This window comes from Ostrinia nubilalis, chromosome 7 (assembly GCF_963855985.1).
Source record: "Ostrinia nubilalis chromosome 7, ilOstNubi1.1, whole genome shotgun sequence".
Taxonomy (NCBI): Eukaryota; Metazoa; Arthropoda; class Insecta; order Lepidoptera; family Crambidae; genus Ostrinia; species Ostrinia nubilalis.
Window position 1 is genome coordinate 14,192,814 of NC_087094.1, and position 72,089 is coordinate 14,264,902.

At 36.4% G+C, this 72,089-nt stretch overlaps 2 protein-coding genes across 2 annotated transcripts in view; both read right to left on the reverse strand.

The window, feature by feature from the left end:
* Nucleotides 1-12,872: 12,872 nt before the first annotated feature.
* LOC135073382 (nose resistant to fluoxetine protein 6-like) lies at nucleotides 12,873-52,381 on the reverse strand. Its single transcript, XM_063967539.1, has 12 exons — nucleotides 51,899-52,381; nucleotides 24,416-24,585; nucleotides 22,397-22,590; nucleotides 20,648-20,930; nucleotides 19,755-19,918; nucleotides 17,881-18,049; nucleotides 17,387-17,580; nucleotides 16,862-16,987; nucleotides 16,373-16,578; nucleotides 15,295-15,437; nucleotides 15,072-15,183; nucleotides 12,873-14,944 (listed from the first exon to the last, which is right to left on the reverse strand). The coding sequence occupies exons 1-12, from the start codon at nucleotides 52,359-52,361 to the stop codon at nucleotides 14,859-14,861; spliced, it is 2,310 nt and encodes a 769-aa protein (XP_063823609.1). The 5' UTR covers nucleotides 52,362-52,381; the 3' UTR covers nucleotides 12,873-14,858.
* A 7,088-nt stretch (nucleotides 52,382-59,469) lies between these two features.
* LOC135073381 (uncharacterized) overlaps nucleotides 59,470-72,089 on the reverse strand; it is a 24,131-nt gene continuing 11,511 nt past the window's right edge. The window contains exons 6-12 of the mRNA XM_063967538.1: nucleotides 67,837-67,985; nucleotides 65,978-66,146; nucleotides 64,757-64,950; nucleotides 64,130-64,250; nucleotides 62,626-62,815; nucleotides 61,736-61,878; nucleotides 59,470-60,061 (exon numbers count right to left, since the gene is read on the reverse strand). Of these exons, the coding sequence (XP_063823608.1) occupies nucleotides 59,507-60,061; nucleotides 61,736-61,878; nucleotides 62,626-62,815; nucleotides 64,130-64,250; nucleotides 64,757-64,950; nucleotides 65,978-66,146; nucleotides 67,837-67,985 (1,521 nt within the window). The 3' untranslated portion in view covers nucleotides 59,470-59,506. The remainder of the gene's footprint in view (nucleotides 60,062-61,735; nucleotides 61,879-62,625; nucleotides 62,816-64,129; nucleotides 64,251-64,756; nucleotides 64,951-65,977; nucleotides 66,147-67,836; nucleotides 67,986-72,089) is intronic.

The window sequence follows — 72,089 nt, forward strand, 5'->3', positions numbered from 1 at the left end:
GTGACACTCGAACCAATCGCAGAGCTCTACTCAACGATGTGCGTTCGATTTGCTGCTTCATTTAAGCAAGCATCGTTTGTAAATACGGGTGTAAGTAGCAATTGCTTAATAGTGGCTTGCTTTCGTGCTAGTAAGTAATGAGCATGTGTATTTACCTTTACGAACTAAATTACCTGTTCGAACCAAAGAACGCCATAAATCATTATCGACCAAAATTTTATTGAATCTCAACAAAAATCACTCATATAAAGGCTTTGGAAACAATAAGGTTCTACGGCTGCTTAGCGAGTGTATTGTTAGTATTATTTGCAAATTAATATGAACGACCCTCTTCCAATACTTGGACAGGAGAGCTTACCTAAAGACTGACTTCGTACCCAAATAACCTTGAGGTAAATTTATTGTGGAGAGCTAGCGTTTGGTAGAAATGTGAACAAGAATTCTTTTTAACGTAACGAATACGAAATGTTTTTTACTATTATGTAAGATTATTCAATTTTAAGTGAAATATTTACAGTAAATCACTCAATTTTAATTTTCATTAATTGATGTAATTAATCACTTCAGAATTGGCATAATGTTTATTTAAGTTTTTTATTTAATGTAGTTATTTTTAAATGATAATATAAGGTCATAAAATATCTGAAGAATGTTTAATAGTTTGATTTTATATCTTTTTGGCACTCTAATTAATTTCAAATTACTTCAAACTAGGTCTAAATAAATGGAGAGCTAAGCAGTTTTAGTTCAGAAAATTATTTCGTCTTGTAAAAACAAATCAGCTAAAAAATAACTCCAATAATTGTTTTCTTTTTCACCAATTTGTAACTCATTTTCTTTGTGTACCCAACGTTATAGAGCTAAAAGTCATAATTTTAAGCTCAAATAGTATTGGAATAAGTTATTTTATAAACCGAAATTAATTTGAAAGCCCTGGCCGATAGTAGAGTAGGTAACCGAAATTTGTTTTAGATGAGTCTGATCTAATAGCTTAGGTAAGGTGCGTAGTGAAAGAAGATGCTGAGCGATTCTCTCGTCTGGAATCTTATTCCAATAGAATAGAATTACTTTATTCAGCATATAACATTTAGGTGCATACTTATTTAACTAATAAGTAATCCTTCCATGGTTTGGGACAAGATGGCGCATTCACACGCCCGTATTCACAAACATTACTATGAGGTCTCACAGTGCGCAACTGCGCATGCACGCACAGAGTGATACACGAACCAATCACAGAGCTCTATTCAACGCTGTGCGTTTGATTAGCTGCTTCACATAAGCAAGCATCGTTTATGAATACGTGCGACAGTGTCCATGTATGTTTATCACTATTTATAGTTCCACTTCGGAGTATTGATGCCACAGACTAACAATTTTGTTACAAGCTGTCATTATTTTTTTCTAGGTTAATTCTGTCGTTGGATTTTGTTACTAATTTATTTTCTCTTTATTATAAATTACTTCTATCATGCATAATTACTCTCTTACTCTGTTTACCTAATTTTTTTTCAACAAGTTAACAAAAAATTCAATAAGTATAATTTTGTGATCCAATTGTTAGCTAGCAATAGCATAGCCCTCTCAGTGTGCACATACCTAAAGAGTATTTTGTAATTAACTTTCAACCCCGAAATTCACTTAAGCCAAATTAATAGGTAGAGGATTATAATTATTATCTAATCCGAACAAAGCTGCTGCCGGCATCAAAGAACATCTTTGCCAACTTTTGCGTAACTTTTAAAGCAAATTAGGTCGGCTTGTGTATGGTAATTATATCTCGAGTCATATTCGTAATTGTATAACGAATATCTCAACAAATACACTTTGTTCTGAGATCGCAGATTTAATTTCAGATGTTCCAAGCAAGTTAAAAATGCTGACTTGATAGGCTTTGATGTTTTTTCATTCTATTAATTTCGTTTGTTCTAGGCTTAGGTTAACCTTGTAGAGTAAATTTCTTTTTATTACGCAATTTCAATATTAATTAAGGCGTTTTGGTATTGAATCAGTTATTAATAATCACCTCTTAACTGAATAAGTGGTGGAAATATTCTTGAGGAGTACAAACTCAGGTATTGGAAAACAATCTGAGGATGTCAATGAATCCTCAGAAAACCAAGGATTTACAAAAAGGACTGACAATATTTAAAGTGAAATTAAGAATTAACCCTGATTTCAGTCAATCGATCAGGATCCAAAACCTCAACCACACGTAGCGTCCAATACGCGAACCAGACGATAATGCATCAGTGTGCTTACCATGAGTTTACGTTACGTCTGCTCGCTAGCGACTGCGTAAAAAAGTGACATTAAATGTATGACAGATTGTAAAGCGCCCCTAGCGGCTACTTTCAAGAACTAAAGTCTTCATAGATTTTTTTGACGTACTCGCTAGCGAGCACATTTAACGTAAACTCATGGTAGGTACACAGGATCCAAAACTACAACCACACGTAGCGTCCAATTCGCGAACCAAACGATAATGCATCTGTAAACAAGTGAGGTGGACGGATTATAAAACAATAATATAGCTAATGTTCACTTCTCAGCACCAGCATATAATGCTGTCTCGAAGTGGTGGTAGGGCAAGCATTATTAGGACGTGTGCCATGTGTAAATGGCCTGAATAGGGCCTACATTTACTATTAAAGATTAAAATTTAAAAATTACTTATAATAAAATTAAATACTATTTACAAAATAAAAAATATTTCACCCCCAACGCCGCAGCATTGCCACGTTGTATGGCTAGGCTTAATTTAATTTAAATTTAATTTCAACATACATATCACACGTACCTACAGAAATAATTTTATTATATAAATTTCTATTCTATTCTATTCATAACAGTCATCAGCTAATCTTCATTGAGGGAACATAAACATAGCTCCCATAGGATGCGCGTCTGCCATTTTATCCAAAGTCCACGTGAGAGGTAATCTACAAATTCTACAATCTCAGGGGGCCTATCACGTAATCATTTTGTGGTATTTCAATTTGCCCGAAAAGTTGCTTAATTAGCTTGACTGAAAATCCATTTACAGAGACCGGAAAATTCGGCTTTGGGTGAACTTTCCATCGCGTTGGCTGAAAAGTTGAATTTTAGGGTCTTACACTGAGAAATACGAGAAACGCTTTATCCAATTCGAGTATTGGAGTTGACTATTTCTTATGTTGAGTATTTCTTATGAACTGTCAATAGCTAGAATTTAGATTGTGTAAAGCAATGACGTCCCGAAGGTATTAATTTCCAATCCCACCATTTTGCAGCTAAGTGAAAGTTAATTGAAATTTTCTGGGCTTAAAAAGAGTTATTTTGAGTTCCAGTCTAAGTAACACCGTGCAGGACTACTGAATAATTGTTCCACCGTTTTGTCGTAGTCTTGCATATCGAACCATTATTGTGTCGCACTATTCAATGTCCTTCAGAGGGCGTACTGTGAGTTTAAATCAAACCCATTGACATCGACTGCATTAAAAATAAATGTATGAAAATTTTAGTTCCTGAAAGTTTCCGCTAGGGCCGCTGTCACACTACGCCCCCAGATCTATAACTAAAAGTACTAACGTCGTTTCAATCAACACTCGCTTATCGCGCCAATGATAGCTATTTTGTCAAGATATTTATATATCTTATTAGAATTACCGTTATGATTGTAAACCCCCAATTCATCAGCGATTCACATAAGCAGTTAACGCGCAAGCGAGCAGCGAACAGGTTATGTCCAATTAGGCTGACGTATAGCATCGCTCACCGGCGATATTACACGGCCTTAGCTATTAATTACAGCATGAGTAAATTAAGCCGATTACCGCCGCAATCCGCGTGATTTGTGGCGCCACTAACTTAACATTCGCGGAAAAATCTGTACAGCCGACTGTTAACGATGTTGTAACAAGCTTAATAAGCCGTTATCATTGCCAAGACTCTTAGGCTGAGCTGCACCACCTAACTTTGATCGTAAGTATAACGATAACCGGTGTTTTTGTATGGAATTTGACATATTTTTGACGTTTGTTAAAGTCAGTAAAATCGTGCAACCCAGCCTTAAAGTCCTTATTAAAACTGCACTCAAGTAGGAATTCATTAATATTAAAGTTAAAGCTACTCCTTTGCAACGAATATAATTCTGACTAGCTACGAGTAACAACCACAACAAGTATGTTAACAATATGGTTGTGAGTTGTGAGGTACGATAGCCGTTACTTTGTGGATAGGATTCTGGGTGTAGCTGGCTTCTACCTTCGGCCTGATCATCCGTCAAATGAGATGCAGCTAAGAGATTCCTCGTAGTGGATAAAAAAGCACACTCTTCAATAGGTGCGGAATTGTGTCCCAAGTAGGTAAATAAATAGCACTGTGTTAGTCAGAATAAAGACTTTTAGCCAATAACTGGCTTGAATTTGTGCTGATTACAATTATTGTGCGCTATTTTTTAAACATCCAATTTGTACCATCCTAGACTGCATCTCTCATAACTTGGTGCGATTGCGGTCAAATACCTGCCTTGTATTGCATAAAAAAAATCAAAGATCCCACTGCAGCACTGTCACGGTCCAAGGTGAGGTTTGTACTCTTTCTCATGATTTCTAAACTAGATCATCTTTAACGTATGTCTTCGTAAATCCATTTTATGCTCCAAAAAACTAATATTATCACATTCATCCCATCATTGTTAACCCTAAAATAATCAAAGAAACCTAAACCCCTTCAGCACGCAGCTGCCCGCGATATTGCCTTGGCTATTAATTACGTAAGTAAATTAAGCCGCTTACGCGCAGCGATCCGCGTGATTTGTGCCGCACTAACTTAGCGTTCTGTTGCTGAGATTCGCTTTGGTTAAAATCCGCAACGTTATAAAAGATAGCTGTGTACTTTTATGGCGCGTAGCGAATAATGTCAGTATTAGAGGGGTTAAGAGACACTTTGTTGCAAGTAAATATTACCTACATTGTTCAATATCTCTTGCTTAAGAGATAGCAATCTCTTACAAATTGAAATTATAACCACAACAAAATTGATGTGTGTTCTGTGGTAAGAAATTAATGAAATATAAATTAATATGGAACGCGAAAGTATAAAATCTTATATGAAATTAATTGTTGTAAAGCACATTTTATTTAACACCATTTTGAGTAAAGCAATAGCGACTATATGTGAATGCAATTCAACAATTCCCCATAACTAGCTTATTAAATTTTTTATATTTCCCATTGAAAGAAATTCTCTGAACATAGGTACTATTGCATCGTACACGGGCTGAAATATTTGATGACTCTACATAAGATACAGGCAGCGCCATCTCTTAGCGGTGCATAGAACTCCCACAAATTAATATTATGTAGTTTCCCTGTTCGGTGCTAGAGTTTAGACACCTAAGTTCATACTAACATTTACATGCCCCGATCAGTCCACTGATCTTCGCTGTAACAACACTAGATTGGACACTGCACGGACACGGTAGTCAGATTAGGGACAGATTAGCAAACGTCCCGTGTTCGAAGAAGACGCATGGCCCGGAATCGACAGGTGGCCCGGCTGACATGATTGATGTCGCAGGGTGTCGTGTTTGCGACTTTCGGGGGCAAAGATTATGAGATGGGAGAGTTATGCCTAAACTTGGTAAATTTGGGACGTGTACAAGTGTCCTGAAAAGGGCCTCATACGAACAAAGAAATTAAAACAAATATAGCTTTAGTTATAGATCGTTTACAGAGACGCGCTATTCTTCCGCTAATGTCTAAGTGTTATCGGTACACGCTAAATTATCTATGAGTACCTACACCCGCTCACTACAATAATGACGCTCGGATTGCTCGGATCAAACTCCCCGACCAAAAATTAGTGGGGCGCGTCTTTGTGGATGAAACGATCCATAACGAAGATGTGTACTGATTTTTTTAACGTATTGGTAATAACATTGAATTTAGTCATTTTAGTCTGCTCAGTTTATTACGAGTAGGTACAAAAAAACAAGCAAAAAGTTCGTTCGTTGATTTCAGATAGATCTCACGTAGACACTCGTATTCGAAAAGCGACCTAATGACCTATTGGACCTTTGATAAAGACTCAAGAGCCTGGAAAAGATCCTTTCCTGTCATAGGACGGCCTAAATTGTGCCATCCCGATTGCGATTCTTTTGTTTACCAGTTTTTGTGATGTAACAATAAATCATGAAGGCATTTTAAGGTTTTTTTCTCAAATGTTTCATCGACCACTATAAAAACTTCCGAAATATTTCTTCCGCTCCTGAAAATTCACTAAAGCGCTCTAATTGTAACAACTGGGAAGTGGATTCGTTCCATTTGTCCGAAAGTAGAATCGCTTTTATGCTTCGAATGCACGCCCCGGAAGCGACGATTCGAAGCTGAAGAATAAGTTAAATTACTTGGAAGATAGTGTGCTGGAACTGTTTGAAATTATCCGCGCCTCTTGTCAGAAGAATAACAATGTTGAAGAACCCACGGCAGATGAATTGCTGCGAGTTTTGGAGAAGTCTGTTTGGAACAAAACAAATTACGGCTTGTTTTGTTTGAAATCGTACGATCTTGTTTTAAGTATAGCGCTTAATATGACATTTTAGATTTACAGATATCGTTTAAAATGCTTTCAAGGTTTCGTTTCGTTTCGTTTCGTTTCGTTTCAGCCAAATGACGTCCACTGCTGGACAAAGGCCTCCCCCAAGGTTTTCCACAATGAACGGTCCTGCGCTGCCCGCATCCAGGCTCTTCCCGCGACCTTTACCAGATCGTCGGTCCACCTAGTAGGAGGCTTTCAAGGTAAATTATATTATCAGCGTGTTAATTTTATTACATAAAATTAAAAATAATGCAACTAAATACACAAATTGACACACATTACAAAAAATATATTACTGAGTCATCTTAGGCATAAAGCGTAATTGTCAAATGAAGAACTATCTATGAAATTAGTCTATGACGTATCTGGTATTGTGTCGAATGGTTTGTATTAATCAAGGATTGATAATAATTATGTTATCTACCTAGGAATGTTTGGAGCTAAGCTTCTCCTCCTACAGAATGTGAAGTTTTCACATGAATTTAGCTATGAGAGTGTGGTATCGTCAAGGGTCATGAGAATATCAAGGTAGCCAATGAAAAACGAAGTCTGTCCGCTATTTGAGAGATGATTCAAGTCTTGTTTATATAAAATAATTAATTTACAAACGATAGCATATCAAGCTAATCACTGTACCATGTTAAGAAATTGCTCTAGATTTAAATGTAATAGTCCAATGTACTGACGATTAAGCAAGAATCTAGCTTAATTTCTATACCAAACCAGCAGCTGTGACATTATTTTACTCCAGGCTCCAAAATAACAAGATCAAGATCATGATATACCTACTTACTAAAAGACAAGAACCAGCAACTATAAGCAACTATATCAAATGCATAAAATTTAATCTATTAAATAAAGACCTTGTTGAATTTAGTTAATGTTCCCAATGAAACACAACTCCCCGTGAGAAATTGCAGTGATATACCGGTGTCATTAAAGATCGGCGCAAAGCTGGATCTTCATAAGTTTGTTGCACATGACACAAGACAGATGGACAGCATTAAGGAGAAATGTTGTTTGCATTACGAAACCACTTGTGAGTTAAGTGCAGTGGAGAAGTTTCTTTTGTGCACTTTTAGTAAGGAAAATTTCATGTAAGTTTACCTTCTGGCCGTGGCTTTGTATCCTAAGTAACTCTTTATAACATCAGCTATCTGTAAGTAAAAGATCCGTCAATATAGATCCAGTCGTATCTTTTTGGCGGAAGAACCTTTGACGTATTCATTATAATAAACATTGTTGAAATTGTTTCATGAAGTTACCTATTTCTGAGACTGTACGCAATGTGTAAGTTAAATAAATTTTACTCGTATAAATATTATTGTGATTGATAAATCATGCTTAAAGCTCTACTTACAATGTATCACCCGTATTCATAAACTTTACTATGAGGTCTCACAGTGCGCGTGGACGCACAGGGTGACACACAAACCAATCACAGAGCTCTATTAAACGCTGTGCATTCGATTTGCTGTTTCACTTAAGCAAGCATCGTTTGTGAATATGTACCTACCTATGTTTTTTCCACAAGTATTTTTTATCAAAAGGAAAGCATTTCATCAAAGTAATATACTTTGAAACGGAAAACTACTCACCAAATACATTAAAATAAATCCTCCACATCAATCCTTATGTCTGAATTTTCTCGAGTTGACAAAGGTGTTCCCAAACTTTGCAATCCAAGGAATCGATTAAGCAACTATTCGATGGCGAGGAATCGATTAGGTATTCGATCGCATTGAATCCCAATATTTGTCTTGGGACTGCAGCGGCAGAGTTGGACAGTTTTCAATTATTCCGAACTCGGTTATGTGTGACTTACGAGAACAGTCGCCGGCACTTCAGGCTTTAAATTTGGGGCAAAATCGCTTCTATTTCGATGGTATAAGATGCAGAGTTTAAATTGTTGTGTCGACGTCTGTACATAGCGCAGAGTGTCTGCATATTCTATCAGATTATCATAGATCTTTACGTAAAGCTCAACTTAAGCTTAAGGTACAAGGAGATAGTAAAATACTGCTTAGTATTCATAGATATTGCTCAATAAAATTACATTTCTAAGAATTCAAGGAATTTGCTTATGTTCTATTACAGACATTTTTAACTTTATTTAGAAGTCCCACGCTCTTCTGGATTAAAGTGGGTAGACTCAAAATTCGTTTAGGCAGTTTTTAGAGTTACCGAGTTTATTTTATTATCTTTTAACGTAACTTCAAAATTGAAAAATGTTTTTTATAACAACTCACTGTCTACAACCGAACTTGTTCTTAACAAAATACGTGTTTTTGTTAGGAATCGAATCAGAACCTGAAAAGAGTTCAACTCTGATAACACTGGATCACTGGTCTAATACACCACTTTATTACCCTAATAACATTAAAAACTTCTAACCGGTAACTTGTTTAAAAAATAAATTAGCTACCCTGAAACACCCCCTTTGCCCCTAATTAGTAATTTTAACAAGCACGCTAAACGGGGCAACTTCGCGTGCACGTCAGAGATAAAGGTCCCTTCCTTGCAGGGCGCAATTAAAGGTCCAATTAAAATACTATCAATATACCAAAGAAGACCGCCGCGATAAGGGTTAGGGTTAATTCACAGCTCTGAAGTATGTCCAGTAAATTAATATTTTGTACCTAATTATAATTTAGAATCCTTTCTGAAGGTTAATTAAAAAGGTTTTTTTTTACGCTTCTTCACAATACTGTAAAGTTTGCTATACTTAAGTAGTGCTTAACTCAGTCAGAGCCTGAAGAGTATTGTAGCGGCATGAAAGGAGTGATTTTAACATATTATGACGTGACAGAGCATACAAATCTGAAGCTGACGTAATGAAAAACACCCTTCACTGCCGCTCCCATACCCGACTGAGATAAGCGCTAAGGCCTCAGCCTCGAACTTAGCGGGCAGCGGCGCGGGAGCGGCGGCGGGGCGGGAGCGGCAGGATCTTATGCGTAAAATCAAATAGACCGGTTCTCGAAAACAGCAGCGCGGAAGCGGGCAACGAGCGGGCAGCGGCGAGGGAGCGGGCAACGAGCGGGCAGCGCACTCCTTCTTTTGCCCACAATAAATCGAGCGTAAGGAATAAATTTGAATCGAAATAAAATTATCGCCGTTGTTCAGACATTTCGTTCGCGAATAAAAACAAATATCTCGACAACACAACCCCGAACACAACACTTCGCCGCTAAAGCGCCGCGCGAGCTGCCCGCTGGTTTCGAGAACGGGTCTGCGTTGCCCGCCCCGCTCCCGCGCAACCGCCGCTGCCGCCCCGCTGCCCGCTAAGTTCGAGGCTGAGGCCTAAAACTATCTTTTTATCTGAGCGTAAAATCATGGACCAATTTTCATTGCGCCATTTTTCAATGGTGTTTTTTTTATTTTATTTAGGTAAGTATACATAAACCAATCAACGCTAAAGAAAGACACGCTGGCACGTTAGAAAATCTACTCCAAACCCAAATAACCATAAAGAAGAAAAGAATCAGTAAAGTTTAAATTTTGTGTTCTTTTTACAGCGTGCGGTGCTATTCCGAGCGATTCCAACGGATCGTAAACTCTATTCAACAATGCCCCGCCGTGTGAACTGGGGCTAAGTCGATTCCGGGGCGATTACTCATCGATTGCCCCAATTCGTCGCGATAACGCAAGCGCTTCGTAAGGCAAGGGTAATGAGCCAGATAATTTTTGGGCTCTAATGGTTTATGACTAGGGTACTCCGATACTGATAGAGAACAATTACGGGATGAAACTGTACAGGACAGATTGGTCTCATTCACAAGGAGGCTCTTTGATTTTGACTCCAGTCAAAAATATTCTTAGCACTAGGCAATCTGGCTGTGGCAGCCAGTCGAACATATTATGACGGTGAATGGAAGCCCGCGCACTAGGCAGCCAAGAGTGTTCATATTATGCCGGATTGGCCAAAAGGCTGCCTACTGCGCGGGGTCGCTTAAAATAGTAATAATATCCCTCTGCATTTTGCACGGCACCTTATAACCTCATACCATTCTGGGACTGGGTAGTCAATGCGAAAAAACGCTCAACGGTTGGACCGGTCCGTATGGACATTTTGACACCTGCACATTCCAACCGTTGAGCGTTTTTTCGCATTGACTACCCAGTCCCAGAATGACTTAAACTACCAAACTTAGCTACTACTACCACACAAGTTGCTCTGAAAGTAAAGCTTTCTTAAGAGCACCAAAGAGCACATAATCAGCTTTTTCCATCTATCCACTGCTTCCTTTTTGTGGTTGTCAGTCCATCGAGCTGGGTCCCCTTAACTGCTAACTTGAGTATTTCTTTCTACTTGAGAAACTGTTTACTTCGAAAATTTCTTCGATCACTTTTGAAACTGAAATTTCAGCTTAACTGAAAACAAAAAGCTGGATAGAAAACACAATATTTAAATTAAAAAAAATGTTTTAAATACCACCATCAGTCTTGTAAATTCCACACATTCTTTCTCTAGTTATTGTTTTCAGGATTTGTTTTTTCATGGTAGCGATGAGGTAACTACTACAATATAATATTTTTAGCGAAACCTAAACAATAATGGAAATAATATAAAGGTATGTAGACTTTTACATTGTACATAGGGTTCTATTTCTTTTGTGCTATTTATAAAACGTCGAGTCGCTTACAAACAACAATACCTCTGTGTTAGAGAAAAATAGTTCGTGGTGATTTACTCCTAAAATGTATTTTCTTATTCTTTGTTTACGCGGTTAGTTGCTCGAAGAATTGTAATGTTGAATCGTATGAAAAATTTGAGCTTATGAAAACTTGGAATTACCGTGAGAAGGATGGAGGGAAGTCGAACCTTAACTTCGAACTCCTGCTTGCCTGATGTTCTTTTCCTATTTTCTTGTATTAATTTCGTTGCGGGTAAAATGACAGTTTAACTTTCCCCGGGGGCAAACTTGACTTTCACTGGTTGGGTTTTTGTTGGCGATCTTACTGTAGATCCTGGCTACACAGGAGTTGCAGCAGTGGGAACGAGAGGTGGGAATAGTCCCGTATTATTCGTTCGTTTCAGATAAATGACGTCCACTGCAAGACAAAGACCTTCCCTGCTGCACAGGACTGTCTGGCCTGGTTTCGAACACGAATCCAAGCGCCTTTCGAAACCTTCACCAGAGCGTCGGTCCACCTAGTGGGAAACCCGGCTGGTGGTCGCCACTGGTGAATATCATTCAATTATTTTCTACTTATAATTTCATATTCCATACGTTTCAAAGGGCACGTTAGGCAGAGACTGTCTGGCTGAGCCCTACTGTTCCACTGACATAAGTAGTAGGTACATTATTATGTCGCCTCATACCATTTTAGTCAGTCGACTAGTAGTGTCATCATGACCATTACCAGCACTATAGAGCCACATTACCCCGCTCACTGGGGCAGCATGACTCGCCGCTGCAATTTGTCTCGCGCTCTACGGCTCACTGCACTCGCCCAAGGGAACGCTTATTTAGATGTGTGATTTATGAACTAATGTCCTAGAAGGCCTAGTGGATGGTGTTGGGTTTGATTCCCAGATAGGGCATGCCAATTGAAAAGGTATGAAGGACATTGCAATCTTCAATCATAGCATATGAATAAGAATAATCGGCCGTTTGGTATCGGTAGTATTTCGGAACGGACTACTATGCCGAGAGGTCCCGGGTACGATTCCCGGCCGGGCAGAAATTGAAATGATGAATTTTAATTTCTGGGTGTTACTATGTATAATATGCATTCATTTATTTATTGTATTGTTACTGTCATGGTATGAAAAACAACAACGAGTAAAATAAGATTTTGAGTCATTTTGAGTTGTAAAAATATGTAAAGTCTGAAACTAAATGTAGCAATAATTAACATAACTTTAAGAACAAGAACTTTTGCACGTCGCATGCGACAGAATATGCTGGAATTTATTAAATTAACACCTATCTGTAACCATGTTCTTGCAAATAAATGATTTTATTTTTTATTTTTATTTTTTTTATTATGTATCTACAAAAAAAATGTATTTATGTATGTTTATGTCCGTTGTCTAGTACCTATAGTACAAGCTTTGCTTAGTTTGGGACTAGTGTAGCGTAGTGTAAAATTTCAAAGGATATTTATTATTATTTATAATACATAAATACTTTAAATACTCTTGCTCGCAATAACTATCACACTAAAGCCTTGAAAACTTGCCGTCGGCGAGATTGAAACTCGGAACCAAAACTGGCGTTGTATCCGGTAGATACAGGAACTTATAAATTAAAACAGCTCCTTATTAAAATACAAAATCCATTTTTATTTACACAATTTTTTGCCTAACAACATTAAATACACATTGAGCAATTAACTTAGAACTAATATGTACATATTTGTTTGCTTATGTAATAAACTAACAACTCGAACTTAATACATTTCCTATTAGACGTTAGCTTTGGGTACCGGTAACCACATCTTAATATTTAATCGGCACCGCGGGATACCAAATAGTTAAATACAATACAAGCTCACTAAACACGGTCAGCAGTCAGCAACAAAACTAATAAATGTTTAAAGTACATAAAGTACAAATAATAGCTGTTACATAATACACACCTAATTTATAATGATATATTGAAAACTTTCTGATACCTTACCTATAGTTCTGGTGCTGACACTATTTTTTACAATTGTAAAGCCTTTTACACACAATGACTTAATGCAGCACTGTGTACTTTTATGTAGGTGCAACGGCTAATTCTACTTACTTACGCCCGTATTCACAAATATTACTATGAGGTCTCACAGTGCGCATGGACGGACTGGGTGACACACGAACCAATCACACAGCACTATTCAACGCTGTGCGTTCGATTTTTTGCTTCACTTCAGCAAGTATCGTTTGTGAATACAGGTGTTAAATATATAAAATAATTATTGTTTCTCTGCAACCGTCCTGTATAACCAGCTTAAAGAGCGAGAAATAAACCACTTTTCTATCTCTCTAAACTCGTATTTAACCTTTATGATTATGCATTGCCGACCATTTAGAAATTTCAAAAAAATGTTAGCAAGCCATTTTCGGTTCAAATAAATTTATTGCGTCATATGTGGTTTGTAAAGGTGTTAATGTTGTAATTTATACATTAATGGCGTACATTTGCTTTCATCATATTTTGTGTGGTTTTGTACCTTTTTTTTTTTTGTTCATGCCACTTTTAATTAATACAATTTCATTATATTTCAACGGATTTATCCGTGAAATTTTAATGAAATCGTCGGTAATGATTACTGCTGAAATCGTAATGCTGCTGTATGGAATGGAATGCCAAACGGGTAATGCTGTATGGAATGGAAATGGTTATGGAATGCCAAACGGATACATGACTTAGCTATAATGTTATACTAAGGTCTGTACCTAAGCAGATTTCATTAAATTGTATTTTAAGACTAGAAAATTAGAATTAATTACATACAAAAATAGACCACTCCAGCAAATTTCAACACAGCACTATTTTTTTCGCAAAAGATAGGTAAAAAACCTTTTAAGTCCCGATGTTGTTAAAGTAATTATTTAAATAAATAATATTAATTAATTTTCAATCAACTTACTCGTAACACGTTAAGTGGTCCTAACTTCTAGTTCATTTAATTAAATACCTAGACATTCAGAGGCTGTGTAAATACAGACAATTTCGTTACCGACGCGGCAAGTTCTTAGGCTGGGTTGCACCATCTTACTTTAACTTTGACAAAAGTAAAAAGTCTGTCATACTCCATAAAAAACACCGGTTATCGTTATAGTTACTGTCAAAGTTTGGTGGTACAACTCAGCCTTAGCCTTATGCCAGTATTTATAAGGTGTTTATATTATATTACAGCCTACAATATGGATGACATATGGACAATCCTTCATATGGATGAATAATGAATTTTCCTTACTCTTTTCTACCACTGATAAAGCTCTCTTCGCACTTACATATAGTTTTTGCTTTGACTCATCAAAACAAAACAGCATAGGCACTAAAACTAAGAATCGTATTTTTTCGTCATTGTCGAATACTAGTAAGAGGCATAAGGCGGTTTGACATCTGACTGTATCTAAGATTATCCCCCATTATACCCCTTCATCAAACCTATGTATGACCCAGATCTTCACACAGCTGGGGCAAAAATTTCCCTACTGTGAGACGAATATGGGCTTGCTATTGCCACAGTTGGCAGCAAATCTCATACCTTCATTGACAAGAATTACATTCAGTTAAGCGTACAATATTTAATTACACCTATAATATTCGAACGTGCTATGACTCTAATTTGGATTGACTAGTACTTCTTGATGAACCCTGGGACTGTTCCTTTCTTGCTGCTTCTCTTGACTTTGAGTGAACTGCAAAAAGAACAACTAATTAATCAAATTAATCGGCATGGACAATAGTCAGATTAATTTAATGAGAACAAACAAATGCTAGAGCTTTCATTTTAGCTGTTAATGAGATAAAACCAAAAATCCGTACCGAATTTGTTCAGCAGAATCTTCTCTATCCCATGTATGGGTGATTCAAATATCAAACACAGTAGCGCTCCAAAGAAGAAAGTCAGCATCAAGTGAGAAAGTGCATATTCAACCTGAAAACAACAGAATAATCATAGTAAGGAGTCTGGTAACATTAACAGTAATTACACAAAGAAATTATATACTAAAGGAAATAAATAAATATGCAGAAAGATAATAATTACCAATGAATATGTCGTGATGTGCAGAGGGTGCCGTAGCTGTCCCAAGTAGAACAACTCCACGAGTCCATTCACCAAGTATGCGCTGTACGTCAACCTCGCAAATGGGACGAACACCTTCCATGTAAGAAGCTTGTTCAAGATACCTGAAAATATTAAATGTGTAATTAAGAAAATATTTTTAACGCGGTTGCTTAAAATGTTTTACATTGGTTATGGATCAGTTACACGACCAAAAAGCTTTAAACAAATCGATAAGCCAATGCAAAATTGGTATAATATAAAAAGAGACAAAAAAATTAAAGTGGAAATAATTCTGGGAGTGGGTAGTCAATGCGAAAAAAGGCTCAACGGTTGGAATGTGCAGGTGTCAAAATGTCCATATGGACCGGCTGTTATAAATGACCCACGCTGAACTGTCCCGCCAAACTCAATGACAGGGGGGCGCTACCATCGTTCAACTATATGGTTTCCAACATGGCAAAAATCGGAACTAGCGATCCGGTATTGACGGTGGCGACCCACTGTCAATGTCATGCATAGGACAGTTCAGTATTTTGGAACTATAGTGTGGCAAAAAGTAAGAACGTCAAAAAGTCCCAGTGTCCAAATGTACATTATTACCATGGTTACAATGGTTTAGTGACAAATGGTACACATCACAAAATACAAGTACAACAAAAGGTGTGATAGATAAAATGATCAACTGATATAATTGTGCTCATGATTAAATTAATAAAATTAAATGTCAAAATGTTCAATGTTCTTGTAGTCCAGTCAATAAAGAGTTTATTTTGACATTTTTACCTTGATGCATTTAAACACGTGTTCACGTTAGCTATAATACAATAAGACGCTTGCTCGAATAAACCCGAAGACATTTTAACTTCAGATCATTTTAACCATTGCTCATTTCGACGTTCATACTTTTTGCCACATTAACAGCCGGTCCGTATGGACATTTTGACACCTGCACATTTCAACCGTTGAGCGTTTTTTCGCATTGACTACCCACTCCCAGAATGGGTTGAGATGATCATGATGTTGATGATAGTATCATTTACATGTCAAATCTCTTTACCTCCATTCCCAGTAGCGCACGCGATGATCAGCCACCCATTGGCAATGCCCCAGCTTAATTTACTGAGCGAAGCGTACGCGGCCGATTCTATGTTGTTGTACGCGTACCAGTCTTGGTAGAAGATGCTCACAAGGAACATGGTCACGGTACCAAGGATAATGTTGGTAATCCACCCGAAGACCTTGAGGAGGCGAGTGAACTCGTAACTGAAAGACAATGATAGAATTACAAAATATTCGTGAACAACTAAACGCATTCCTTCTACAATCGCATCAATTATTATCTTACTTCTTAGAACTAATATTAAGACATTACAATATTATGTGTGCTCTTTTTTCACATGCCGAATATGAACTCAAGACACAGGTGTCTTAAAACCAGGGTTTTAAAGTCCGAAGTAAGAACTCTATATCTCTTAGAGTTTCTGAAATAAATAAGGCCTATATCTGCTGTTATTACTACAACAAATGAAAATACTTTTTAACTTACTTCTCCGTTTGTACTCGATGCAAGATGTAGCCCGTAAGTAGCCCCATGAAGTAAGTGGTCATCTTCATGTAGGTCTTTATGTATGCCTTGTGGAAGTAGTAGTTTGAAATGAGATCTGTGAATTCTCTGAAACACAAAATTTACAGTCAGTTAATCACGATCATTTAGCTCACTTAAGCTGGGTCGCACCAATGATCTTACTTTAACTTTAACAAACGCAAAATTCTGTCAAACTCCACACAAAAAACACCGGTTATGGTTATAGTCACGGTTAAAATAAAATGGTGCAACTCAGCCTTAGAGATTAAGGACAATCATTGTCCACCGCCGCTTGTGAATATGCTCATAATCATTCCAACGCTTAGTTTGTAAGTTCGGTGTGAACGAGAAAAATAACTATGGAAGCGTAACCCGCGCTCACAACCAGTAGCAGACAATATGTTGGTGTGGATGAGGCTTAACAGGGATATTTGTCATAAGTTTACGAATTACGTAACGTATTTCAACGGACATAACGGTACTTACTTGGCATAAATCATCAAGGTCGGGTCCAAGTCGTCCTTGTAAGTGATGATAGCAGTCACAGCAACTGACACGGCAATGGACAGTCCCAGCAAGATGGGCCCGGCGCGGCGCCAGCGCCATAACGCGTAGATGAAGATTGGCGCCACCAGGAACAGCTGAGTGTCCACTGACAGGTACCACGATTGGAACATGCACTGGAAATAAAAAATGTAATTGAGCCACTGTTAGTCGTGTTATTCTGGCAGATTAGAATAGCGATATCTTCCATAAATGTCATAAGAGGTAACCATGGGATAAAACTGCGAATATCATGACTCTCCCACCCATTTGGCCAGCATGGGAAAGGTACCAAATCCGCCATTATTTGCTTCTGGTATAATATTAGCAAAGTTTGTCCCCCCTGCAGTGACAAGACAGTAAGACTAAATAACCTCATGATGATGATGTTATTGAGCCAACTGACCTCATGATGACGATGTTATAGAATCACTTACCATAGTATCGCTATGGACGAAGTTGTTCACGTACAAAATGTTTATCCACCAGTTCTCCCTGCACCTCTCCTGCTCTAGCATCACCTTCTCTTTCCATAGCGGTCCCTCCCCAATCTTCGGCATCCATGTTATGTAGAACCATATCACAGCCAAGTATGATGGAGTCAATCTAGAGGCAAAGTTTTAATTGATTAGTCAATCATAAAACCACCCTATATGGAAATCATTGAGTGAGGCCCATGTTCAACAGGGGTCGTCCTGTGGCTGAAATGATGACGATGAACCATAAAACGGAAAAACATTTGAAGATGTAAGTCTAAAAGAATTCTGAACTGATTTCTATTAATTATTAAAAAAATATCAAAACCTTATTACCTAGGTAATCTGTAACGTATTCAAAGTACTCGTAGTAGTCAAAGTATCTAGTAGTTTAGTGACGTAGTAAAACAGAAGCAAGAGTTAACAAGAACTTTATTTAATTCGTGACTCATTTCATGATGGTTAGGAAAATCCTAAAACCATTTTCGGTCGAAACACGTTAATGCAAACTTATCAATTTCAGATTTAGGAAAAATGTTTGAGGTTTTCCTATAATAGAGTGTGTCACTAAATACACTTTAGTCACTAATCTCGTCACTACAGTTGGTACAGTAGCAAATAAAGTTGATATAATAAACAAACACAAAACGTACTTGACGTAAAAACCGCAAGCTACGCTGTGTCACATCTATAGAATGATTTTACTAATTCACACTTTGGGTGAACTATGAAAATTACCCTTTTTCAAATGACTAATATTAAATTTATCAGTTATGATGATGAATGTGATGACAATCATTTAAATCTGTGAATAGATTAATCAGGGTTTTTCTTAACTCCACCCGTAGATCACATCCTGAGCGTGCTGAATTTATACTGTTCCGTTTTCACTAAGATTTAGCCACGGCAAGATTTGTCCGAAAAAATACAGTTAGGCTGGGTTGCCACATCTTACTTTAACTTTTACAAACGTCAAAAATCTGTCAAAATCCATACAAAAAGCACCGGTTATCGTCAAAATTACGGTCAAAGTTAGGTGGTGCAACTCAGCCTTAGAAGCCTAAATTAACTTGTCTTTTTAAGAATCATTTTTGCTCTTTATGGCCTTTTTGTAACCTAAGGTTATCTCGGTAGTTTAGTAGAGAGAAATAGATACCCATTTCACCGACCAGAATAATTTTAGCAGTGAAATAGGTATTGAGCCCGAAATAACTCCTATATCAGTACTATCTTGGCAATCACCCCAAGGCTTTGTCCCTTATTGCTAGTTACGCGCACTATAATTTGAAAGGATTAATTGCTGTGTATTCACTAAACCTATGCAAATTAAACCAGGGCGGAATGTTAATTATAGGGCATGATAATCTAGACGCCGAAACCTGTGTACATAATATGCAAATTCACTACAATTTTTCCTTTGTTTCTAGAATTTAATCATGGCGTGGAAATGGTCATTGATTTCATTAAAAACAGAAAAGTTTCAAATATTTAGACACCCCCATGGTAAGAGTTGCTTGACTAATGATACCTAAAAACTTTTTGTTTTCTAAACGTTACTTCTTACGAGTTCAACGTACCAAATGTAGATTAAATGAAGTACGATATCCATACTTTCCATAATATTTTTTTTTAATTTTATTTATTAGGACAACCAACAAGACAAATATGCATACATGGAATTACTATAACTAAAAGTGCTTAGAACTAAGTGTAATATGGCAGTTTTGGCATGAAAGTGACTTATATTTTTGTGTTCTACGAATGCAAATACACGTGCTCATAAAAATTACTTATGGTTTTTGTTAGATCTATAACAAAATTAACAATGGACTTACCGAATATACCGGAATAAAATGATAGGAATAACGTTCAGCTTCCCTCGGCGTTTGTCCAGCTCAGCCAAGAGCAGACGACTGAACAGAAAAGCGCTGAGCATCAGGAATGTGTCCACGAGGAGCATGCTGTTCAGGATCAAACTGTTGTTAGGGTTCTTCACTGCCTGAAATATCATCAAAAGATTTTAGTATAAAGAAACCTAAAAGAAACTAGACAAAAGATACCAAAGTGACAAAAGAAGCTCAATATCGTAGCGTGTCCTACATAAAATTTTTACGCACTAGGCCCAAAGAAGACGCTAGCTTGATTAAATTAGAAAGGTTCAGGTCAAATAAATTTCAGTCTTTCCGACTAAAGCAGACAAATACCTAAACGAGAGCAAACTTTAGCCAAAGGGAAATCAACAAAGATATGTTTTGTTAGGGCCGTAAAAAGCTTAAATATTTTTGCGATTGTAACGCGGATTTGCGATTTTTTTTTTCATTCGGCCAATTGAAAATGAAACCTTAAAGTTAAGAGCATTGAAGTTATCAGCATTTAATCTACCGACCGTGACAGGCTGTAGAATCAACACGAATGAATTTACATTGATCGATGAGCAAATAATTTGTTCTGTATACAGGCAAATATGTGTTCGGTCACTCATATGTAATCTTTCAAACAATCACACAGCTACGAATCAAATACATACAAATTAATACTGCTAGAAAAAATATTTCATGTTAGCTATTTGTTCAAATGGCAGGTAATTTGTTTGTGTATGTGTATGATATCTAACAATCAAATGTGAACGTTTTGTCTTCTCGCCTAAGAACTCTATTTGAGGAGAAACTTGCGTAAGGTGCTTATAGACTATGGTCCTACATAAAACTACAAAAAAAAGCATACTTACATTATCCCACCCAGACTCGTCCATAACGGGGCCAGTGCCAACGAAAAGACTAGTGTGACCAGATAGAATGAAGACCATCGACAGAGTCTTGATTCCGGAGATGCAGTCCAGGCCCATACTGTTGGTCTGCTCAGTGAAGAGAATCTTCTTCCCGTTGTTTATAAGAGAGAAAGAGACAATGAGCTGGTGGGTGATCGTCTTGCTCTTACTCCTTCGAAGGAGGCAGGCGCTTTCGTAAGCAGTGCTGATGAAGATGATGGCTAAGAAGAACAGCATTACGGATCTGGAACAATTAAAAGCCTATAAAACATTTGAGGGTGTGTTATACACAAATTATGTCATTGTATGATTGTAGGGTCATTTTTAAAGCCTTCAATGACGTCATAATTCTTTATAAAATCTAAGCCAACACTAAATTTCTAGTTTTATTGCCATTGCTACCTACACTTAACTTGTAGTATGTAATCGTATCGCCTAAAAGATATCTATAGAGAATCAATATCAATCGTTTATTAGTGTGCAGCATTAATCATATTTGTTGTGTATTTTGGGTAGGAAACTTTATTGTTAATATTGAACTCTGAATACAATGTCCATTAACAGCCTATTAACAAATTCCGTTTCTATGTTGACTTAACGTACGTGCTCGGTTTGGTTGCTATTTGTTTAGGATTTAGCGCCTACCATAAACGGCGGTATTACGGAAGCATTTAAGTAATATTTATATGAAATAATACACACGGCCTAAGCTAGGATACAATCTTATCGACTTTTTAGACGACAAATGCATATCGTGTGAAATCAATAAAATTCTTCGATAAAAGTTTATCATGGCGCGCATCCTACGCCTCCTGGACAAAGTCATAGTAAAATTTCAATATGCCATACCTACTATAAACTTACGAGTCTAGTAAGTTACAGATAATATGATGAGGATTCACTACAAAAACTGCATCATGCCATGATCTCAATAGTGCCAAGATTTCAACAGGTAGGTGTTTATTACAGAAAAGGCATCTGATAGGAAAAATATTTCCCGCTACGAGGCGCCACCTATCCGTAACTTTTGACACATTATGATCGATCACGTACGAGGATGTTACGTTTCTTTCATTATTGCGTTATTGTATCGCTTCATCGTTAATAATTTAGATATTGATACGTTATTCCGGCGATGCTTCAATTTCAACTTTTCGCCTGATGAATGATGATAAATGTACCATTAAAAGGATGGTGGAAATTTTAGGGGATCGTACTGGGTTTTACTTTGAAATTAAACCATTTACGCATGTACTTATAAAATTGTTTTCAAAGGATGTGGGCAATATCATGTCGTAATTTTTAAAATTCCAGCTGATTACTTTATCCCATCACTAATGTACGAACAACAACACAGTACCTATGCTAGAGACTATACCATCTTAAGCAGATGTAATAGATGCTATTTTAAATCAATCTTTACATATTCTATGCAGTTTAAGCAATGAATTCGTTTTATCGCCGCCACAGTACAAGCTCTACGTACTAGGTTTACTTTAAGACTAGATTTTATATTTGAACTGGGGACTCGATGAACGAGTCATTATGTCAAAAACAAACTTACTCGACTCGCACTGTGGTGGTATACCCAAAATAAAGAACAAGAAAATCCCCCACAAAACGCTCGAATATGGCAATATCTTATTTAGGTGTGACTTTGCAACAAAAATGACCTTTTTGCAAAAAAAAAATTAAAAAATATAAACTTACAGAAAAGCAACATCATTCGTCGACACCGTGATGGGTTCCTTGAAGTAGCAGTCCCTATGCTCGACTCGCACTGTGGTTTTGTTCCCAACCGAGCGAGCGAGGACGTCTCCCACAAAGCGCTCGACAGCTTTCGCGTCGCACGCGCTTGGCACGCAGACCGCCCAGCGCAGGATCTCACCCCGACCCAAGCGCGACTGGAACAAGAAAACAATAGAAGTCAAGCAAGAATCAGGTAGTAGAACAATAGAAAATTCTATAAGTTCTCAAGACAGAAGGAAGTTAACCTGAACGAAGAGAACTGAATTTAAAGCGTATTTTTCATCATCATCTCAGCCATAGGACGTCCACTGCTGAACATAGGCCACCCCCAATGCTTTCCATGATGCCCGGCTGGTAGCGGCCTGCGTTCAGCGCCTTCCTGCTACCTAAGCGTATTATTATAATAGTGTATTTTGGTTAATACCATTTTTATATTACTAAAATATTAATTGTCACATCAGCCTTGGTATTCATCAGCCATATATGACTCTACATTGGAGACACGTCTGTATTTTTATGGATGTTATGCAAAATACAAAGTTTATGGCATCGCTCAAGCTTACTTTAACCCGTAAGAGTCAATAAAGTTATTTGCAAATATTATTTGTTATTTTTAAGGGTTTTCCTTCCGAGAATATTCAATACGTTTTCTTTTAAGACAATAAATAATAAGCTTATTAACTTAGGATCTGGATCCCATTTCATAACAAAATATTCAACCGCGACAAAAAAGATAGCAAGTTCGTTTTAAAATACTCAAATTTCTGCTCCCTTACGTGTTATAAATTTAATTTAAGCGTTTTTCAATGTTTTATAGCCATAATATTTTCTGGCCATTTCCGAAAATTGATCATTACTGCACTAATTATAGCATTATTGATATTTCAAAACTTTTTGATTGATAACACTTTTTGATTAATTTTGATCAAAATTGTCTATTAAGAAACGAGATATCAAAGGTTTTGATTTTCCATCAAAACAACTTCTAACTTGCCGACCGTACTTTGCAAGTTTATTTGTCAAACACAAAGTCTTTGAGCAAGCGCTAATTTATTTTCATTTAAAATATATAACGAGCGTTTTAAAAGTAAATATAAATTACGGATGTAAGGCTTTTGGCAAATATCTTGAGCCCAAAATTGTTTTAAATGTGATTTATACCCTTTTTGGGTCGTGCAACGAAACACGTCAGTGGACCGTTACTTTATGAAATAAAGCAAATTAAGATGGATTTTTCCGGGTAAAAGGGTTCAACCTAACAAACATGACATCTCACTTCTTAAAATAGGATCTATTAAATTTACTTGCTAAAAGATACATACAGTCGAACATAATTATAACCTCTTCCTTTTTTGAAGTTGGTTAAAAATAAGTAAGTAAAGATGATGGTAGTAAGTAAACATGTGATATTTTTGTAAAAGGTGCTAATTTGCAACAGCAATGTAAAGTCTGGTGGTCTAGACTCGAGGTACTTAGTAACATATTAACTCGTAAAAAAAGCTATAAGCAATGTCATATTAAGTATCCCAAAGGTGCCAGTCACTAGCCTAACCGCATCGAGGTGAACCCACTCATGACACTAGCATATTTTAACCGACTTAAAAAAAGGAGGAGGTTATAATATGTTCGAATGTATGTATCATTTTTTTTTCTATGTATGTTCACCGATTACTCCGTCATTTGTGGACGGATTTTCAAACTTCCTTTTTTGTTCTAAGGTAGTCCCATTGTCACCAAGTCAGGATCTGATGATGGGATCCTAGGAAAATCGAGAGCAACCCTCAAATTTCGCATTTAAAATATTAGTAGGATTTATAGACTTTTAAAAGCGATGCATATTATTCCCTATTGATATTGTACTATTCCTAAATCGTTCGTTCGTTCGTTTCTGCCGAAAGACATCCACTGCTGGAAAAAGGCCTCCCCCTATTTCTAAATATTACTTTTTAATTTTAACTTGATTTCATTATCTAAACGTACCTTTTTGGTTTCCTGAGGTTGCGGCCACTTGATGGTAGCCAGACAGTACTGGCCGTCAACCGTGACCGTTTCACCTTCGTCGTGGATGCCGATGCATTCGTCGAAGTTGCCGAGGTGGTACGACGACCCGTACAGGAGACCTTCGGGCGACTTCGAAGACGCGTCGAACACTGTGGAAGAGGCAGGCTATGAGGAAACAAGGAAATGTTTAATGTAAGGTTTATTGGTGACTAGCTTTCCGCCCGCGGCTTCGCCCGCGTGGAATTTTGTCTGTCACAGAAAAACTTTATCGCGCGCGTCCCTGTGTCAAAAACCGGGATAAAAACTATCCTATATTATTATCCTTTCCCGGGACTCAAACTATCTCTATATCAAATTTCATCAAAATCGGTTTAGTGGTTTAGGCGTGAAAGTAAGACAGACAGATAGAGTTACTTTCGCATTTATAATATTAGTATAGATTGGTGACTTTTCGACCCGGTAGATTTGTCGGCCGTTTGGTGTAGTGGTTTGAAACGGACTACTATTCCGGAGGTTGCGGGTTCGATTTCCGCACAGTACAAACATTTCTGTGCATTAACATATTTGTTTGTATTGGACTGGGTGTTTTCTATGTATAATATGTATGTATTTACAAAAAAAAAAGTATTTAAGTATGTTTATATCCGTTGTCTAGTACCCATAGTACAAGCTTTGCTTAGTTTGGGACTAGAAGCGCAGTGTAAAATGTCCATGGATATTTATTTATTTATTTATTATTTATATAGTAAACGTATAGTTCTGACTACGAAAAAGTGCTCAAATAAATAAATTATTTCCACTACCTACATCAATAGTGCAAGCTTTGCAATTATGCATGGTTTGGGACTAAATGGCGCAATGTAAAATGTCCAAGGACATTTTATTCATTTATTCTTAATCTAGTACCTAATATATTAGTTACATTTACTTATGAATACGAGTTCAAAAAAGAACATAGCTGCTTAATTTGATTGTTTATTTTTTGTTAACATCTTAACTTGAAAGCTTAAATACAACATAGATTCCACAAAAACATGTTTTTTAAGTTTTGCTTTTAACTTGTAAGATGCAGCATCCGCTTTTATGTTTTTTATCGTTAAATTCCTAAGTAACATCATCATGGTCAGACTTAAACACTACTTAGGTCCCCAAGCTTCACAAAGTGCTTTTTTGTCTTTTGAGAAAAGATCATTATGAAAGCATTTGTTTAGAATATTACATACGAATACGAACGAGTACGAGTGATTAAATTCCTTTAAATATTCAAGATATTTAAAATTTAACACAGATAATGGAATCGTCATCGTACCCTTCAATTATTCAGTCAATCAACTTATATTATACTACCGTGATTGGAAAATAGATAATTAATATTATAAATTCCGACAACACTCCAAGCGGCCACAAACACGCGCGTCATTGTTCTGAAGCAAAGGAAATAACGAACTCACACACGGAAAAGTTTCATTTTACATATAAAGTACCTTATCAATTATATTGACGATTGGAAACTAATCTTTTCCCAATACCAAAGACTTGTTTCAACTTCTCTTATTTATCAAAACTCACTTGAAATTATGTCGTTTAAATGATTTAAATAACTAAGAATGGAAAGAATTTTCCCGAAGACTGTAATTCAGGCCTTTTCAAGGCGAGAGTGAATAGGCACTTACAGGGCAGATTGTAGTATGTACCATCCTAGACTGAATCCCACTTAACACCAGATGCGATTGCGGTCAAATACCTGCCTTGTTGTGCATAAAAAGATTTTAAAAATAGTCAAACATACGAGTTAAATGACAATTGTTTTATATTGCCTGTATTTTTTTTGTAAGTAGATTTTAAAAAACTGGTGACTGCAAAAAAACTTTAATCAATGCAAGCAAAACACCTAACAAAGACTTTTTTTAATCCACAACGAGAAAGCTCTTGGCCTGTATCTCACCTGATGGTAAGTGACGATCAGGCCAAAGAATCATCTTTGATATGTTTATTGTCAAATTACCACTTCAGACTAAAAAAAATAACTATCCATACGTTAAACATTTCCTAAAACACGTTAAAAACTAAACATGCTAATACACAATGTTAATTTAAAATGTTATTTATACTTTTGACACGGGTGTGTTTTAGAGTTATAAATAGACGTGTAAATTAGGTACCAGCGAAGTTGCTAATTACTGCTAAACTGGGATTTTCTTTTAACCCATAAGCGTGGATTCGACCAAACAAGAGTAAGACCAAAAAATATTAACCTCAGATTAAATCGTCACTTATTCGACATTTTGACATATTTCCCATACTGAAACTGTCAATGTGCCAATTATACCCGGAGTTATTCTCGGATAAAAGTTTGGTCGAATCGGGCCTAAATCGTTCAGGTTTACAATTCGGTAGTTGATACTGCCAGTCAATTAACAAACTTTTCATGACAACGCGATACACATAAATTAATACACGAACTCTCTTATAGATCTTTTGTAGTCACAAATGGAATCCTGTGACATCACAAACACAAGTCTACAGTTATTGTGACCTACCTAAGATGAAACAAGTGAAAAATTATAAATGACGACGCACCATCGAAAAAGAAAATGTTATGCTAGAGTCAAGCGTTTACAGAAAACCGATTCGATCGAAGTAGATATCAAAATATTTGAATGACATGAGTAATAGCACTCCCAAAATAATGTGCGCCAACTATAAAAGGTACGGTTACGTCTTTACATTTCCAAACTATGGCTATGTACTTTTGAATTAGCACATGTATTTTATTTCCTCGGTAGAACTTAGCACATCATCGCAAATAACATAAAAAGTCGGTGAAAACAAACTCAAAGGCGCTTCTAAGAGATTATATCAATTTTCATATGCTTGTCAATTTCCATTTATGTTGTAAATATAAGCCATTATCAATATTATATTATTTTAATAAAGAACAAAATCCAACTCTATTTTTGTGCTTTCTAAGTACGAGTATGTTGATTTCAGTGTATAGAGTTGACAAATTACATTACATTTTGTTGCAAATAAAAGAAGGTTTATATGCTTGCTAATAACATAGCACTCGTGCAAAGTTGGAGCAGCACCCACCCCTAGTAGTCTGGCCAGCGTGGGTAGTAGGCCTCTATACTACCCACGCTGGCCAGACAGGTTGGGGAGGTACACTTAAACGTAATACAGGATACTTCAATTTATTTATTACTAGCTGTAAGCCTATGATAACGTCTTCATAGATCTTTCTCAAACCTATTGCTTTCAAATCAATTTTTAAAAATGACATGTGTACTACTATCTATTTTCATATCATAGCATAGTATTACGGATTTCATATTTCACCCAATTTACGCTTAATTACGATAGTGATTGGTGATTACAGTTAATTACACAACAGGAGTACCCCCTAGTCCGTATTCGATGTGCAATTATAACAATTACCTACATCAGTTCGAAATTTAGATAGCATTCGCTTCAACCTTATAATAAGTGAGGCTGGGTTGCATCATCTTACTTTGACTTTAACAAACGTCAAAAATCTGTAAAACTCCATACAAAATACACCGGTTATCGTTATAGTCACGTGTAAAGTTAGGTGATGCAACTCAGCCTAAGACTGGGTTGCACCATCTTTAAACTTTACCTATAAAAAAGGTAAAAATCTGTCAAACTCCATAAAAAAACTCCAATTAGTATGGTTATAGTTACGGAAGAGCCTGGATGCGGGCAGCGCAGGACCGTTCATTGTGGAAAACCTTGGGGGAGGCCTTTGTCCAGCAGTGGACGTCATTTGGCTGAAACGATAGTTAGGGTTAAAATAAGGTGGTGCAACTCAGCCTAAGGGTGAACCTTACTTTAACCGTAACCTTTGCCATATCCGGTGTTTTTGTATGGAGTTTGACAGACGTTTGACGTTTTGTTATAGTTAAAGTAAGATGGTGCAACCCAGCCTTATTCTATTTCTTTTACCATAAATCTGTCGCTGGTTTAGGCATGGACAGACAGACACTACTTAATATACATTTATTAAAATGTGAGTTACATAAAAATAAAGCAGTATTTTCTCTTCCAGTTTTCCTTAGTGACAAAAATTAGCTTAATTATGTACTTTTCCAAAGTTGTTCTATCTAATCTATACTAATATTATAAAGCTGAAGAGTTTGATTGCTTTGCAGGAAATACTGGCCCGATTTGAAAATTATTTTTGTGTTAGATAGCCCATTTATTGACCCACGGCTTTAAGCTATATAACATCACCCAACAGCCAATAGGGGTGGAACAGTAAAGAAAACAGGAAAAACGGGAAATATTAGGCGGTTATCACACTGAGCGCGTAATTTCATATAAAAAAACCCGCGCGCGGACGCGCTGTCAGTGTGAAGTGCCGCGCGTGTTTTCTATACAAACTGAGGTACTTGCATACAATGATTAAATCTGTCGTCCCGCGCTCCGCGGCGGTGCGCGGCGCAGTGTGATAACCGCCTTACTCAAAATATTTTCACGCGTACGAAGTCGCGGGCACAGCTAGTAAATACATAAAAATTTGGTACAGCAGGTTGGGCGTTATAGCACAGAATAATAATAAGTGTTATAGTTAGAAACAATTTAATTTAAAAATAGATTTGACTTGATTTCATTTTCTTTAACCCAATTTTCTTCGCACAATACCTACTCAACTTGGAATCATGGCACGTTTAAAAACATTTTAAACAAAAAACCAGTTACACATTAAGCTAATAGATTTAAGTGGGATATCGATAAATCAATAAATTAAGAGTAAATTACCAATAATGTCACTCATTAATAGCCTACGAGTATACCAACATACACGTGTATTTGTTTATTATTTATGTATTCTGATGTTTGTGGGCTTTATTGGCGTTTTATACTGATTTTATTGGATATGGAAAACAATTGAGATATACGAGTATTTGGCTATCACGTGCAAACGCACGTTTCACAAGAACCATGTTAAAACACGTGTTTATGTATAACTTGTATAATAAATAAAAAATTAAGAAACGGAAGAACGAAAACCTATTCTTGATTTATTCTTACTTGAGAGTCATTTTATATTTCAAACGTGAACACAGATTCAATGTGAGAGAGACAAGCTGTCTAGACTAGTCCTGGATCTGTCAATAGGCCGTATAGGCCGCGGCCTAGGGGCGGCAGATTTTAGATGACGCTTACTCGATTTCAGAAGATAAAAGTTAAATAAAGATCCAACCCCACCCTAGCCTACGGGCGGCAAAACTGTAAATCCGCCACTGGTCTAGTACTCTATGCAACCGTGCTTACATGTAATTTATCTAGGTCCAAAATCAAAAAAGCCGGACTCTGTGCTTCATTTGGCCGGACATTTTACCCTAAAAGCCGGACATGTGACGGGGGGGGTGCAATTAGTGTCATAGCTCACGAGTGAGTACTGTCATCGTATCATCGGTTGCCCAACATAACATCCTGATGCGTGCGCTTCATATTATTCTGTGGCTCAACTTTCGCCTGGCGCAACAGGCCAAATAAAAAGCCGGACAGGCCGGACCAGACAATATTTGGCCGGACAAGACCGTAAAAAGCCAAACATGTCCGGCTAAAGCCGGACGCCTGGCAACCCTAGGTGCAACTCAGCCTAAGCTTAGAAAATGAAGTCTATAAGGTCTAAACTCTTATACTTGTTATAAAAGAGCATTCATTATGTCAATATTCTTTTGTACAGGCAGGTACTCACATAACAAATAACAATTAATACACAAACAAACACTTTTATTATTATTACTAGCTGTGCCCGCGACTTCGTCCGCGTGGAATAATGACTTTGGGTAGGCACTTTTAATAATTTAGTCTAATTATTTTACAAATAGCTTTTGCCCGCGACTTCGTCCGCGGAGAAGTCGAAAACGTTCTCATTCGATTTTTAAATGTTTTTAACGTTATTATCTAAATGTTTGAATACTTATAAAATATAAAAATCTTAAAGGTTAAATTAATAAACATAAAAATAAAATTTTCTTATATTTTATGAATATGCAGCTCGGCCTTTGATCGGTGGTATTATCTTTTTACAACGAAATCGAAAACTACACCTACCGCAGTATTATTGGTAAACTTTTTTTTTATTTTCCTACAGGTGCTAGAATCACCAAGCTTCTAGCATGCCACTGGCCGTGGGAGAAGGAGCTTTTCCTCAAGACTACTCCCACTACCTCAGGGGCCTCCGCCAAAACTCTCGCGCGAAAATGAGTTTATGTATACAGCGCAAGCAGGTGCCCGCGGCTTGACCGTCATGCATTACTATGCATTGTTAGGCGAGCGCACGCAGCGGGCACCAACTCCGAGGTTAAGTGGAGGCCCCTAGAGTATGATAGTCTTTAACATGACATGATTGTAAAAAAAATGCACTAATGAGTAATTAATATCAACTTTGAAGCAAATCACCACTAAAATAACTTTCTACCCCTTTTTAACATAGTTAGGGGGTGCATTTCACTAAAATACGAAACACATCTTCCATTAATTCTGTTATAGAATGCTTATGCGAAATTTGAAGTAGATTGAAAGAAGGAATCTCGTTATCCCATACAAACTTTGCCCCCCCTTTTTACCTCCTTAGGGGTAGAATTTTAGAAAATCCTTTCTTATCAGATGCTTACGTCTTACAAAGAATACACCGTCCAAGTTTCAGGTCTCTACGATCAGCGGTTTAGGCTGTGCATTGATCCATCAGTGGCGCGCGCAGTACTTGATCATTATTTTGCTGCGATGATATTTTAAAACTGCGATATCTTCTAAGATATTTATTGAAATCGAATGGTGTAAAGGCCAAGTATGTTTAAAATTAAATACTTGTGATGAATAACTTATTTATTTGGATAAGGATTAATATCATTATTTATTTGGATAAGGATTAATATCATGTTTATGAAAAAACCTGCGCAAATAATACATTAATTTAAAACAGATTTCTTTTTGCATAAAAAGGGTTACTATGAGCCAACCTTAAAAGATAGACATATGCTATCGCGGACTTTTTTTTAGAACTTTTAAAGGGGAACAATTCTGTCATACATGATTTTTGCGAAACTTTAACCGTTTACGCAGCGTCAGCTCTCAAAAGGAAAAAAATCACTGATTTGAAACATTCTTCATTGGTGCTCCGCTCCTATTGGTCTTAGCGTGATGATATATAGCCTAAAGCCTTCAGGAACTAACGGGCTATCCAACACAAAAAGAATTTTTCAAATCGGTCTAGTAGTTCCTGAGATTAGCGCGTTCAACCAAACAAACAAACAAACAAACAAACAAACAAACAAACAAACAAACTCTTCAGCTTTATAATATTAGTATAGATGTATATCCAAACTAGCTCATTTGAATTTCATTCAAGTACTTACACGACGGAGACGGCTTCACCTTCGGAACCTTTTCGAATTTTATTTTTCTCTCGCAAAGGGTTCAAACAACAATAAAAGCGTTTCCAGCTATGACATCCCAGGCCTTAGATAAGAGGCATAGACAAATGAATGCATAGACGACGTTTTATCTATATTTTTTTAAGGCTGAGTTGCACCACCTTATTTTAACAGTGACTATAACTATAACCGGTGTTTTTGTATGGTGTTTGACAAACTGGCGTTTGTTAAATTTAAAGTAAGATGGTGCAACCCAGCCTAAGTATTAGGTGTAATGACAGTACGAAATATTGTAAAACTGTCCCAATTGATATGAATGTACAGACAGTACATAAGACTACATTTTTAGTACATAAAGATGCCACAGTATTTAGCTTGATACGCTGTCATCTGTCATTACCTATGCGAAAATTATACTTTTAAAAAATACAAGTTGAAAAATGAGTCGTAAAAAGATTTTTTTTAAAATAAGAACCCGGATGGACCGGTATGATTTTGAATATGACTTTCAATTTCGAGAGCTCCATAAACTTCATATTCGAATTAATTATTTTCCTGTTTGCCGGTATTAATTTTCCATCGTGTTTTAACTTTGTGAAATATTGTTGCTCTATTTGTAATCTATAGTTTCGGATCATTTTTAATAATATTATTGTTGTTAACCCTTGAAAAAGAGGATGACTCTTTTGTCAGCCTCTTTGACTGAGTTTTCTTGGTTGCTTCCTTCTCAGCACTAGCCCTACCTATTGTCCCGTAGCAGAGGCAGGATTTAAATAAAACCCGGACGTATGAGTCTTTATGCAAAAAAAAAAATGACTTAAGCCTTTCTGCACTTGCCAATACGCGATCTACTCAACTTTACAATTTTACGTGGTGCCTATTCAGCTCAGTGGTCTGTGATAAGAACGCATTAGTAGTCCCTGCTCGCTCGACCTTCGCTCGTCGCGAATGCCTAATCAGACATTCGGGAGCGAACAAAATGGCCGCCGTGCATGCCGCTCGCATGCACTGTGGTATTGACCCAAATTTAAATACTGTGTTACGTTCGATACTTTGACCCGTGAACTAATGCAGTCGGCCCCACCCATAGTTAATGCACAAAATTTTGTGGTTAGGGTCAGGGTGGATACCTACGATATTAATTGATTTCAATTTATTTTTCAAGGTACTGATAAGTTTACTTCGTTTTGTATACGGATAATGTATTGCTTTTCAGTATATTTATTAAAAATATGCCCACAAAAAGGACTTCAAATTATTTGGTTACAAATCATAAGATGTCCCACTGTCCATCATCAGGAAAACTATAAAATTAAATTAATGGTTAATAAATCTTGTCGACTATGAGTCAATAGGAATTTAAGTATTTACCTATTTTTATGACAAGCTCCCAATATTGGTTGTTGAGAATCAAAAAATAATACAACGCTTTCTAGTACCGCCAAACGATTTTTTCTGTTTAACCCGAAGGTAAACTGCATTAAGTTCGCCTCATGTTCCAATGTATTTGGCATTAAAGTTTAAATAAATAACGCCCGCTCATCGCTTCCGCCTGTACTATGATATTATACTAAATTGTGCAATTTTATAAGGCTGATTGGACGGCGCTCCTCGAATACTCTCCTCGTAATGAGCGGTAATGAGTTGCCGGTCCAGTAGCTTTGTTTTCGGATGCAATATTTTGTCGTTGCACTTGTAATCCAATTATTGGGTTCGGTGACTGGGATTAAAATACAGATAGTTTTTGTTGATCAACAGCCAGATTTTGTCCTTAATATTCTGATCGTAATGAAGGAGCGAATGGCAGTCCACCGCTGGACTTGTATTATAAGGAACGCTAAAAAGCTCTATCTCCAGCTTTTTTCATCCAGCTATAAATTCGTCGGTCTATCGAGAAGTTAGACTTACTATGCTATATATGCCGTGACGTGGTCGCTACTAGATATGGCCGTTCCATTGCCACTTTTGAGCTTGCTACATTTTTGGACAAATTCCACTTTTGGCGATTGACCTCATTTCGGATTTTGGTCACGTAACTATAAAGTTATAAACGTTTCATTCTTTCTTGTTTTGCTGGTATTAAAGTGTCATGTTAAGTTATGGAAGCCAAATAACATAATAATAACTTATTGCCCATAAGTAAGCAAGCAATAAACGATTTTTTATTTTATTTATTTATTTAAGTAATCAGGATCATTCCAATGCTTGTTGTTTTGTCAAAACAGTAGCCATTGACTCAACGTCTGCTCCGCAGTGACCTCAACTGCGTTACTTGCAGCAAAATGTTAGCAACATTCTAAAACTTAAACTTGTTATACCATTATTTCTCTCCACGAAAACAAAACAATATCAAAGAAACAGAAGACGGACAAAAGAAGTCTTAACGGGTTTTATTTAAACTTATGCAATCAAAAGTTATGCACACAGTTGGCAGTAGAATAGAATCTGCATCGTCTTAGTAGGTCAAGGCTGGTATATCCCCAGGTGGTTCAAGGCATGTTCCCCAGATTCGGAAGCGGGAAGCATATCAATCGCGCTCGCCCGCACTGTGGTATTGACCTAATTGTGCAATTTTACGCGACTTAATTGAGATGTTCGGGGGTCTACTGCGCAAAACGCGGTATATGATGGCTCTACCCGTCTCTTTTACGAAGCTGTGGAAGCTGGTATGTTTGAAAGAGATACTGATAGGTGATTTATTGGCATTTGCATTCGTCTAGAGACAGTTTTTTTAAGTACCTTTTATTGCTGTTACTTGTTTTGAGCTCACTCACTCACTGCCTGCTTTAAAATGAAATTAATCGTCGCCACTATTCTCACTTCTCTTAAACGAACCGATACTACATGCTCAATGTTGATGTGTGAAGATTATATAATTTAAAAGTACTCGTATAGTTTAATTTAATAATATAGTTTATTTATTTTATTCGGTATACACATATTAAAGTTGAAAATCGAGTTTTGTTAGTAGATACACACCTATCAATTAACTTCAGCAAATGGTACTGAAAAGGCTGTATTTGACGTATTTACTTCACAGCTATTTTTCGGCATACACTTGTCTTGCTCATGCTGAAGATGTGCCAAGAAACTAAAAGGTTATAAAAATATCTACCAATATCCTAATAACTGATACCCTTTTAGCAATACACTCTAATATTCATAACCAAATATACCTACTAAGCACAAGAATAATACCCGTACCTGAAAACCTGAGGTGCCCTTAGAAGTAGCCCTATCTTAAGCAGACTTAATCGCCAAGAGCAGTTCGACTGCTCGCCAGGCGGGTCACGTGTGAGCCGCGTAAAGCGTCTAGAATAGTCGACTCGACCGTATTAATACCCTGTACCCAGTTTTGGGGACGGGTTATGAGAGGGTTGTAAAAATTGTAATGTTAAAGTTGTTAATGTAAAATGAAGAAACACGCAGTAAAAGTGAAATAATAAATCCTTCAGGCTTACTCAAATGCATTCTTTTGTACTTGTCATATTTAGCTATTCAATAGTTGTGCTCAAAATCATTTATGTAAAATTTATTTTTACCAAGAAGTGACTGATATATGGTGGAGCTTTTTTAACAACGGGTGGAGCTTTTTTAACAACGAGGAAAGGAGGTCCTTAATTCGATTTGTATGTTTTTTCAATAAGGTGGCTTAATACAGAAATTTTACAAGTCCCAATAGATATATTTTTAACATGAACCGTAGCACTTTTTGGAAACAATGCGGGGCTAAAATAAAAGTGAAAAGTATTTATTTCAGATATCTGAGATGCATAAAGCGTTAATAAAATGCTGTGCTGAGAAGAAGGTAAAACTTGGTGTAACTGTGACCTTTTCCAAATGTATTGGAAAAATCTACTGATAGGTTGAGTTGACGAAACGTAGTAGTAGTAAGCGAAGAGTCAATGAAATAAACAATAATATGTAAACTACAAGCTGAATCACAACATTGTTTGTGACGTCTAACCTCAAATTAAATGCGTCACTCATTCTAAGATCGGATTATGAATATGTATTCCGCTATGTTAATGCTGTGTATTCTTGAAACTTGGTGGCCGTTACCCACGAGTGAAACCACGTGTTTACACTATCGTACTGTGACTATGTCAACGTCTTTAGTGTACGCCTGCACCACATAATATGTTTACGACACATAGTACTATGTAAAGCTTCAACCACACCAACGCGTGCAGATCGCCATCGCCGGCGCGATCACGACGCGATCAAAGGGAAATGACAGGTCGCGTGAACTGTCATGGGTCGCGCGACCTGTCATGATTGGCCTTTAATCGCGCAGGCGATAGCGATCTGCACGCATTGGTGTGGTTGAAGCTTTACTGGTACATTACCGGGAAACTAAGATGTACTAGATTTTATTTCAAAATGTTGACACAAAAGCTCAGGCAAATACAGACACCTCAACAATGAGTGAAGCTTTCCTTTACTGTTATATTATCAAAAAAAACATTAAGGCTGAGTTGCACCACCTTACCTTTAACGGTAACTATAACTTTAACCGGTGCTTTCGTATGGATTTTGATAGACTTTTGACGATTGTTATTGTTAAAGTAAGATAGTTAAAGCCAGGCTAAATATAGATATCACCAACGCTCTCAATACATAAATGTGTAGAGTCGATAATCAAAAGTGATTTCACAATTTAACAGATTTAACTCATGTCTTTCATAATAAGATCGACAAACTTTAAAAATGACACTACGTTTGATGCTAACCAATACTATAAATGTTGAAGTTCTTTAAATATTTCCGTTGTTTAAACTTTAAACGCGTCATATCATTATTTATGGATTAATATTTCCAAAACTTCATGTCTTAAAAATTTCTTCTGTATTAAAAAGGAATCAACACACGTGCAATAGTATAGTAAACTAATAAGGTTTGACAAATCAAAAATGCAAATAAATGGGATACATTAATTAGCCAATGCATTGTTTAGATATAATTATGTATATCTTACGTCATAACTCCTTCGATAATAAACTAATATGCATGGTTCTTTGGCACCGATTATATTCATATTAAGGTTCCCCAAATGTAGACATATTTTGTCAACAACTCTGATGTCAGACTTTAAGAGCCACAATTCGCATCTGACTAGACTCAAGTTCTAGACTCAACAACTCGTGAGTGTAGACCAAATCCTCCAATTCCTCTAAGGGTCGTGCTCTGACTGCTTTAACGTGATTATATTTTTTCACCTTCTTCAGATAAAAAAGTAGGACACTTACTACTAAACGACAGTCATTGACCCGAAAATAGAATTAATATAAACAAAAGACAATTAGAAGACGTGAAGCTGTCATTACAAACTACCAACTTCTTGACACTCACAGCAGCTGAACTTGACACCAAAAAGGTTAATACCTACGTTAATCGTATTTAATATCTACTATAGTATAAAATGATAAAGTTTTTAACTCTTTAATGTCTCTGTTTGGAGTTTTTACAGCTGAAAGACTAAAAAAAATGTTTTATTGACTAATACTAAAATCTGGTATGTCGTAGGTAGATAGATAAACGTTTATATTGGAATTCCGTAATTTTATTTGTAGGATATGAAGCTAATCTACATTTAAAAATCCAAAGCCCTACGGAATTCTAGTTCCAAAGATACGATCGCTCTTGACCAGTGTGCACTTTATGATTCACGACACGACGGCCCCTTCATTGTTGCGATTGTTTTAGAGTGTGATGCGTCAAAATGAAAGGCCATTCAAAGCCGATCTATGCGATATGCAGCTTTGTTTTTTGTACATACATCACCCGGTTACACTATAGTACCTTATGTGATTGTAACAGGGATTATTTTGGAGCAGAAAAGTGTATTCTAATGTGCGGTCGACTGTTCCTATTGTATAGTAGCTTTTTATTTGTAGGATCACCCTTTAAAGGGGTAGTAGTTTTCTTTCTGACAACCCTGGAGAAAAATACTTTCGCTATGAGTATAAAGTATTATCTTACGCAAAAAAAAAATGATTTCGTTATAACCACTCACTCTGACAGGTTTGTTCTTGGTAGAAGTGAGAGAAAGTTATATAAACCCTTTATTGCCCATAGAATCGAACATGTAGAGCAGAATTTCGATGATGTGGTTCGGGCCATAATGAGTGAATCATACAAGAGTATAATTTAAAATGACACTTCAGCGTCATTGAACTATACATACAATTTACGAGTAGGTACTTTAGTTTTATTTTCAATGCACATACAAAAGCCTATTTGTAAGCTAATCTGCCATTGAATTAAAACAAAGGCGATTTACACCTCGCTTCGCTATTGCTGATTTGTGGTGGGAGTACCAAATCGCTCATTTTTACATCAGAAATAATAAATTAACAAAGATAGGTACTAACAACGTGTGTATAAGATACATTTCTAAAAATAATTCATATTTAACCCAGTAAGAAATATTTCATATAGCAAAATAAACGCAAACAAAGCGGTTGATCTTTATAAATACTTTTCTGAATGGATCGTCAGCATTATTGCTTACTACTACGTTTAATAATACAGTAGCAGCACGTTTTATGATCTTGCTTTGTCCGCTAACCTTACGGCCGCTTTAAATTCTTTTCCCTAATCAAATCGTGTTTACATTGAATCATTCTTCTTCTTGAATCATTGTTTTAAGGTTAATCTTGATTGCATCATAACCAGTTTTACCGGTTTAACCGGTTTTAGGACTTACAGAAAACGAGCTGTCAATTTTAATATTTTAGCTCGAATAATAAAAATAAAACGGCTCTCAAACATGATTCTAATCTCAAGAACAGATTGTCCTGACATGGCCTATGACGGGTCACAACCCTGTTGATGAATATAATATCTTCTATTTATCACTTAGTTAGATGATATGAGTTATGATAATATTATATTCATTCATTTAATATTCAGTAAATAAATTACCATACATTTAAACTGTTTTTCTTTCTTTTTTCGATCTGTATGCCTATGAAAGTATTAGTCGACAGCTCATAGTGTGATTTTACATCAAACGTATTCGAATCGAGAGAAACTCACACTAAGCCCCCAGTTCAAACATTTTGCTATAAAATAGCATCTATTACAAAAGTCTACAAATACCTTAATTAAAAGTCGTATTGGTTTACTATTTTATTAATTATCGGAAAGACAATAAACTTGATAAACGCAATGCCAACTTAGCGACTGTACAGTTTACGACCGAGTCTGGATATTGAAGTCTTTTGGCTGCTCCAGTGGTTCCAAAAGTTTTGTTTTATGTTAGAGCTTACATCTATATGATAAAAGCGAAATGGGACTGACTGATTGACTGACTGACTCATCACGAAATCTCAAAAACTACAAGTGCTAGGAGTCTCAAATTTTGCATGGAGATTCCTTTTATAACGTAGGTACTCACTAAGAACGGTTTTTACGAAACTCCACCCCTAAGGGGCTAAAACGGGATCCACGACTACGAAGTCGCGGGTAGATAAACTCATGATTAGTCGAATATCACGTTCTCATTGTTGCATTTCAGCTATATTTTGAAATCAATAAAAAAATAACGTTGATGCAATGTGTAACTACATAATTATACGTAATTAGTTAATAAAATACACGAACTTCTCTAAACTGTATGATTGCCAATATTTGCCAATTTTCTAAGGTGACCACTTCTAAAATTCGTTGGTTTGGGAACCACTGGTCTATTGTCTAGACGTCCAATCTTGACGACAAATCTGACCTTAGATATCCGAACCTGAACTATTCGTAACTAGATATTACCCAAATCTAATTTTTAGGAACTATCACGACTGTCGATAAAACATAAAAGTCACAAAACTCACAAATGAAAATGGGAAAAAGTTGATTTACATTGTTTATAATTATGATCTAAATAAGAAATAAAAATTAGACAAGGTCAGGTATTAATGAAAAACAATTTATTTTCTTTGATCCATTCCTGAAAACGATTACACTAAGTACCTAAAGGAAAAACCTGGAACAAAAATACTGATTCACTTTTTTGTAATAATCTGTATTCTTTAAAAAGATAGTTTCCCCATTCACTTCTATTGTAATATTACGTAGTTTTGCGTGAGAACGTTCGTGATCATGCTACGCTTTGTGACCTCACTCTGACTCATATCATCACAGTAATTATTTTAACCTTATAAGAAAGCAAGGAAATCCCTGAATCATTCATTCATAGTCTATTTTCATGAAAATTTTCTATCTAACTTTGTTGAAACTGAAAGATTATGACTTCTAAGGCTGAATAATAATTGCACCACCTAACTTTGACCGTAACTATAACGATAACCGATGCTTTTTGTATGGAGTTTGACAGATTTTTGACGTTTGTCAAAGTTAAAGTAAGATGGTGCAACCCAGCCTAAGATTTTATAAGTTCTTTAAACAATTACCTGCTTATTTCGTTTTTATTTATTATCAGAGGCTTACTTTTTTAAAGGATTAAATGACGTTGGTTTTTACAGGAAAAACACTCGTTTTAACCGACATCAAAGAGGAGGAGGTTCTCAATTCAGTTAGTGTAGTTTTTTTTATTTATGTTTTCCATGGCTGACTCTACTTTCTATAAATTAAATGTCTAGTTCCCTAACATTTTTTTTATTTACACATTATCCTCAAACGAAATAGATCTTGCTCTATGGTGAGTAGATAACTGGTTGGCACGCGCATACATTACCATAGATCTGATAGACACAACGGCTCGGGCGAGCTTGTCACACACTGTAGAAAAAAAACTGGGTATTTCCCACCAACTTTATAGTCTTGCCATGAACTAATAGATTCCCTATAGACAAAGTAAAAAATACGTGACAGTTTTAATTTTAACTGATAGTTGTAATATTTTGTATTTGGAAAGTTCTATTAAATATTGTAATTGTTGTAACCGATTAAAATACAGATTAAAGTCCGTTTCAATACACAAACATAACATTTTTTTTAATTTCACAAACGCAAAGAATTTATCTTTTTACTGTAAGTACTGTCATTTTGTTGACAATGTAGTTTTAGTTGTTTGAGATTCAACGTCTTATAGGAAAAAAATAATTTTGTTCATGTTTTAGTAAGATTTAATCAAGGAAATAATCCCAATGAGAAAGTGGAGCAAAATAACTCAGTCAACTGTGCCAGGAGCCAGGAGGCAGTGTAGTAGTATATTTTTTACTTCATTGCAGTCAATGAGCATTATTAAGCATGGCCTTATAAATCATTTTAGTGCACAACACGGGTCCATATTGGCTCACCTAAAGTTATTTACCCGAAATTGTTCTTCCTAACGATTTTAAATCCGAATGATCACTCTTCCTAAAATTTTTCATCCTAAAGTTTTCATTCATAATATTTGTAGTGCTACCGGCGATGTTCATAACACTCATGTTTCCGAAAATTGTAATTAATAATATCATTTATGTAAATATATTTAAACTCCTACTGTTTTTTATCATAACACTTTTATCCCTAAACATTACCATAATATTTTCACTCATACCATAGAATATTAATAAATACTACGTACAGAAGTACGTTCTTCGCGAATGAAACGTAAGGCCACAGTTCTAACCTAACCTAAACCAATAATAATGAATAGGACCGATTCGTTTCTGGAACTTGACTGAATGACTGGAGCGGGACTCTGGCTTCGCTCGCTCGACTCGTGCGTTGTGGTCACAGTTCTAACCTAACCTAAACCAATAATTATGAATAGGACCGATTCGATTCTGGAACTTGACTGAATGACTGGAGCGGGACTCTGGCTTCGCTCGCTCGGCTCGTGCGTTGTGGTCACAGTTCTAACCTAACCTAAACCAATAATTATGAATAGGACCGATTCGATTCTGGAACTTGACTGAATGACTGGAGCGGGACTCTGGCTTCGCTCGCTCGGCTCGTGCGTTGTGGTCTTAGTTCTAACCTAACCTAAACCAATAATTATGAATAGGACCGATTCGTTTCTGGAACTTGACTGAATGACTGGAGCGGGACTCTGGCTTCGCTCGCTCGGCTCGTGCGTTGTGGTCACAGTTCTAACCTAACCTAAACCAATAATTATGAATAGGACCGATTCGTTTCTGGAACTTTAATATAACGTCAAAGAAAGAAATCTAAACAAAAAAGATATGACTTTGAATAATAGTGTAAAATATGGTTATGTTGAGAAAATCTAGAAGAACAAATAAAAGTATAATAGATGTTTATTGCTAATGACATTATGAAGTTGAATGATTCGGAATTATGAACATTAGAGACAGAGTAGTTAGGAATTGTGATTGTTAGGATGAAAAATTTTAGGAAGAACATTTTCGGACTTCCAATTTTCGGAGTTGAAAATTTAGGTGAACTTTGGCGCACCCGCACAACACACCTTACAGTTATCGTACAGATATTATCTAATAATTGACTGATTACGCGTCATAGCGAAACTGTTTACAGTGCTCCAATAACTCATTGTCTAACTTTCCAGTTAGAGTGACAAAGCCTCGTTCAACAGGTCCGAGAACTAGTCCAGTAACTAGTGTAACTAGTAGATGTTTGTTGGCCTTTAGGAAGCTCATAGTACACGTAGTTCAAATTGTATTCAAGGAAATGAAATTAACCTGTGTTTAACTTCATTACATACTCCTACAACTATTATATTTTTGCTATTTTTTTATTCCTTTAACAAAAGAGTAAGCAACAAAACTAAAAACTCAATGCACTATAGTGGCTTAGGTTATAGTTACCTAAATAAAGCATAATAATAATTATCACGCCTTGTGAATTGCAGATTTTCATCTTCCGATTTTTAAGCGATTGCTGTAAAGAATAAAGAAAGAAAAATGTTTATTCAGTAACTACTTATCACACAACTAACAATGTTATATGACATTTCTATCAATAAAATACATGTTGTAAAAACATAAATGATGCTCAAGAGTAATTTCTCATGTCTGTAAAAACACTTTTACTTGATAAATTACTGCATTATAAAATGAAAAAAGTTTGCTCCAGTTGTGTCTACGTCATCAAAAAGAACGTTACGCTAGTGGTTTGACAAGTGACTATCGCCGATAGATATCAATGCCAAGGGCAATGCCAGAGAGTTGTTGACCTCGCAAAATGCTAATCTAAAATAAAAATATAACATTTACCTAATCAGATAATTAACAATGACAAGTTAATAATAAACAATAATAATTTGGTGGTTAATTGGTGGATTTAGTAATGTTTTATTAAATTATAATAAAAGATTCAAATGTGACAGATGGATCTAACTAGACTCCCCGCAGACTACAAACTTTTAGTCGGCCGATAGTTGGGCCCGATTTTAATTTGTATGAAGAATCGGCCGATACCAATGTGCGCACTTTCTTAATGTCCATACTGATTGAGCCCGACCCAACTATCGGCCGACAAAGTCTGCAGTCTGCGGCTAGGCTAAAATGTACACCAAAGAAATAGGAAGTACCTAGGTTATCAAAGGTAAGCGCGTGCTTAAATAGCTTAGCCAAGTTGCCGTACTTGGAATTTTAATAAAGCCTAAACAAAGAGCCTATATTCAAGGCAAATTCGACGCAAAATTTTAATTAGAATCGACCTTATCGATTCCTTAAAATTTGAATATTCGAATTTTACAATTTTATATTTCGAACTCGTACCTACATCAAAGAGTGATTACAAAATTTGTTTTTTTATTATACATATTTTTATTTTAGAGGTTATGGTTAGTGGCCAGTGTCATCTAAATAAGAAAAAAATAACAAATGAGTTGCAATTATGCTAAAACTTCGTATAATTTGACTCGATTCGCATCGTCATTCTGACGCGTATACAGCTGAGGAATCTCAAGCTGCGTAGACGCGGTTTCCTGATACGTACAATGCGATTCAAGGTTGTGATTGAGCTATTTTCTATAGTAACTTTTGCATGTTGTTAATAACTATTATTAACAGTATTTATACAAATCTAAAACTACGAATTAGAAAAAAAAACAGGAACCCATCTTGAACCTAAGAATCCCTATATCTGGAATTACCTTGCTGCACCACAATCATCTCCATCTCACTTTGGAGATACAGATAATGTTCAATGCAGTTTTAAAATTTGAGGAGTATACTGAATTTGGATCTGTAAAGCAATAGAGTAAAGGATAAAATTTAATAGAATATTCCTTCCCTAAAATGACCCTTATTCTCGCAACGTCCACCGTTGACCAAGATCCGTGAGCATTAACCACACCTTACAAATTGCACAATCCAGTAGGTATCTACATTCTAGAATCTAGTTCCAGGGCATTGCCCTATCAGAGTGGATAGATTAATTTGTGCAGCGCTGAGACGAGAAAATTGGATCTTGTATCTGAGGCAGACATCGCTCGATGGTGACTAATCGGATTGTGCTTAGTATTCGAACGATTCGTGAATACTAAATATCCGATTGTTGCGATCATATCGATGTAGAGACAGCGTGTTGGGTACGGGGAATTGGGCGCGGTGGCTAGAGGTATGATATATCCCTGTCAGACTTACGAAGTAAACTACATTCTTAAACGAGGTTAGCCAAAACTGGCTGACTCGTGACCCGAGGAACGCGAGTTCGATCCCGCCGAAGCTCTACTTTTATAAGTGGTGAACCCAATCGTACCACAAGATATTTAGCTTACCACGAGGAAAGAAGAGCAGATCAAGCGCCGCAAGTGGAACTGGATTGGCCACACTCTCCGAAGGGACCCCAATCACATCCCTAAGCAGGCTCTGGATTGGAATCCCCAAGGAAAACGCAAACGTGGTCGACCCAGGCAAACTTGGCGGCGCACTGTAGCGGACGAGGCGAAGAAGATCGGCAAGACCTGGAGCGAGATCAAGCGAGAAGCTCAAGACCGAACGAGATGGAGGACTGTTGTGGACGCCCTCTGCCCCATCTAGGGGACATAGGACCATAAGTCAAGTAAGTCACGAGGAAAGAAAAAAGTATGTAACAATCGGCGGGTTTAACGGTGACATTGTGAGTATAAAGTTATTTAAAAACGCTGTGTGTCCCTGAAAAAATAGAGATTCGAGATTCCGAGTCCCTTGATACAGAAGCATTAATTTAGTCAACTCACAACGGCAATGAAAATCGATTCGATCTATATTTAACTTGATACTTTACATAACATTTATCATAACTACTTTAATTTACATTTTTAGCCTGATTTTTATTGACACCTTAAAAATAACACAATATTGCCTTGCAAAAAAGTACGTCAATCGCCAACGGCTTAATATCTTGAGCACCTTAGATCGCCTTACTTCCGTAGTTTTACATTTTATTTCGGGCTTCCTGACTGTCGAAGGCCGACTCGCCAAAATATACAATTTTATAACTGAAAACGATGCAGAAAGCTCACTCGAACTATCGCACGGTATCGCACTAACTCAGCTAGGTAAGTTAGAGGACTCGTTACATTTACAGACACCTATCTGATAGAGAGATTTACAGATATGGAACCATGTTCCCAGGATTATATCACACAGGAATTACCCTAGTTAAGACACCAGTTTTTTTTTTAAGCATAACAAGGCAGGTATTTGACCACAATCGCACCTTCTTGCAAAAATCATTTATTGTGCCCAAGACTTTATTTGTATCTAATGCTTTGTAAAGGGAAAAATAAATAACTATTCTATTTTATTATTAAATCACTAGCACGAATTATTTTTATTCATTTATTTTATCTTTATTAAAGAAACATACATCCTTGTTTGATACATGCCTTTAAAAGCTTGTTTAAAAATCTACGATTTTAATTTTTACTACCATTTTTAGGATATAATTATTTGTTATTAGCTGTATTTGAAAGTACTAAATACATAGATATTTTCTTTATAGCTTATTTTCTACAAGTAACTACTGACTCTACGTCCACTGGGCCAGAATGACCGAAACCTGCATAGTCGTAGGTCAAAGTCATTGAGGAACCTTCGGATATGAATTCTTTCGCCGTTTTTAGCCGACGACGACTTTTGGTGCGTCTGGTTATAAATCTATAATTAATTACAAGTTTTAATGCTAAGCAGGCATAATGACTCATATTTCGATCAGATAACAGAAAGTTGTTTATTGATTTAGGAAGACACATTAATTTAAGCTATGAATAAAACTTGACTAAAATATTAAACAGAATTTTTGGAGGAGGTTGTATTTTTGATATAACAATGCATACTTTTTCTATATGCTATCGACTTTAGATAGTATCTTAGATTTAAAATAACTTCTTGAAACAATTAACGCATAAAATTCAAATTATTAAAATTATACACAGAAAACATTCAATAAATTAAATTACTTCTTAAAAATGATAGACACAGTTGCATTTTTATTTTTCATTGTTGTTAAATTAGTCGAATAAAAACCTGTTTGCCTAAATATTCCATAAGAAAATTACTGTGGATAGAGGTCAAGTAAGTTAGTATAAATTCACAAAATAAAGTCTCTAGAGTTATAAACAATTTTATTATTATTTCCCTTAAAAGACCTTGGGGAAGGTTCGTTTCTTAATTACGCAATTACAAATACAATAGTGAAATATCTTGTCTAATCATGGTAGAGATCTGTAATTCACATAATTCGGAAAATGCTAGAAGAATAAATACCTTTTAATATTGTTATTTAGGTACGTATGTATTAGGCCTACTTAAGTATACTTATTACTAGCGGCCGCCCGCGACTTCGTACCCGTGGATCCCGTTTTACCCCCTTCATCTATCTTACGCGGTTTAGATTTTTTCATACAACTGTTTTTTCCCGCTAATTCCCGTTCCCGTGGGAATTTTGCAATATCCTGTTGTACCTAAGCTTTAAGTTTACCAAGGTACCTGCAGACCAAATTTCAAGCGTCTAACTTAAGCGTTTTAGATTTTTCATACAAAAGGATTTTCCCACTAATTCCCGTTCCCGTGGGAATTCCTAAGTATACTATAACCTGCCCAAGAGTACGAAAAATAATTGTACCAAGTTTCGTTAAAATCCGTTGAGTAGTTTTTGTTTCTATAAGGAACATACAGACAGACAGACAGACAGACAGACAAAAATTTTACTGATTGCATTTTTGGCATCAGTATCGATCACTAATCACTCCCTGATAGTTATTTTGAAAATATATTTCATGTACAGAATTGACCTCTCTACAGATTTATTATAAGTATAGATTATAAAATGAAAATTCAAAGAAGGGTTTTCAACCTGTGGTAGGTTTTTTGGTCGTAAATGGTCTTGAACAAAAAAAAATTTAATCACATGTTTATTTACAAGCAAAAGCTATCTGTAGCCAAATATCAAAACATATCTGCACTTCTACATTCAATCCGAATTAAAAAAAAATACAAGCGAAATCTACAAATATTTTTTCAGGGTCGCAATTGCCTGGCCAGTTACAAAAATCACCATAGCTAGCTTTCCATTTTCAAATTCAAATAGAGAGTACCAAATAGATTTATATCTAAATCTGTGGAGAGTACCAAACGAGATTGATGTTGGTATGCCATTCCGCCATGAATATAATCGCGCAGGTGTTTGAATTTGGAAGCTCCGACCAGTTTGGAGTCCTGGCAACATCGTTACCGATATAACCGTATACCTGAAACCGGTATACAAACAGGTGTTCCGTCTATGGTGTTTTATGGTTTTACAAATAAATTCTTAATTAGTTTTTCCTTTTTATACCTACATTTCAATTTATTAGCGAAGTGAGGATTAATCTGTTATTATTTAAGAGAAAATCAATTTACATTTTCAATTGCGTAATATTTTATCTAACTAACAATATCCTAATATTTAAATTAACAAATCACTTATTTGCATTGTTTTTACGACATGTACTTTGATTCTTTGCATAAAACAGAGGCAAGTAACACATCTCGTTTGTTTACGAAGAAGTCATGTACACTGTACAGCCGGCACATCAAACTATGCATTTTGCTGCAAAATCGCTCTAATTACAACAAATATAAGAGACTATAGTGTAAAGCTTGATGTGCCGGGGTTCGTACGTGTTTATTATTGTTTCTGTCATAGTTTGACCGACTAAAGCCGAACCGGTTTAGGTATTTCCGCGTTACATTTCATCACAATTCATGCGGTACCTAATTGATATATTGGCTGTCAAATCTGTAACATAAATGATAATATAATTTACTAGAGCTACATAATGATTAATTCGTTACTATACTGTGTCATCAATAAAGAACAAATTAATATTTTGCACATACGTAGTTAGACCAGCGAATTTACGAAATTCATTTTCAATAACATTAATAAAATTTATTGTCCAAGTGTATATTGAATGTTTTAAATGTATTATAGAAAATTGGAATCACATCATCAAACTTATGCGAAAAACATTTTCCATTCACACCTTATAACTCAATCAATTGAGACGGACGAAATATCAATAAATATAGATAAAAATATACCGGAAGTCTGAGTTGCTTTCGTATATCATCATCTCTCTGACCTCAGCGGTCATTGCCCCCACGCATCTGACCTCAGGTAGCAACCGTAGACTTCATGGCAAACGTCATCGAAAACGTTTAATATCGCACATATTAAAAAAAAGCAAAACGCTTTTTCAAGGCTCCGCCTCACTAAAAAAAGTTATACACTCGTTGAACGCTCGTTTAAAATAACTTATCCATACTAATCATCAATTTAAAGAATGTTTTGTAAGTGTTGTGTTACGTAGTGTTATTACTTTTATTAACCCTTTCGCACCTGAGATTTTCGTTCCTTTGTTTTGCAATGAAAACTATATTATTTTGGCAAAGAAGTGGTAATATTAATGTAAAAAATAGTAAAAAAAATCCAGCGTACAACAGGACTTTGGAAAGTCGATATCACGATAGTGAGCTCTGGGGTTGACTTCTACCAACTCACGATCGTGCATTTATTAGTTTTAATGAGATTTTTATGCAATGATAATGTCCGCTTACCAGAAAAATATTTATAATGAAATAAAATGCATCTGGTTATTAGAAAAGACTTATTTAATAATTGCTAACATTATAGCTTAGGTACAACATTACAGTATTTTGTTTTCATTGGAATGTAAATGTTCTTTCAACAGACAAATTAGAAATTAAACGAAATTCACATAATTTTATATGAGATCATTTTCATGTTCATTTGCGAGATAAACTCATGTTTCTTAGGAAACAAAAATTTAACACAAAAACAAAGAAATTAACTAAAAGGCCTTTCTGGCTGTGCAACTTTACTATGTGGTTTGCCGTGCCCCCAGTACTGTCCTTGCGTTACAGGTGCGTTGCCGGCCTTTAAGGTAAAGATACGCTCTCTTCTTGAAAGCTTGCATGTCGTATCCGTCCGGAAACACCGCAGACGACAGTCCATTCCACAGTTTGGTTGTACGGGGCAGGAAGTTTCTAGAGAAACGTACTGTTGTGGACTGCCAACCATCTAAGTGGATGGAAGTGCTGTCGGGTAGATCGGTGGCGAAAAGTGGCGGCAGGAATAAGTCCGGACAATTCTTCGCAGCACTCCCCGTGATACATGCGATAGAAGATGCACAGTGAGGATACATAAATCTCTACGTAGCGCCAAGGGGTCAAGCAAATCCGAAATGTCTTGGCAGTCAACGATTCGAGCTGCTCTCTGTTCAATGCGGTCCAGAGGGAGAAGTTGGTACCGGGGCGCACCTGCCCAAAGATGAGAACAGTATTCCATATGAGGCCGAACCTGCGCCTTGTAAAGTTGCAAACGATGGGCTGGATTTTAAAAAAAAAAAAAGAAATACCGCCAGTACATTGCGATCCTAGGATATGAAAGTTACTATTGAACAAGGTGTCTGCTTTGACTTTTTAGAACAAGATGGGTCTGCTTTTCTACCATCCATATTATCAGACGTAGACTTCCTCTTAGATATTCAATTTCCCAGCAGCCACATATGGGTGAGGCGGAGAGGATAGCTCAACTTCACCTTTTTCATCATTTTCCGGCTGCGGAGGGAAAATCTCTTGGTCGTTGTCGACAAAGTCCAACTCGGAACAGTCACCCTCGTCGAGGAAGCCCAAAACGAGGTCGTTGTTCAATGGCAAATCTCGAAAAATAACTTAAAAATTAATAAATTCACGATCATGCGTTGGTACAATTGCAACCCAGATATCACGATAGTGAGCTGGTATTTTTTTCATAAATTTAATCGGTAATTGCTTAGAATATAGAAGAAATTTATAGTTATTCAGATGCATCATACACTCAATGATGTAATACAATCAAAATATCAATGAATTCCTACGAAAATTGCAATAAATTAAATATTACTTACGACGTCCAGTGACGGGGTCAAGAAACGCAGCCATTTTTCCGGTGCGCTCTCGGCTACTGATTCATTTAGCCGCCAAAACTGTTTTTTATTGGTTAGATCGATAAGCGCACGATAATGTGAGGTCGGTTTGGCGCGGAGAAACGAATTTGGCGCGAACTTATAATTTTTCAAAGAAGAAACTCACGATCGTTTCATTCAGGTGCGAAAGGGTTAAGGGTTCGAAAAGACCAACGACGCGACGTTAGTCGTCGGCAAAGGCTAGTATACTTAGGCTGGATTGCACCATCTTACTTTAACTTTGACAAACGTCAGAAATATGTCATACTCCATCAAAAAGAACCGGTTATAGTTATAGTTACGGTCAAAGTTAGGTGATGCAATTCAGCCTTAGACTTTTAGTTCCATCACGCAGGGTAGTACGAGTAATAAAAAGGTACTCATAATTTTGTCCTCAGCAGGATTCGAAACCGCAACCACATTGGCATTGTAGATCGGTACTAAAACTACCAAGACCAAATTTTATCTATCTCTGCTAGACATATGTTAATCCCGTTTCCAATAATATTATTTTACTTCAATAATAAATAATCAATTAAACCTAGGAGTCTTTCTTCTTATTATTTTCTTTTTGTTCTCATAATTACACTAAGAACACGTGTACACGGCATTGTACAGCAATACAATATTAAAATGGTACCTATAATGAAATGTTGCGTATTTGTTGTAACACCTCCAATTTTAATTAATTACGAATACACGCGGCAATTATTACTGTAATGAACATTGGCATAAAAGATATAATCTCCCGGTAATAATATTGAAATTAACTATTAGCTGTGTAAATAAAGTGAAATAAGCGTTCTAATGAATACCTTTAAACTTTTTGGCAAAATGTATTGAAATACATATTTTGAATATTATATCAATTACGAGCTTCACACGGATATCCAATAATATCCATTATTGAGAAAATTTATTTTAAATAGCAAACCTAGTGAATGATTACTCTCGTAGATTACTTGCTGAGGATCTCTACGTTATAGTAAAATTATAGCTACTTAGTATACCACTACTGATTAAATTGCTCTATCATAACGGCTTTTAGTTAAGTTCAAATCAAACCGAGAAGTTAACTTCATCATCATCATCATCATAATTTCAGACACAGGACGTCCAATGCTGAACATAGGCCTCCCCTAATGACTTCCATAATGACCGGTTAGCAGCGGCCTGCATCCAGCGCCTTGCTGCTACCTTTATGAGAAGTTTACATACAACGAAATATGTTCATATGAACTGAACTTTTCTTTAACACCTATGGGCAACGTGTGCCTCTATTCATGAGTCAAGCCCAATTTCACTTTCTATAAGTAGTTATACGAGTATTGTGAAGAGCACTCTATATTTTCATACCTCATTATCATCTACTACAATAAATTGATGGTGCGAAAGGTTATTGTCACTTACTGGCCTCGTAGACAATGCAACGGTTAACTATAGCTTTGATGTAGTGATCGTTTAATTACGTCCCAATTTAGTTTTGTATTTTTTTCGTAAACTGTAGATCGCAGGCGGATTTTTACAACTTATTTATTTAAAGAACGATCTTTACTCAATACATAAATCAGCTTACATTGTTTTTTGAAATCATGTAATAATTTAATTACCTAACTTTAATGAGCTAATAATAAATATTTTAATATATTCTATATGTATTAAAAAATATTAATAAATACTTACTCTTCAACGCCCATCTCTTGTTCTGCAGCAATCCGTCCAGGAACTGATAGCCCTGTTCCCTGCAGACCTCATCCTCGATGTTTGACACCGCAGACGTCAGCGACAGGACATCACTAGCCAGCACTATCGAGGACGCATAGTCCGGGGACTCCTCTATCGACTCCACCAGAGTCGACCCCTTCTTCCCATTCTCGTACACGCTATACGATTCAGTGTCATCAGACACCTTCGACTGCATCGGTTTGCTCTCATTCTGCTCATTAACGTAATTGTTCAAAATCGTTACCAACTCTTTGTTTAGCAGTACCGTCTTGTTGAGGTTCCGTAGTTTGTCTAAATCGATGGTTTTGTTAGAGTCAATGTAAGAGGATAATCGTTTGAGTAAGTGTTTATCAATTGTTGTGTCGTTGATCGTGAGTGCGGCGACACTCGCGATCGCTAGCAAGGCGGCTGCTCGGATCATTGCGACGCGTGCGCCCGCGCCGGTTGTGCGAGAAAACTGAGTAGAGCCTTCGGTCGCGAACGGAACCTCGAGGTTGACCTTACTAATGTTTGCGATGGACGATACATTTTTGCACATTTAATTGACATGTCATTAATGATCGGGAAAAGCCATTGATTTTAAATTGGACCGGATATCTATGGTAGGGTCTCATACGATGTCAAAAATATAAAAAGACATGAATTTTTAGATCGATTTCAAAGACGATTTTCTGTAATCTCTCTCTGTAATAATACAGCGTGGGAAGTGAACTTTGAAACATTATAAATACGTCAACTAAAAATACATATTTTTTTCTATCCTAGGAACTGACTGGAAGGTAATTAATATTTACTGTGTGTCCATCAAATTAATAGATGCATGACGAATGATGCTGACTCGTTTGTTTCCCGATATCTCGTAGAAACGTCATTTGCGTGTAGAATCTGAATTGACGTCAGGTTAGGTGACACTTCCCATAATAAAAATCTCAGTTTACTGAATATATTTATTACAAAAAACTACCATAAATTGAAAAGAAAAGTAATTCTATTCATGTTTCTTTCTTATGTTTCCACTTTTTTTACGCTCGCTGAACGAATTTTCAGTAGCTTTGGTACGATTAATTGAGGCTTAGATAGCTTTAATTCCAAAATAACCCAAAGATTTGAAATAGTTACATGGTTCTTTTTTCACCAGTCAAAAAGTAGGTATTTCATTTTCGTAACATGTAGTGTAGGTAGGTATATTATTATAATTATGAAGAACACTAGATCAAAATTCAATATCACTATATTTCGCATATTTTATCTCATTAGCATGCAATATTCAATTTAGTAAATGCATGAGTCATCCAAGATATTATTTCTTAATTCATAGGAAATCCCAAATACAAAATTGCATTTTATATTTTATTTTATATTGCCACTTGTTTGGAATTTAATTTTTCTCATATATAAATTTAAAAAAATGTGCAATATGCATAATTACTATGTTTTTAATATTTTTATGATTCCACTTCTATTTATTATAGGAAAGATAGTGACCATGTTGGTTTGTTTAAAAATAGTTTTATAATCTGCTGGGAAAAGACCCAAGATTCCTAATGTCCCTAAGGTCAAAGTTTAGAATCTGATCTCAAAATAGAAACATAGACCCACAGATATTAAAAACGTATCCCAGGATAGCAATAGATGGACCCTTGCAATATGCATAGATTTTATTAAAATATTCGCAAACGAAAAAAATAGGTAAGTAAGCATTTATTTGCTGCACACAAAGTCACATACATAGTTCAACAAGATTACATAATTCAATATTTAACATGCACAATGCACATTCAAAATAAAAAATAAAATAAATAACAATTAGAAATGAAATAATGTGAGCAGAGTTGCGGCAGCAAAAGGTCTCCGTCTCAGCATGTGTCACAAGCTAATGCCTGGATGCTGATTTTCAGACGGCGGCTGACGAAAGTGGAGAGCGGCGGTAATCGCCGCAGCAATTCGCAAGGGCATTAAAACACAAATCATAAAGAAAAATTAAATAAATATAAAGTGAAAATTAGTTTTAAAAATGTCAAAATGATATATTAAATTATGTAAATTAGATGTCAGGAATAGGATTAGCAAGTCAGTATTATAAATAATGTCAAATTAGAGGGGTCGACTACACCTGGCCATTAGAGATTTTTGGAATGCCAGTATGTGCTTTTCAAGTTTACTTTTAAAAGTAAACTTGGTTATAGCTTGCCTAATGGGTGGTGGAAGGTTATTCCAGCACTTCGTAGCCAGGTACCTAAAACTTCCTTTAAAAGCAGCAGTTTTGTGCTGTGGTATGGAGAGCCTCCAAGATCTACACTCGCGAGCAAAACTATGGAATCACTTACATGAAGTTATTTTCACGCGATCTTGTGTACTAACGAATTTGTTAGTAACAAAAAAAGTGGCACCATTTTAAAGATTAAACTTTTACCTTTTCGTTCGTTCGTTTCAGCCAAATGACGTCCACCTTTTAATTGATACCAAATTCATTTAAATCACACCGGTATTTAAAAAGATATCCCGGCTGATGTGAAGAAGTAAGGAAAAAGACATGTATCAACTGTTTGATACGTCGCGAGTTGCGGCCTACTTACCCCCTATAAAAACACGTGTTTTCGGATTTTTGCTTTCACACGTTGATCCATACACATCTCCGCTTTTTTTGACACTTTATCTGGGATTTTACACCTACAGAAGCAGCACAAATCGTTGCACTATTGCAAAAAGGGCTCAGCCAGCAGGCTGTCGCACGTCAGCTCCACATAAGCCAGTCCTGGGTTTCGAAAGTTTTAAGACGCTTTCGGGAGACTGGTGGCTTTATCCCGAGACCAAGTTCTGAACAGCGCCGGTGCATATCGCAGAGGGATGACCGTTTTTTCATGTCAACCTCTCTATGAAATCATAATTTGAGTGGTATCGACGTCCAACAAGAGCTCAAAAATGTGCGTAAGATAGCTGTTAGCGTGTGGACAGATCGTCTAAGATATAAGCAATAGAATTTGACTCCAAAAAGGCCTGCCACAGGCTCGAAACTGACGGCAGGTCACCGACAAGCACGCTTTCAATTAACTCGCACTTATTTTGATGGGTAGGCGAGTAATGGAGGCGAGTTTTGTTCTCCGATGAATGCAGACTGTGTGTGTGCAGCCTGGGGAGCGATTTGTGCAGTGCTGGTTCGCTGACACAGTGGCTTATGGGGGTGGCTTGCTCGACTTCCCATCGAGATGTGTACGAGCAAATTGAAAGCGTGCTTATCGGTGACCTGCCGTCAGTTTCAAGCCTGTGGCAGGCCTTTTTGGAGTCAAATTCTATTGCTTATATCTTAGACGAACTGTCCACACGCTAACAGCTATCCTACGAACATTTCTGAGCTCTTGCTGGACGTCGATACCAGTCAAATGACGATTTCATAGAGAGGTTGACATGAAAAAACGGCCATCCTTCTGCGATGTGCACTGGCGCTGTTCAGAACTTGGTCTCGGGATAAAGCCACTAGTCTCCCGAAAGCGTCTTAAAACTTTCGAAACCCAGGACTGGCTTATGTGGGGCTGACATGCGACAGCCCGCTGGCTGAGCCCTGCTTGCAATAGAGCAAGGATTTGTGCTGCTTCTGAAGGTGTAGAATCCCAGGTAAAGTGTCAAAAGAAGCTGAGATGTGTATGGATCAACGTGTGAAAGCAAAAATCCGAAAACACGTGCTTTTATAGGGGGTAAATGGGCCGCAACTCGCGACGTATCAAACAGTTATACATGTCTTTTTCCTTACTTCTTCACATCAGCCGCGATATCTTTTTAAATACTGATGTGATTTAAATGAATTTGGTATTAATTTAAAGGTAAAAGTTTAATCTTTAAAATGGTGCCACTTTTTTTGTTACTAACAAATTCGTTAGTACACAAGATCGCGTGGAAACAACTTCATGTAAGTGATTCCATAGTTTTGCTCGCGAGTGTATATGCCGTCGCTTTAACAAGTGATTTTTATTTTTCTAGTCGTATCTATGTCTATTAATTTTACGATTATTAAAATAATTTCAAAGATTCAAAGTCCATCGCAACAAAAACGATTGACCTTTTCTGTGGGTAACTTTTGTATTGCTAATGATCCAATAAAGACCGCGGAATTTCGCGAAGTTCGCAAACAACTCGCAATCAATTTGATTAGCATACCAGAAAATCAGGGGGTTAATTTTAAAATTTCAACTTAGCCAATAACGAGAGCCTATGGCCTATTACATCTGAGGCCTGGTTTCCACCAAAGTGGAGCGAAACGGAGCAGAGAAGTGTGTTGAAAATAATCAATCAGATTTCATTATTTCCACTACTCGTTGTCAAAATTTCTATAGAAAAAAACCGGCAAAATGCGAGTCGGACTCGCGTACCTAGGGAAGTTATATACCCGTTTTGTACGGAAGGTGCGCGAGTCCAACTCGCACTCGGCCATTTTTTTTTCTGTTTTTGTGTGAAAATCTTAATGCGGTTCACAAAATACATCTACTTACCAAGTTTCAACAGTATAGCTCTTATAGGTTCGGAAAAAAGTGGCTGTGACATACGGACGGACAGACAGATAGACATGACGAATGTATAAGGTTTCAGTTTTTTGCCATTTGGCTACGGAACCCTAAAAATTGACGGCTCTACACTTCTCCGCTCCGCTCTGCTTGGTGGAAAGAGGGCCTAATAGAGTCAGTGGCGGACATTGGTGTATTTCGAGAGGTAAAGGCCATAATTAGAATTGGTTTGTAACCACTAATTTTATTAAAATAGGTACACCGTTTGCCAGATAACTAAATTAAAGATACGCCTGCATATAAATAAGATAAATGACCAAAACGCGGATAAAACGCAAAGGTTGATGGAATAAAATGTCGATTATTCTGTTGACCTTCGATTTTGAAGTTTGCGAAATAGCGACATAGTATTTTTTTCCAAAAAGCCCATTTGTCTAATGTTAAATTTACATCATGCTGTTGGCACATGACTGCTGGCAAATTCTTTACATAATTTAGAAATACATATACCTAGGTACGAGTTGGTATATAAATTGAGTCGAAATCAATACATTATGTTACTGTAAAAGCTCGAATTGCAGTAAATCCTAAGATATTCCAGTAAAACCTAAGATCTACCAATTCCTAATGGTAAATGTCCCAAAAGGTTCTTCCTAAAAATCCTTAAAAAAACTGTAATTGGGTCTATTAATCGGAAAAAAAGAAGACCACAGCAAAATACAAAAAGCATGTGCGTAAATTGCAACATGACAGTTTTCTATTTCTATAGCTCTATAAAATTAAATCGCTGATCCCGTAACTTGAAAAAAAACTGACATTATTTAAGTAGTGACTTTAGTTTCTCGCACTGCTTCTTCTCAGCTCAGCACTGGCCCATTTATTGTCCCGAAGCAGTGGTAGGAAGATGAAGAAGACGTGTAAAAGTACTTTTAAAAGTCTACTTGAAAAATAAAATTAGTTTGTGTTTTATGAATTTTATGTCAATACCATCATAAAGTCAATCAAATGTCCAACCAATACTAAATTACTTAAAACTAAGTTCGTTCGTTTCAGCCAAATGACGTCCACTGCTGGACAAAGGCCTCCTCCAAGGTTTTCCACAATGCACGGTCCTGCGCTGCCCGCATCCAGTAAAACTAAGTAACTCTACGAAATCAATCTATGAAATTATAATTAATTCAAACCAATTAAATCCAAATAGGTACTGCCTACACCGAATCTATTTACTTTTACGCAAAAACTATTCTATCGAGCCAAATCGCGTTGGTTTTATTGAATATCCAAACATTACAAGTATTATTATTGTGTTTAATATTTACTTAGCGCTTAGAATTTTAGAAACCACAATTTTTTTGTTGCGATGCATACTTTTTACTGGCAATTGACGCGAATTCGATAAATAGTTTATGGTATACCCATAAATATACTCGTATTAATATGATATCATCCACACATTCGTCATCATATCAGCTTAAACATTATTTTCGGCTTTTTATGATAGTTTTTACGGTTAGGAACTTTTCGCGCTGAAAAAAAAATATTGCAGCCTGTTCAATTATGTACAAACGGTTAATGCCACCCCAAGTAACCAATAAGTTCGCAACACGTCTTTGTTAATTAATGATTAGTCCAGCAGTGGACGTCTTTCGGCTGAAACGAACGAACGTCTTTGTTACAATTGGAGTAAGGTTATCAACTTTTTGGCCACTTTGGGTGTCACGAACTATTTGATGCTGACTGTACCAGTATAATCATCATCATCATCATCATTTCAGCCACAGGACGTCCACTGCTGAACATAGGCCTCCCCCAATGACTTCCACATCGCACGGTTGGTAGCGGCCTGCATCCAGCGCCTTCCCGCTACCTTTATCAGGTCATCGGTCCACCTTGTGGGTGGACGTCCTACGCTGCGTTTTCCGGTACGTGGCCTCCATTCCAGAACCTTGCTGCCCCATCGGCCGTCAGTTCTGCGTACTATGTGCCCAGCCCACTGCCACTTCAGCTTGCTGATCCGTCGGGCTATGTCAGCGACTTTAGTTCGTTTACGGATCTCCTCATTTCTGATTCGATCTCGTAAAGAATACCAGTATAAGATTTTTTTTAACACTTAAGCTCGTAAAATCGCTGTTGTTTTAAATGACTCTATTATACCGTTTCTACGTTTACACAACACACAGCATAGTCATACCACACTAGTACGATAGCCTACCTACATTGTTTTACAAATATCAGCAGTGTTGTTATTTTTTGTCATTTTTTTAATGAACTACGTGTACGTAGACTTTTTTGTCAATGAATTGAGATTAATTAGTCAAAATATAAAGAATACTAAAATATTTAATTAGATTAAGAAAAATGTTGTTCTACCTACCGTTTAAAAATGCAACTTCATGTAGTAATCATCGTCATAATAGTTTTTTACCTTGTAAAGATCACTCAAAAAATTTCCACTGTTTTTGTCGGTTTTGCTAGAATGTATCATTCTAGCTTTAATTGATTCACCAAATCATAAATAAATTACTTTGTCAATATTTTGTATGTGGTGTTAGAAACGTGTTTTCGTGTTGCATCATTGCACTCAGTTTTCATCGTGCATCTAACAAACAAAAATACTTATCCAAAATTTCTGAGCTTCTAAACTTCTAATGCCCATCAATCTAATAAACTGAACCTGAACGAAGTTGCAGGGGGATTAAGACTTATATGGGGAGACTTAATTTACTGATTAGGAGTATTATGCCCGTTTTCACCATCAATCCCTAATTTTTAAGTGACCCCTATGAAAACAAAATGCCAGTGTTACCATAGGGGTCACTTAAAAAATAGGGATTATGGTGAAAACGGGCATAATACTCCTAATTAGTAAATTAAGGCTCTCCCTAAAAGTCTTGACCCCTGCAACTTCTTTTAAGTTAATTAAATACCAAAATTGACCAAAAACTAATAGGAGGTTCATACCCCCTATCATCCTTCGTCATCCATCATTCCTACCTTCATAGGTAGCATATACTCGTAGATAAAAAATATAAATAAAAAGCAAGGGTATCAATTTATTAGGTAAACAACGCTATCTAGAATATCGGTAGTATTGAGCTCCACTTCGACCAGGCCCGTTAGTAGTCCACTCCCACTCATCTAAGTCCTGGTCATCATCATCTCGTCTGTACAACCTCCTTTGAGGATAATCCTCTCTTCCCTCCCATATATCTTCTCCCCCGTCCTGTTCCTCCTCAATGATTTCCAAATCATCATCGTCTAATGTTCTTTCGTCTTCCTCTTCATTTCCTTCTTCTTCCTCTAATATTTCTTCTAAGCCATCATTTTTATCTCTCTGAATCTCATACTCCACTTCTGCTTCGGGAATTTCCTCCAGTACTTCTCTATGTGCTACTAGATGTTGCCTTCTTACTGGCGGAACTTCTATAACCTCTGGCTCGGGTTCTTCTTCGATTTGCTGTGGTTCTTCTTTCTCTTCTGTCTTTTCCTCTGAAACTTCTGAACTTTCTTTGTCTGATTTAGTTGAAAACGTAAAAACTTTGTGTAATGATTGCATTGGAATGACGAATGTGAGCGTTAAAATTATCGACGACAGAAGAATTGCCACGATTTCTTGTACGTTTAACTGTGAACAAAAACAAAAACACAATGATTTATAATTAACTTAATTTACGATGCATCTGAATTTAAATAACTATGGAACTCCTTGAGATGGATGGCAAATTTAGAAATAAACATTGAGTGGAATTTAAAATGCTTCATAAATTTATGTGTTTGTAGAAGCCTTCCACTTCCCATTCAAAGACGCGGTGTGAATGTAAAGAGGTCATTACTGGCCGCCCATTGCGATACATACACGGATATTTCTAGCAACATTGCTTAAAACAGGTCCGAAGTCGTTACACGTGTTACAAAACTGTTATCAAATAAAAGTAACTATGAATTAATCTATTTTTGGATGTAAACAAAAACACGCTTACGGAAAGTTGGGGTTATTTTTTGTGCCCACTTCTAGACGCTTCGTCGTTTATTTACTATCATAATTAGAAGGTTCTACAGTAGATTAGTAATCCAATTATTGTGGGGTGGCGGATATTTTTAAAAGTTTTTTGTGGCTATTTTTAATGTTGTTATTGGAAGAATGATTTAAGTGGCGAGAATGTTTTGAATATTAACTTTAAACTAAACTTAAAGAACAGCTCTTTGAATAATATTGGTTCTAGATAATTTATTTTTTATTGAGGCTGCTTAAGATAAATATAAGTAGGTATACTTTTTCCGACAGTGTTCCTGAATACAGTTTGACATTTCTCTGGTAAACTTTTCAACTGTATCTCACGATCCATATTACTTTACTGGACATAACATATGCGTAAAAATGCAGACTTTGTCTCTGGTCAGGACATGAGATACCATCGGAAAATAACCTGCTGTCACGGGCTCACCCAAACCGAGTTATTTATGTAGGGGCAGTTTAGCCCCGTGACCCTGTCGGGTGGACCCAAAATATTGTGGGGAAAACCCTGGAAATGTGATATGCAGTTGACGGCAGACTTAGATTTTTATCGCAAAATAGCATCTGTTAAATTTACATAAGTTATCATAGTATTTTTTAGTCTTCGTGAGTATATTTTGCATAGAGGAATTAACGACTGTATGTTTGCGTTTAGAATTTAGAGTACTAAACTCAATCTGCATGCAAGGATAGTCAGAATTTTGTCCTTATAAATCTAATTATGTTGCTCGTATTGTAAGATAATTGTTAGGCTTGTCAGTTCTACCGGGTTCACGTCTTTGTATCCGTATCTTCCACTTGGGTTTTTTGACAAAACAGCCTAATTATATCAGATTTTAAACTTTCGCGTTCCATTTCAACTAAAATAGTAAGACACGGGTCTTAACGCGACGTTTTTATTGAGTTACATTATGTACTCACGGCTTATGAGTTACATTATGTAGTCTGCTTGTGACCACGGCTGCAGCATCGCAGCCGAAACGTCAAGCCGTGAGTACATAATGTAACTCAATAATAAACGTCGCGTTAAAACCCGTGTCTTACTATTTCAGCCTTATTATTCGGAAGAGTACTGCTTGGTGTAGTTACAATCATACTATTATTTTTTATTATTGGCCACATTGTTGTATAAAAAAAATGAATTTTTTGACATGGATTATGTACAATCAAGGCAATTGGACATGACTCCAGCCTTTGTTGAATACAGGATCATTATAACACTGATGCGCAAAAGTCCAATTGCGCAATTCTCTTGAGATGCTGAATATGCTGGGTAGAACTTACCAAGGATGTAAGAGTAAATTCAGTAGAAGTTCTGACTGTGCCAGCGTTTGTGAGGAAGACGATGAACTGGCACAGGTAGAGGGCGTACGAGAGTCGGCTGGTCAGCACCAAGAAACGACTGCTGAGAAGGTTCAATAGCCAATCTGAAACAGAAAATAAACTTACTGTTGGTATACTCGCATTGTGCTCTTGAAATTCAAAATCTAATCTTATGTAATCTTTCTTAAATCATGAATGTTTCAAATTCTGCTAAGACTGTATATCTCAATTAAGGTGCATAAAAATATACGTAGACAATATAATTTGTGAATGTCCTGGGACAACAAAAAATTCGTCTTCGTAAACTCTACCATTGAAGTGAATGTTGGTGGTATTACTGGCTTATTAGTGAATTATTTGTTACTAGCTTATTTGTCACCCACGTGAAATTTAGTGTACAATCATACTGTAAAGTTTCATCAAAATCCATTCAGTAGTTTTAGCGTGAAAGAGTAATAAACATCCAGCCATCCAGACATCCATACAAACTTTCGCATTTATAAATTAGTAGGACAAAATCACATTTATTACCATCACATTAGAAGCTACAGTTCTGTGTATCATAGACACTCATTCATCTAGATCAGTGGTTCTTAACCGGTGGTCCGCGGACCACTGGTGGTCCCTGGAGGCATTCCAAGTGGTCTACGAAGACATCGTAATAAACAAGTGACGTGACATGATGAGTCGAGTCAACACAATGCAAACGGCGCACAGTGGTGGAGAAATCAACCTCGCCTTTCATAGGATTTTGAAAAAAAAAAAGTGGTCCCTGACAAGACAGAAATTTGGTAAAACGGTCCCTCGTGACTTAAAGGTTAAGAACCACTGATCTAGATTCTAGAACTAACCACAGTGCCCACTGTGCACGATGTAGATAATCCAGGCGATAGCCAAGGCCGAGGCCACGGGCGCGAAAGTCGCGTACTGGGCAGCAAACGCTACGTTGTACCGGTACGTGGTGGATCCTGCGTCTAGTCCTGCCCACCACACCAGACCCCAGAGGTTCAGGCTGGTCAACCAGCCGAGGATCAGCATTATCTAAAAAGAAAATTGGAGATTTCGAAAAGTTGTGGAAAGTTTTTGCCAGTTTTTGTGCAGTGTGCAATAAAGAAGCGCCTTTTTCAGGTACTTAGACACAAATTACGTTTCGTACCCAACTTTTTATTAATTGCTAGTGCAATATAAGATTTTAAATTATTGGTGGTGGTGAATATGTATATCGAACTATGGACTTTTTTTTTTTTGCAGTGCCTATACTGCTTGTATACGCCTCATCTTAGAATAGCTAAAAGTCTCGTAACATTTATTTAATTTAACAAATGTTGACGAAACACTAATCTAAAAGACACTATTAATAGCAAACTGGATTAAATGACAAAAAATTGATATGGTCAAGAATGTAATTTAAAGGCGTAAAACTAAACTAACTCGTGTAAGCACTATGAATATGTAACAAACTGGATTTTAAATGAATAATAGATACGGTCAAAGGGCACAGCCAATCAAAAAATAAATATAGCAACGTCATCGTTTGGAGATGATGTAAAACTAAACAAAAACACTATGAATATATAACTAACTGGATTTGATGGAATATAGAAGTAGGGCCAAAGAACATAGTCGACCAGAACATAAATATTAGAGACGTCATCACTTAGAGATGACGTAAAACTAAACAAAAATCACAATGAATGTGTAACAAACTGGATAAGGTGGAATAAAGGTATGGTCAATGAGCATAATTAACCAGAAAATAAATATTAATGACGCCATCACTTAGAGAAGACGTTAAACTTAACAAAAAAAAGAAGAATATGTAAATGGAACTAAAAACTGGACTAAGTAGACTAGAGGTAGGGCCAAAAGAGAATTCCACAGAGCAACTCAGTTATTTATAACACGAGTTTGGTGGTCTCGGTATAGAGACTTTGTACTTAACGGAGATCAATGTCTAAAATACTTATCGGTCATTCGAATTTACGTATGATTGAATGGCGTGCTTGGTCGATTTTTTTAGTGTAGATTTTTTTCTTGCCATTGTTAGTGTTGTTTTTATTTGTCTATGACTCCAAATGAGCATTATTTTAATTTTATATATCAGAAAACAGGCTATTTTAATGAAAAATCGCACTATTTACATGTGGCAGAATGTTTAGCTTGATTTGCCATCATCCATGCAACGTACCAACAATACCTAAAGCCTTGACCACCTAGTCCATCGCAAAATAAATTTTACAAGTACTATGCATTACACTGCTTGCAAGTTGAGTACTTACTCTTTTGCTAGGACTAGAGTAGGTACATTAATCACTTAAGTATTTATAATTTAGGTTGCAGCTCTTTCAGACTCACCTTCCCATGCTTCGAAGGCTTCTTCAAAGCGAGCCCTAAACTAAGTCCTATCAGGTAGGGCGTAGACCGGTGTAGAGTCGATGTGTAACTCAAGCGAGCAGTCCGGTACAGCTGGCTGACACTGAAACAGAATCCCTAATTAGTAGCAGGTTAATTACAATCATTAAAAATAGGTGCGGCTGAAATTCGGATTTTGTCTGGCTTGTAATATGATGCTTGTTATTAATAACAGTAATCAAACTTTATTTTGAAATATTAAATTAAAATTATCGAGCTCGCGGGACTCGTTTTATATGTACTCGTAGGTATAGAAGAGGACTCTCTCGGCGCATAAGCTGTCTTTAATACCCAGATGAGGCATAGAAAAACCTACCTATTTTTTTCGGTAGTTCTCACTTTTTTTTCATCCATCATTTCAGCCTATGCCATTTGACTCTGAAATGTCAAAAAATACAACCTCTCGCCTTTATTTACACAGCTATTGCTTGCATGATTTCTCTCTAATTAATAATCGAGCAACGGCAGAGAAGGTGGTCCATTTGAGCCGTAACCAAACGAAATCCTCGTTAGTAATATTGCCAATCATAGTTTAATATTTTTGCTGTAAAAACCAAATAATCTTCTCACCTAACTCCATGATAAGCCAGCATCGTCAGCCTGTGTTCCTGGACAGTGCTGTACCGGGAGTAAGCGGCAAGCACGTGGATTCCTGGGATGACAAACTTGGATCCGACAATGTCTGACTGTATGGCCCATACTATAGCACTGCCTAGGATCGTCAGCTGCATATCTAGAGCCAGCTGATGGGTTTGTGGTGCGCACTGGAAACAATCATTTACTCTGTTTTTAAAGCAGTCATCACTTTAGGGTGGATTGCACCGTAGGCTAGGTTAAAGTTACCGTGAAAGTTAAATTTAGCTCTAACAATAGTATTTAATAGTTAAAAGTTTGTTATTTAACAGTTAAATAATACTGTCACCGTTATAGTTACCGCTAAAAACTTGGACGGTAACTTTAACCATTAACCAAGCCTACGGTGCAATCCACCCTATTTCGATTTTTGTTATTATTACAGTTAGATGGTGCAAGTAGCTTAAAGTTTCAGACATTTATTCTCTTGGATCATTGACGATCAATTGCTAAATATTGTGCAGGTGGCTTTTCCTTGAGCAGTCAACACACTGACCTTTTTTGTCACTTATTGCATCGATACAAAATAGATTCAAATTCAAATTCAAATAATTTATTTGTGAAACACAGGTAAGCAGTATGATGTACAAACAAAATATGTGTTCAAGCCGTGATAGATAATAATGTATTCGTAAATTTTATATTTCTTTTGTTTATTTTATGTTGTAAGCAAATAAAACTTAAAACAAACTGATTTATTTTTCAAGATTTTATTTTACCACTCTACATAATTAATATGATATCCATTTAAAATTAAAGCTTTGGATTCATAAGTTCAGTTAAAGATAGAAGGACAGACATGACTGCTTGTTGACAAGGAAACCCTAAAGATGCTTTACAATTAATTGTGGATTCCTGTTATGTATTACCAGAGGGGTCACTTAAAAATTAGGTATTGGTGGTGAAAAGGCATTACACTGAAAAAAATTTTTAGTTACTGCTTACACAACAAAAGTGACCACCGAACTAAGTGTTAACTATAACCAAACTAAGTCTAGCTCACTACAGAATTATTTGTTTAATTTACACAACATTTTGTTCCTCATAACCAAAGTGTTCATCAACATTTTTTTCAGTGTAGTGGTTTTAAAATAAATAAGTAGAGTTTAACTTTTGTCGTCTCTAATGATTTATTAATCATCATCATCTAAAACCTACCATATCTTCAAATCCAAAGTAGTTCTGCACATACAGCAGGTTCCACCACCAGCCCTCTTGGCAGACTTCCACATTCTTGGTGACGAGCGATCCCCACATGGGGCCAGAGGAGATGTTGTCCCACACATAGGCGTAGAACAGGACCACTGCTAGCAGGGCTGGAGTCAACCTGAGGAGGAGCAGTAATCATCATCATCATCATCTCAGCCATATGACGTTTTTTTTTTATTTATTCTTTACAAGTAACAGTACATTTACAAATTTAATCAGATCTGCTAAACTGTGCGACAGGTCACTGCTGAACATAAGCCTCCCCCAATGATTTCCACAATAATTATAGCCCGTTGGTGGCGTCCTGCATTCAGCTCCTTCCTTTATGAGGTCGTCGGTCCACCTTGTAGGTGGACGTGCTACGCTGCGCTTTCCGGTACGTGTTCTCCACTCCACCTTGCTACCCCAACTTTATTGCAAATTACAGTACAAAGGATGGACTTAAAGCATTCTCCGCCAGTCAACCTTTGGGTCATGCAGAAAGGCAGTGTGATTTTGATTGGGTGTAAACTTGAATAAATAATTAATGCATTTATGCGTAAGCAACTATTAAAATTAAAATAATAAATTAATTAATTAAAAATCAGTTATTTTCTTTTTCTGTCTATATTAATCGATTTCACTTTCATGAAAGAACAGACAAAATAAGGTTTTGTATAAAATGTATAAAGAATTAAGAAGTAAGCATTATTTAAAGTAAAGCATTAATAATTTGTGGATAGACACGTACTACGACATCAGGTGAGATTGGGGTCAAACATGAATGAATACAAATACGACTGAATATAGCAATACAGTAAAAGATGTTACAACGTTACAACGCGTGTAGTTGCATGTTAATTACAAATTACAATTAATTGTGTAAAGTCTAAAAGGGCTGTGAACAGAACTTGAGAAATGTTACACATATTTTATTATTTTGACCAGGGATGTTATGGATATCCGAACCGTAACCGAAACTTTCGGATATCCGAAATAAAAAAATATCCGAAACCGTAACCGTAACCGATTCAAAAGTTTCGGATAGTTTCAGATGTAGGCAGTTTAAATTGTTTTTTGTACAGCATTACATGTAAAGGCATAACAGCCTGATTTACCTTTATGAATGCTATTATCAATTTTTATTTTTTTATTACTTTTTATTCGATGTAATGTGTGCGGCCATGAATGAACCGTGTTGGACAACTATTGCAAATTGCATTCTAAAGCACAGATATCCGTAACCGTAACCGAAACTTCTGGATATCCGAAACAAAAAAAAATCCGTAACCGTAATCGAAACCGGTATAATATTATTCTTATATCCGTAACCGTATCCATAACCGAAACTACATATCCATAACATCCCTAATTTTGACTATTATAATTGCGTGTTGCTTTCCACGCTGATAAATTTTAATTTCCTAAGAATACATTGTTAAACTTTTGCTATCTTGTAGCTTCATATTTTTAACCGACTTCAACAGAAGTTCTCCATTCGGTTGGTTTTTCGATTATTATTTTTTGACATAATTGTGTAAAACAATGTGAGCAGACTTTTACACATGTTCTTCCCTCTATTTTGACATTTTCACAGTACCCGCTATAGGGCTAAGTGTAGGAGGATGTTTTTGTGACGTCAAATGTCAGCTAGACTTTAGATGTAATTCAGACTTGTATGCTCTGTCACGTCATAATATGTTAGTTGTATCACCAGTCTCGTGCGACTCCCATACATCAGGCACTAACTTAGTAGAAATACAAACTTGCCCATATCTGGGGTATAAAGAATATGATGATGTAGTACGTAAGAATCCTTCCCTACAAACCTGAGATATCTAGAGAACAGTCTCCTAAGAGTGCTGCTATGGCTGTCCCCAGAAGCCCTGTGAGCCATCAGCGCCCCGCTAAGAAGTAGGAAGCAGTCTGTGAACACCCAGCCAGCTCGACACCAAGACCACCACGGCGTGGATACCGTCTGGAAACAAAAGAGGTTTTATTCGCAACAAAAAAAAATTAAGTTGGTATGTACCACAGTCTCAGAACTGGCTGGAAACTCGAAATAAAAAATCGGCGACAAAAAACTAATGACAACTTGAGTTTATTTTTTAATATGACTTGTGTATTGCGTATATCCAGCCAGTGTCATTATAATAATATGCAAACATCAAAATGTGTTTAAAATATGTTTGTCAGAACTAAATCTTAACTCTACATTTTGATTGTTAATAAATGTAACCATCAAAAACAATACTTGTCAAAAAAACCAAGTCTCGCAACTCAGTTGTTCTACGGTAAAAAGTTGTGAGATCCATGTAATACCAAGTCCAGGCCAGGAAATCTTTAACGTTTTACATAAATTATTGACTTGGCCATCGCACTAAATAATTTAATTTACACGTGTTTTCATGCGATGGCCAAGTCAATATATTTATGTAAAACGTTAAAGATTTCCTGGCCTGGACTTGGTATTACATGGATCTCACAACTTTTTACCGTAGAACAACTGAGTTGCGAGACTTGGTTTTTTTGACAAGTATTGTTTTTGATGGGATCTCATTTCTTTTTGTATTTTGTAGACAGCAGTTATGTATCTAGAAAACTGGACCGAAATTGAAAAATTTTACTCGACTTGGCGGTTGCACTACCGTGCCCCCAAATATCATTTCTTTTTGTATTTTGTAGACAGCAGTTATGTATCTAGAAAACTGGACCGAAATTGAAAAATATAATATTCCAAATTTGAAGCTTCTAGGTCTGCTAGAAGTGCCTTAGAGTTTTGATGATCGGTGAGTCAGTGAGTCAGTCAGTGAGTGACAAAATTAAGTAACTTTGACCCGTTATAATTCTTAAACTACTGGTTCAAATTGAATGAAATTTTAAATATACCGTGTCTTTACAATGCCTGCATAGCTAATGAAAATTCAGCCTTCTAGTTTTATCCACAACGAAGTTACAGGCGGTCGAAAATGGCCTGAATTGCTTCGAGAAAAGGATGGTACGGCCGTGCCGCTTTTTTGCTCGACTTGGTGGGGGCACTGCCGTGCCCCCAGATTAAATTAATTGCCTTTGAGTAAATTCGCAAATTAGAATGTTGACTTGGTATTGTTTTGGATAAATAACGCCTGATACAATACCACCTGCCATCTTTTGTAACGAGAAACGTTGTTCAAATTAAAATAGCAGGAGTCCTCGACATCACTTCATTCTTTGGTAAATCTACAATATAAATAGTTCTACATCTATTACCTATATTATAAGAAGTTATTTAAATATTACATTGCTTTGGAAAATTATAAAAAAACATTAAGACAGATTTATTTGCATCTGCTGCTTAGGCTTACTATTTATTAATTTTATTTATTTATTTTAGGAATTACAAACAAATGTGTTACAAAAATTAACTTATCTACTAGACTTATGTATTATTTATGTGGTAACACATCCCACTACGTAATCCACATATTGATAATGAAACCATGTAATATAGAGTATCAGAATGTGACTGAAAAAGAATGGCTATTGATCACACTTTGACACTAAAATAGTAAAGAAAATAAAGAAAGAACTTCATAAAGCCAGTCATAACAACTTATTATGATAGAAGGGATAAAATTATAAACAATCAATGAACAATGAAGAGTCTGAGTAAATAAATTATTCCGTGCCCAACCAAACCAATGTCGTACCTAGTATTATATTATCTGTGGTCGTACAATTCAAACTACACTCAACATCAAATAAACCGCACCTTCCGCGACGCGAACTTTAAAGATTTTCTTCTGACACAAGCATGGTACCCCAACAATATTGGTGTTATTTGAAAGCCCAATAAATATCCTTAAAGAAAAATACATTTAATTTCTAAATAAATGATTAACATTTACCATAAATGTGACTTGAAAATAGACCTCACTTTGGGCTCTCCTCTGGGATCAATTAGACCAATTTCTATGGTTATAAAACCAAATAAAGATCTCACGTGTCCTCATTAACAGATGGATAGCGATTAATCCCAACTTAACAGTTTTATAGTCATAAAAAATGGCTATAGCGTAACTACCTATTTTTTGAAGAAGTGACTCTGGATCCTTGTAAAGACACATTTTTGGGGTAAAAACCTTTCCTTTAATGAAATGAAGTTTAGAACTAGGCTTTCAAATGGTACCAATGTTGGTGGGAAGTGGGGATGCATACGTTTGATAAGTGCTTGTCGCGGGAGGTGCGATTTATTTGATGCCGAGTGTATATTGTCATACATAGCACGTGTCAATTTTGTATTATGTGAAAATGGTGTAATTACCCTGCCTTGATCCCATTATCGTTTTGTCATTTCATTACGGAATTCTGAGTCATTTGGACATCGCGCGCGCGCGCGCCGCCAAGCGGAGTCGGCTGGCAACCTGCCAGTGCCAACAAATCGCTACACACAAACAATTTTATTTCCACTAAGAAAACTGACGAAATTCACCCGTAACTCTTCGGTATAAGAAATTTTAAATACTTTCGTTGTAGTGCAGTCAAGAAGCTAATTGGAGATTTATCGATGTTTGATTCATGAAATGCTATATTATGTGTATGGCATAGAATGATTGACGTAACCTACTATTAATACTCTCCCGAACTGCCTATAAGAGAATCTTCTCTTGAACTCATCTGAGTTCAAGTACGTTTGTATTTATAAAATAATCTTTATATGCATAGCAAGTTATGCACCTAATGTGTCTGTTACACTGTCACATAGATTTGACAAGCTAGTCATCCTATTTTTTTTTTTCGGGATTATTCCCACCTCTCGTTCCCACCACTGCAACTCCTGTGTAGCCAGGATCTACAGCTAGACCGCCACAAAATCCCAACCAATGAAGGTCAAGTTTGTCCCGAGGGAAAGTTAAACTGTCATTGGACCCGCAAAGAAATTAATCAGAAGAACATAGGAGGAGTTCGAAATCCCTCCATTGCAAATCGGATGACAAACAAAGGTTTAAAACCTTTAAGAAAAAAAAGTCATCTTAATGCAGTTAATATTTAATTTCGATATCCTAGTAAATAACATTGAGCAAGCAGAATTGGGTCAAATTATTTGGCTGAAACTTTCAATGGCAGAATTACACAAACCACAATAAAAGGCCACAAAACAAAAAGGTGCATTATGAATAATGCATTTGATCATTGTCATATTACAGCGCCACATCGTCCATATAACATCATATCAATCAAAAATGTTACCACGGCCGCATCGATAGAATCACAACAACGTTACAACACTAGACATTTATATTCGGGCAGATGCCCGCAATGTCCCACGGCTAAGGTTAACTATCGGCCGGCGAAATTATACGCAGATGCGATACTGGGCAGCACGTGATACGCAGTTTAGACAACTACAATACAAATAGTTTGGAGTAAGTTAGCTAAACTAAAATTTAGCAATGTTACCGTGATAACGTAGAGTTGTAGAATAAAATTTAACTAAAAATGTAATGAACAAACTGAAAACTGTCAATATGCCAAGATTATTCTGCAGATAAAAGTTATACGATGGGTGCAAAAACTGCCCTTACTGGTATTAATTTAAGTACTTTTATTATTATGCACCTATTTTGAAAAGCTGCTCAAGATTTAATTTAAACTCTGTAGTCTATAATGTTTAATTCAATATATCGATTTTCCTCCTTGCGATCATTTCACTTAGAACAAACTTCCGAAACAAAAATAAAGAATATTACAAACACGAGATAAACTTTCTCACTAAGCATTCAGCTACGTGTGTACAATTGTGGCTAAAATATAACAAATATTACCAGACCTCAAAGGTAAAAAAGTTCTAAAAAAGATTACTATAAAAAGCTCAATTTAACTCTGCTTTTCTTTATGGAATAGCTTTTAACATAGTTTTGTTATCCAATACCTTACTGCGTACCTGCACTGTGACAAACTAGTGTCGTATTACGTACATTACGGATACGATGCGGATACATTACGGATATGATACCAATCGAGTCAATCGGCGCACATAATCGTTAGGGAAGCGATTGGCTTATTACTGGCAAGGGATACACGTTGATTGATAGTTTAATTA

What these genes read in the sequence shown, in the direction of transcription:
- LOC135073382 (XM_063967539.1), bottom strand. Translation starts at nt 52,361, where the DNA reads ATGATCCGAGCAGCCGCCTTGCTAGCGATCGCGAGTGTCGCCGCACTC. An exon ending in ACGAATGATGTTGCTTTTCT is followed by an intron (nt 20,931 to 22,396) that starts GTAAGTTTATAT and finishes TAATTGTTCCAG; the next exon opens with ATCCGTAATGCTGTTCTTCT. An exon ending in CATCGAGTACAAACGGAGAA is followed by an intron (nt 16,579 to 16,861) that starts GTAAGTTAAAAA and finishes ATTGTCTTTCAG; the next exon opens with TTACGAGTTCACTCGCCTCC.